At 38.6% G+C, this 72,089-nt stretch overlaps 1 protein-coding gene across 1 annotated transcript; it reads left to right on the top strand.

The window, feature by feature from the left end:
• Positions 1-18,826: 18,826 nt before the first annotated feature.
• HNF4G (hepatocyte nuclear factor 4 gamma) lies at positions 18,827-43,736 on the top strand (the record flags this gene model as incomplete). Its single annotated transcript, XM_080646400.1, has 10 exons — positions 18,827-18,962; positions 22,425-22,596; positions 26,084-26,178; positions 29,423-29,529; positions 31,341-31,496; positions 34,636-34,723; positions 36,224-36,376; positions 36,504-36,740; positions 37,727-37,849; positions 42,289-43,736. The coding sequence occupies 10 exons, from the start codon at positions 18,827-18,829 to the stop codon at positions 42,408-42,410; spliced, it is 1,389 nt and encodes a 462-aa protein (XP_080502526.1). The 3' UTR covers positions 42,411-43,736.
• Between the last annotated feature and the right edge of the window lie 28,353 nt (positions 43,737-72,089).

Genomic DNA, 72,089 nt, shown 5'->3' on the forward strand with positions numbered 1-72,089 from the left:
ATATTAGATATTTGTAATGGTTATGACATTATTGATATATAATTTTTGCTAAAGGATTTATAGTTTTATGATTACATTTTTATATAATACCAATAGGTACATGTGAAGAATGAAGAAAATAGACATTTAATAATTGTACATTAGAACCATAGGATCATGTGGGCAGTTGTTTCTAATGATAGAAATCTGAAGAGCATGAAACCATATTTCTAAGATCACTGTAATTCTCAATGAAACAGGAAACACAGATCCATTAGAAGACAAAGCGTTAGATCCCTTATGAAGATTTATAAGCAGAGGAAGCCAGCTATATGCAGACAGAATGCTGTGCCAAGTCCGTGCCAGGAGATGGCACAGGACCAATAAGCCATTGTGGACAGTAAGGCTGTTACGGCTTTTCGCTTCAAGGCCTTTTCAATGCCATCCTCTCCAAGCAAGGTTTGCTCCTAGAGTACGGGTTTTCTTGGCCACGGCTTTGCGCCAACATACATTGTGTCCTGTGGTAAACAAAAGCTTGGTGAAGAGTACAGAGTTTGACCCTGGATAGCCCTATGTTTGTGTTTGGTTTCATGTGGCCAATTCCATAAACTCTCTAAGCCTCAGTTTCCTCTCTAAAATAAAGATGAAAATGGTGGTCACCTATGAGCCAGCCTAAGTACTAAATAAGACAAAATGAAAAGTAACTCAGGGCTTGGCAAAGGGTAATCATCCATTAAATGCGATATATTATTATTATTAATAATAATAGTAACAGTAATGTATAGAGTGCTTGGCTTCCAATTAGAGCCGATGTTAAGACATTCTGTCAGTGCCTGCTGATCTTTTTTCAGTTACAGTTTACATTCAATGTTATTTTTATTTTAAACCTTCATTGTTGAGAGTATTACAGATGCCTCCCCACTTTGTGCATTGGTTTCGGGTGTACAGAATAGTGGTTAGAGAACCATGCACTTTACAAAGTGTGCCCCAGGTATTTCCAGTGCCCACCTGGCACCATACATAGTCACTACAATAGTATTGACGGTATTCCTTTTGCTGTACTTTCTATCCCTGCGACTAGTTTTGCACTTCTGCCAATTTGCACTTCTCAGTTGCTTCACCTTTTTTTTCACCCAGCCTCCTCACCCCCCTCCACTCTGACAACCATCAGTTCGTTCTCTGCAACTCTGACTCTGTTCTGTTTGTCCACTTATATTGTGTTTAGATTCCAAATAGAAGTGAAGTCAATAGTATTTGTTTTTCTCTGACTGACTTATTTCACTTAGCATAATACCCTCTATGTCCATCCATGCTGTTGTAAGTGGTAAGGTTTCATTCTTTTTTATGGCTGAGCAATATTCCATTGTACATACATATGTAGCAGCGGCTACTGAATTTTTTTGTTAATGCTCACCCAAGAATATGGTTTCCTTGATTTTTAGAGAGAGAGAGAGAGAGAGGGAGGGAGGGAGAGAGAGAGAGAGAGAGAGAGAGAGAGGGGAACATTGATGTGATGTTGTGATATACTGGACAATGCTCCAACCAACTGAGCAATGGCTGCTGATCTTGATCAGAGCTTCCTCTCCATGGTGCCAGGAGAAGCTGATGTGTTGCAGTCATCGTGTGTATTGTGACTAACTTGTTCCTTATAATGCTCCACCAAAGTTCGAGGACTGTTTGTTTTATGTTAGAACTGAATCAGTGCTGTGCCTCTAAAAACTCTTACACTTGCTTGAAATAAGAACTGAGTTTTTGAATGAGACAGAAATGGGTGGAGTTACAGCCACAGTGCAGAGAACTGCTGACAACCCTGGGTGTGCCTGTGGGAGGGAGCCACGTATGAGAAAATCACATCATCAGAAGCTATAATCTTGGCTCTGGACGGGAACTAGTTTCAAGTCAGTAAAACTGAAGTTGGAGATGATCTGAGAACATAAAAAAATCACTGTAGACTATTTTCAGACTTCACAAGCCTAAATTGCCTCCATAATCCTAAAAGCCAATAAAATTCTGGGCATGATCAGGAAAGAAAACAAAATATAACCTTACCCTTTCTTTATATTAAACAGTAGTGTTTCTGCTTTTAAAATACCAGGTGCAGCTCTGGTTATTAAATCTAAGAAAGACACATTCTTAGAACTGGTGTTACTAGGCCAAAGGTATAAGCATTTGAATAGCTCTTGATAGGTACATATCCACATACATGTACACATACATTTGGGGGGAGGGCAGTTTGCGTAGTTAACAACTTCATATGCATGTTATTGGTTATCTGCGGCAAATAATGTTATTTACAAAATAAGCTAATTTACTAGGCATAAAATTATATTTTGAGATTAATGTCCTTTGATTATTACCAAATTTGGACATTTCCCATATGTTTGTTTTCCATTTATATTTCCCTTTGTCTAAATTGTGTATTTTTATTTCGCTGATGATGATTTGTTTATTAGGTTCTTGATGTTTTTATTACAAATTAAAATGGCCTCATTGCTTATATGTACGTAACCCTCGGTTCTAATAAAGTGACTTATGAACTATGGAAGCTAGTTTGAGACTGTCGACTTCTATCATGTTGTGATTTTGAATTACACCTATTCCATTTGGTGGTTCATGAGTGGAAAGGAGGGTAGATATTTCATAAGTCCACTCACGAACGTTTTAGAAGTTTCTACTAGAATCTGGGATACACTCAACTCTTAAACACTTACTATGACAGTCTCTGAGGAATTTTCTCTTCAGGGGATTTTATCAGTAGTCTATTAGGTTTTAGAGAGAAGGTCTCTGTTTGTCTATGCTGACACTCTCTAAGAATAGGTTAGCTGTGGAGTGCAGGTACTGCTTTGACTGGTTAAATTTGATGTAGTTACTGATTTCTAAACCTGATTCTCCTGCTAACTTGTTGGTGAACTTTTGACAGGTCACTTTAACCTCTTTGTCTCCTCAACTGCAAATGAGTGCTAGCCTGAGATGTCTCTGGGCTTCATTCAGGCTACACCTTTCTGATTCATAGGATGCATTTCCTACTTCCAAATATTCCTTTGGGATTTCCAGATGAATTTGAGGTTGCTCATGGTCAACCATGAGTTGGCTTCTCTATCTCAGTCTATAGCTTTTCTTCCAGCACAAAGCAAAGCAGTACAAAGGTTCCAAAAGTCTGGAACCCCCAATCCACAGTGTACTCAAATGATATTCACTCACCAAAATACGGACAAAGTTAAAGTGAAATACGCAAGGACGTTGTTTGTTTTACCTTGCAGCCTCTTTGATCGGCTTCACTGTCTTGTCACTTGAAAACAGATGCAAATGCGCCTGATGCTAGAGAGAGTGCTGTTGCAGCTCCAGAATATTATTTGCAAAAAGTAAAGATACAAGCCTTGCAAACGTACACATTTGAGTGTTCTGGCCACTTTTTCATGTAGTTTAAAAATGGTCTGAGGGAGAATGTGATGAATCCGTTTAACTCCCAGTTACTTTTTAAATATTTTGTAGATACATGGACTTTGAATAATTAACTCTGCTTAGGACTCAGTGATTTAAGTGGAATGACCCTTGACAGTCTGTTTGTAATAACTAACACAGTGCATTTTAATTATTTTCTTAATTAGGAAAACACATCCCCAGAGTTTAACATTCTTGGAGGTAGAATTGCATTTTAAAAATTGGTCCATTTTACTAATTTTTCTCTCCTAGTGAAAATGAGACATTTTACATTTTAAACACCTGAATGTTCTTCTAAAAATGATTATGTAAATATTTTAAGACCAAGCATACATTATAGACAATTGTACCTTTTTCCCTACCACAGCATACCATTCTTCTGGTCTATTAGAAACGGTATAGCCAGGCTCAAAGTTATATAATAATAGGTCCGAAAATAGAGGATTTAGTGATTTTTCTAAGAATCTGAGTTTGAAAGTTCAAACAAATACTAAACTAATTCCATAAACATAAAATTTCAGTTTACAAGATAGCAAGAATGAAATCTATCTTAAAATTTACAAGCAGCTTCGGTAATTATTAAATACGAAGTTTAGTAAGTAGGGAACTCTTATCCTGCATTTGAAGCCACTGTTTATCTTGAACTCTCATTTTATCCTTTTCAATAATGCTGTACTATAGCGTATCTCTGATTAATATTTAAATGTACATGGGTAAAAATAGGTAACCTAATCAGAGAAAATAATTAACAAGCCACCTCATTTTCATATCCCTTAATTCCTGCAAGGTAGCATATATGTTGATTACTAGATTATCATTCCCTTTGACCTGCTTTCTAATTCAAATTAGATTTCCTGATTGAACTAAGAGAGCAGGCTTGTTAAGAAACTGTCCTTTCCCGCTGTATGTTCTTGGCTACTTCATCCTAAATTAATTGACCGTATATTTATGTGTGTGTTTATATCTGGGTTTTCTATTCCATTCTTTTGATCGATATTTCTGTTTTTATGCCAATACTATACTATTTTGATTACTATACATTTGTAATACACTTTGAAATCAGGGAGTATGAAGTCTCCAGCGTTGTTCTTTTTTCTCAGGATTGCTTTGGCTATTCAAGGACTTTTGTGTGTGTGTGTGTGTGTGTGTGTGTGTGTGTGTGTGTGTGTGTATTGATTTCAGAGAGGAAGGGAGCGGGAGAGAGAGATAGAAACATCAATGATGAAAGTGAATCATTGATCGGCTGCTTCCTGCATGCCCGCACTGGGGATCGAGCCCACAACCCAGGGATGTGCCCTGACCGGGAATCGAACCCGGGACCCCTCAGTCCTCGGGCTGACGCTCTATCCACTGAGCCAAATTGGCTAGGGCTATTTGAGCTCTTTTATGGTTCCATACAAATTTTAGGATTCTTTGTTCTATTTATGTGAAAAATGCTATTGGAATTTTTATAGGGATTGCATTGAACCTATATATTGCTTTGAATAGTATGAATATTTTAACCCTTTTAATTTTTCCAGTTCATGCACATGAAATATCTTTTCATTTATTTGTGTCTTCAGTTTCTTTCATAAATATCTTATAGTTTTCATTATACATGTCTCTCTTTGTCTCTGTCTCTCTCTTTCCCTATTGCTATTCCCATCTATACCTATATATTCTGATCGTTTATATATGTGTGTATATATGTGAATTTTATTCCTATGTACATAATTGCGACCATGAAGATGAGATTGCCAAACTTAAGAGCATAAGAACTGAAACAGCAAAGATCTCACTAAAAGAACTAAGTTGAAGTTATTGTAGGATTGAAAGTTCACTTGAGGAGACACTAAACAGAAAATTCAAGGAGTGTATTAACAATGTGTTTTCAATGATACGAAATAAAAATCATGACCTTTAGGATGAAAATTATCTTTTAAAATGTCTGTTGCATATCTATTTAAAGTTATAGTTCACTCCATATCTCATGCTGTTGCATATCTCCCTTGCCAATACTTAGTGATTAATTAACTTTGAAGGCTATAAAAGCTGTATTTGTTAGACTTCCATGTAAAAGATTCTGCCCAGGAATTACAACTACTATGCTTCTGTATTAGTTCATCAATTAAACAAACTTGTTATATTTATGGGATAGTGGGTTCATATGAAGTATAAGAGGTTATGTCTATATAGTTTAGAGTATACCAGAATATATTTATACAGACATTGATTTATAATAACGTTAAATAAATACATGTTTAAATAAACACATCATAATTAGACAGTTCTATGTAATTTTCAAAAGGCTCAATGAAGCCATTATCATAGTTGATCTTGGTAATTTTCAAAATACTTAAATACATAATCACTATTGATTCTCATTTAAAATATGTTGAATATTAAATGAGGACACATGGCCCAGGTTTCTCCACCTCAGCATTATTGACATTTGACCTAGATTAGTGGTCGGCAAACTCATTAGTCAACAGAGCGGCAAACCGTGGCTCGTGAGCCGCATGTGGCGCGCGAGCCGCAGTTTGCCGACCACTGACCTAGATGATTCTTGGATCTTAGTGGGTGCTCTGTCATTGCAAGATGTTTGCAGCATCCCTGACCTATAGCTGGATACCAGTATCATCCCTCTTTCTCCATTGTCACAATAAAAAATGTCTCCAGATATTTTCAAATGTCCCCTAGGGAAATTCAATCCTCATGGAAAAACCACATCTATCGTTAGAAGGTTTTCCTAATATGTCCCCTAATTTAGGTGAAGTGATATTTCAAGAGTGATATGCCATATAAGCTAATGTAAAGCTGGAAATACGCCATGCCCATAGAGGGGAAAAGCTTTCACTGGAGTTTGGTTACTTGTCTAAATAGCTGGACAAAGTGAATTGAAGCATACCACAGAAACAGATGGCACAAAAGAAAAAGCAAAGCTTTTGGAAGCAGAAAAAACTGTGTTGAATCTCAGCTCTCGATAAATGATGCAAAGAAATAGGAACCTCCTTGAATCCACAGGATGATCAATCTTCTATCTCAGGCTTTTTTCCAGATGCTAATGCTGCCTTCTAGAATCAAGGAATTGGGACATTATATTTCTATCATTACCTGATAGGCTCTCTAAGTAGCCTCTAAATCCATTGCTGAGATGGCTAATTCTTGTAGAAAAAATTTAAATCATTTATTTCACTTTCTTTTGCCCTACCACTAGATATATACTAAACTAATTGTTTCAATATTTTGAACCCTAGTGATGAACAGTAGTTGAAGATTTGAGGAGGTATCTGTGTGTGTATGTTGAATGTGTGAGGGAGCTTCTATACTCAATAGTGCTACATAAGCGTACACAAGGAACTACTGAACCCTGGAACTAATTTCTTAAAACCTCCCCAAAGCCCATAATCTTGAAGAGAGCCTTACGTTTAGTAAAAAGATTACCAAGACACTTCATTAACATTTACTTTGATTATAATGACCAAAAAAAATTCTGTATAATTGGTTTTCTATATTTTTCTTAGAAATATCAATACTTGTCATTTCTCTAAGAATATTTTTTTTAAATGTGGTTTTATAGATTTTAGAGAGAGAGGAAAAGAGAGGGATAGAAAAATAGAGACATAAAGAGATCAACCAAAGGACTTGTATGCATGCATATGAGCATAACCAATGGACACAGTAGGGCAGTGAGGGCACGTGCTGGGGGGTGGTGGTGGCTGGGAAGAGGTCAATGGGGAAAAAGGAGACTTATGTAATACTTTAAACAATAAAGAATTTAAAAAAGAGACATAGATGAAGGAGAAACATCGATCAGCTGCCTCCTGCATGCTCCTACTGGGGATCAAGTCAGCAACTCGGGCACGTACCCTGACCAGAAATTGAACCGGTGACCTGGTTTGATGCTCAACCACTGAGGCACACCGGCTGGGCTCTGAGAATATTCTTAGTGTACTGATGTGTGTTGTATAATGAAACACTTAATGGAAGACACTTTATATGGGCTTCCTTGAATTCTTAGTAATAGTGATATTTCCTTAAGATATAATCTTTTAGCAGATTAAGTTTTTGACTCTTTATTGAAGTATAATATAGATAAAGAAAATTACACATATCTTAAGTGTATATAGCTTGATAAAGTTTCACAGCTATACACTCCCATATATCCACAGATTAGCATTTGAACACAGAGATCTGAGTATCTCTGAAAAACCTATGGTGGACACACATTTCACATGGGTTGACTTTCTTTTAATATATTTATTACATAAAAATTTATGGTGTACATATATGCACAGTATATACATTATAAAACCTAGATACAGCAAGGAATATGAACTGGAAGGAAATGCTGTGAATTTGGTAGACATAGTAAAAGGAAACTCGAGTAAACAATGTAAAACATTCCATAATTACATGCCCAACTTCTTCTTCAGTGGGAGTGAAGACTCAAGAAATTGCAAGATCAGACTGGTTAAAATGGTCATCATGAGAAATGTTTGATCATTTTGTATCATGAGTAGTTTTGAAAACCTTCCTTATGTATTTATGTCGACAAACTGTATGCTTTTTATGTTGTCACAGTCATTATATACGAATGACAGCACTAGAAAATAAATATTTTAGGAGCAGTAGCCTGCACACAGAACAGAGTGCACATGATGATACGGATGAACGGGAGGAAGCAGTAAGTGAGGACTGGGACAATGGCCCACACAGGAAGTGACTTCATCTGTATTAGGAAAATTGTGGGAATGAATAGGTAAGGACAAGTAAGAAATGTTTCCTTAGGATGAACCAATATGACCTGATTATTGAATTGATAAAAGTAGACTGAATTTGCTATGATTATCAAGATTTTATATATATTTATATAAATACTGCAAGAATAATTTTACCAAGATAAAATTAGGGAAATCATAAAATAAAGCCTTGTGGTTTGCTGTGGGTAAATGAGTTGCATTTTATGTATAAAACCTGGGAACATGGTTGAGCCCCCTTACATTCACCGCTAAGCCAACTAGTTCTATAGGCTGACTTGGGTCATTTTATTAACTTCACAGTAATGAGATTGAAGTTTTTGGTCCCCACTTATATTATTGTGGAAAAGTTTTACTGTATGTGACAGAAAAGCATTCTAGGGGTGGAAGGATTAATAAAAATTAGGGATATAAAATTATAGTAACATTTTATTATGGTGTTTTTGAAAAACCAATTTGTATGCTTTTTCAAAAATAAATTTATCTAAAAGGATATGACATGTTTATCATTTCATTTGAGGCCATGATATACCTATCTTTATTAAATGGAGTGCAAATATTTAGTTTGATAATATCACGTTAATATGTCATTTTCTCTATGTATATAAAAAAGATTTAGGAGGGACATTGAGCAGTTCTTGAGTGTATGACTGTCTATATAATCTACTACTACATTTTTGAAATGAAGAAATAGTAACTCATGTATGTATGAATGCACATATGTGTGCATGTGGTACTTATATATGTGTTGGCTCCCAGATACTCCAGATATTAAAGTTTAACAGTCATAATACATATGTTCCAATGTTCTAGTCTGTCAGTCAACATATTAATTGCTTCCTTTTTTCTTTTTTAATCCTCACCTGAGGATATTTTTCCATTTATTTTTAGAGATAGTAGAAGAGAAAGGGAAAGACAGAGAGAAATATTGATGTGAGAGAAACACATTGATTGGTTGCCTGCTGTATGGGCCCTGACCAGGGCCGGGGTGGAGAGGAGCCTGTAACCCAGGTACGTGCCCTTAGCCAGAATCGAACCCAGGACCCTTCAGTCCACAGGCCCACGCTCTATCCACTGAGCCAAACTGGCTGGGGCTAACTGCTTCCTTTTTATTAAACATTATACCTCTTTGGAACATATTTGATATATCATTGGCCCAAACTGAAAACCTCCTTGCCTGCATTTTGCGCAGTGCAGCAACTTTGGTATCAGAGTGCCTCCACAATCTTAAATATTCCACTAACTTTTGCTGAGCTTGCAGCAGCAACAAAGATAATGCCCATTGTAAAAGGGAATGCAGAAATAATAACTGTCGAATACTAACATGTTCCTTATACCCAGACTTGTTTTTTCCCTACCAGGATATCTATATTCCAGTTAATAATTTAATGCTAATCAGCTCCTTATCTTCTGAAAAGGAGAGTCTGTTTAGAATCACAAGGAAACTGACCCTGAAGGTAAATTTAATATATGCAGATTTCTTAGATCACCTCTTAGCTTTAGGCAGAGTATTTTCTTGATTACATTTAAGTCTCAGCTGTGCAATCCTCCTTTTGTCTATCCAAAGAGCATCTGATTTAGTTATAATACAGTTTCAAATCTTTTTTAGTTTTGCATTTTACATTTATTTATAGAACTAGTTTTAATAATCTGATGCTTTATTAGCAAATAAACAAATATGAACTTGAGCCAAATGATAAATATTATAAAGAATAGTAATGTAGCCAAAACCGGTTTGGCTCAGTGGATAGAGCATCAGCCTGTGGACTGAAAGGTCCCAGGTTCGATTCCGGTCAAGGGCACGTAACTTGGTTGCGGGCACATCCCCAGTAGAGAGTGTGCAAGAGGCAGCTGATCGATGTTTCTCTCTCATTGATGTTTCTAACTCTCTATCCCTCTTCCTTCCTCTCTGTAAAAAATCAATAAAATATATTAAAAAAAAAAAAGAATAGTAGTGTATATCTCAGCTAATTCCACTATTTGGCAAGATGCTGTGTATTTCTATCCAACTTGTTTAGATTTTATTATAAAATTAGAGGCCTGGTGCATGAAAATTCATGCACTGGAGGGGAGGGTCCCTCAGCCTGGCCTGCCCCTTCTCACAGTCCGGGAGCCCTCAGTGGCAGGAGATGACCCGGCGATCAGGGGAAGACAACGCCCCCATCACACCTCTGCTGCTGCCACTGCTGGCAGTGCAAGCCTCTGCCGGCCCTGGTTACCTGCGCCTCAGGCCGGCCCTGGGCGGCTGGGGGGCTGAGGGAACTGAGGGACTCCGGAGGCAGGCACGTGGAGCGGCCAGGCCTGCCTGGGGGAAGGCCCAGTCTTGCTGCGCGCCTGCCACCCCGGCGGGCCTGAGGGGACTGGGCGCTGCCACCTTGTGGCTGTGGGTGCTGCCATATTTGAGGGCGTGGCAGTCAATTAGCATGTTTCCTCCTTATTGGCTGTGGGTGCTGCCATATTTGAGGGTGGGGCAGTCAATTAGCATATTCCCTTCTATTGGCTGTGGGTGCTGCCATCTTTGCGATGTGTGAGGGTCAATTAGCATATTCCCTCTTTATTAGATAGGATGGCATTTTTTTAGTAGTGATGTGAGTTTTTTGTTTCCATTGATCAGATTAAAGATGAGTCTAAAATAAGGATTTAAACTGTTTTCTTGGCCTTAACATTAATTGAAAAAAATATGAATGAGTGATAAACTATGGAATAATTATAATTATTTAAGAGGGATTTTAAACATATGCAAACAAATCTATGAATGTTCAGTTTAACTTAATAATGGTCAGCAATTATAGGATAGGCGTATGTTTCAAAACTAATAAGATACTTTTTAAATGTTGGGAATGACTGGTTTAAATGACCTGGTGAGCTCAGTGTTCTGCTGGTCACTGCGTGGTCATCAGCTAGAAGAATGGGGAAAAAAAGATAAGCAAAATTTGTTTTTGTTTATCTAAAAATGATATGTAATCTGGGCTTTAGGGAAGAATCTGTGAAGTTCTTTGAAAATAGAGTTCGATTATTACAGCCAATTTCAGACATCTTTATTTCCATGTCAGTAATAGCAACTTGCTTTGAAGATTGAGATGCCTATTTGTGTTTGTTTAATTTTTTAATATGCTTATTTTCCCTCATCTGAAATAGAATGGAGAAGAGATGAGATTTCTTTTTTAGAGGAATACTGGCTAGCTTAAGACAGTGGCAGTAAGGAAAATAATGATTTTTTTAATTGAGTTTTTTTTTAATTTTAGAAATGAAAGGAGGCTTTGCTTTGAATTAATAAACCACTTGGTTTGTTGGAGTTCTCCGCTTAATGGTTCCCTGCTAACACTGAAACATATACTGGGTTGATTTGGGTTATCATTCTTTTTCATTTGAACTTTAGTGATCACATGTGTGTAACCTTCACACTTGAAAAGGTGAAATATGGAAAGAAGAGAAACTACTAATGTGCTTTTGAAATTAGTATTTATGTTTGGTAATGAAACGTAATCTCAAAGGAATAAGTTTTCAGAAAAAAATTATTAACTATAACTGAAAAATAGAATGTTTTAATATTGATATTAACATTTCAAATTATTTTCATGAAAATAACCTTGATTTTTATTAGCCTGTTTTCTATTTTCAAGCACGCTATGAAGGAATGATTAAGTCAAATATAAAGTTTAGAAAAATTTAACTGGTTTAATAGTCTTGCAGATAAGATATAAATGTTTCTGCTATTATCTTGAATAGTCAATAGTAAATTGAGTTGTTTTTTAAAAACTCTGTTGTTTTCATCTTTCGTTATGTTGCTCTAAATAAACTTAAATGTCATATTTCACATGCCAGTTTAGAGAACCATTGTTCTGAGAGAAACATTTCTCAAGAAGATTAGTTGTATTATTTAAAATCAACCTTTTATCTATAAGTAATATTGTCTTTCTATCTGAGGTATGTGACCCAATTAGGACTAAGAAGGTCCATCTTAGCTCACAAACTATGATATCATGCCAAAGAACAGTAATATTCTGCTCAGCTTCCTGCACAGTGACCTCTATTTAGTGACCCTTGTTAAGAGAGATTTTCAATAGATCTTAGTTTATCATATACTAGAGGCCCAGTGCATGAAATTTGTGCATGGATAGGGTCCCTAGGCCTGGCCGGCGATCAGAACCGATCAGGTACCCCTGCCTCTCCGCCTCCCCGCCTCCTCCTTCCCTTGCCACCCACATGCCACCACCACACAGTTACCCCCGCCTCCCCACCTCCTCCTTCCCTCCCTCCCTCAGCGCCCTGCTGCTGCCGCTGGTGGCCCACATGTTCTGCACCACCCCCTAATGGTCAGCGCATGTCATAGCAAGTGATTGAACTCCCATTCTCTGGTCAAACTCCCAAGGGGACACTTTGCATATTAGCCTTTTATATAGATAGATGTTATATTTTTGGGCACAGATTAAGTTTATATATTTCACTTTAGAATATACTGTATATGTTACTTATTATAAATTACTGTCTTAAGAATTAGCATGAGCCCTGGCCAGTGTGGCTCAGTTGGTTGGGCATCGTCCATGGCACCGAGAGATTGATGGTTGGATTCCCGGTCAGGGTACATGGCTGGGTTGTGGGCTTGATACCCAGGTGGGGGCCAGCAGGAGGCAGCCAATTGATGTTTCTCTCTCATCAATGTTTCTCTTTCTCCCTCTCCCTTCCTCTCTGTCTCTAATATCAATAAAAATATGTAAAATATTTTTAAAAGAATTAGCATGAATATATGATGTTTTTCCCAATTAAACCTTTAGAAATTAAATTAAAAGTATTCATACTTTATGTTAAATGTAAGGTTTAGTAATGTAAGTCCCATTTATTTAAGGGTAATTGGTTCTATGTCACCTATGCATAAAATTAGTAAGTTTTTCTTATAACTAGTTAAGCTTTTAACCTAATGTAGTCTTAATGAATTTACTTATAAGAAGTACTTGAAGCAATAATGGAAAGCTCCCTGGGTGAGGTCAATCTGTTGTTTGCCTGAAAATAACTGAAATTTAATATGGAAATATGTAAACACATACCTTAACTGTTTCATGTACCTATGGTTTATACAGTTAAATTGTATAATTTTATTTTGTTTAGTTGCATCACAGACATGCTTCCAAAAATCAGAGTTACTAAATTATGAAAATTCCAATCACCACTGAATGGAAAACACCAAAAAATACTAAAGAGAGTATCTTTTTTGGTGATATTTGCTTTGGTTATGATGCATAATTCAAAATTCAAAAGTAACTTTGGCCAAAATTGTTTCTCTGTGACATTTTCTTTTTTTCCATCTTCCTTTTATTTTTTTTCATTCTTCTCCCTACTCTTGTTTAAACTAATAAAAATATTCTAAATTTAGCCTCATTAATTTTAGAAGTAGAGATTGGGCACAAGAAGGGATATAAATTAATGTGTAGAGACAAGTTATCTCATGTTAAAAATTAATACAAGAGAAACTCTGACAGTCTCCACATAGCCAACTCTCTGGTTTAACTAGGGGTCTCAAATTCCTTTGTGGCACACACCAAGGTAGGCTCACTTCCTTAAGTAGCAGGCACCTTTTCATTTCTTAGAGCATTAATTTTTTTATTTTACATTTCTCTGATTACTAAAAAGGTTGAACACTTTCCCATGATGTAGTTTATTTCTCCATCAATCTTTTTATTTGGTTTTCTTTGGGTAAGAACATTTAACATGAGCTCTGCCCTTCTAACACATTTTCAAGTGTACAGCACGTTATTGTTGACTGTTGCAATGTTGTACAGCAGATCTCCTGGTTTCTTCTTCTTGCTTAACTGAAATTTTATACCCTTTGGTTGGTATTGCCCCATTTCTCCCTCCCCCTGGCTCCTAGCAGCTACTGTTCTTCTTTTTGAATCTATGAGTTTGACTACTTTAGATTTCTCAGATTAGTGGACTTGGGAAGTTTTGGTCTTTCTGTGACGGGCCTATTTCACTTAGCGTTGTGTTTTCAGGATTTATTCATGTTGTGGTAACATGGTAGTGCACTCCTTTTTAAGGCTGAACAGATTACATTGTAGAGCCCATTTTCCTATCCATTCATCCACTGGTGGACTTCCGTGTTGTTTCCATCTCGGCTATTGTGAATATGGCTGCAATGTCCCCCGACATCTCAGCAACTTCACATAGTGATCAAGGGTCACTAGTATTTGCCACCTAGCATGTTAATGCATTTGTTCTTGTTATTTTGTAATTTAATTCAATATTGCATAACCAATGAAATATGAGTGTGAAAAAAGATATTTTTCTCCTATGAAAACCAAGAGAAATACTTTGGAAGTAGATAAAAACAAGTTGATTAGAATACATAAAGTATTTTCAAAAAAGCATAAAATTCTAGTAGGTTTCAACATTCAGATTGCTTTATAGATAGCTTTTACTTTGTTATCCACTAAAGAAAACAGACTAGATATCAAGGTAGCGTATGGGATTTATTAAAAAATTAATAAAGAATCCCAAATAATGGATTCTTATTCAAACAAAAGGTAGCAATCCTATATAATAAAGAGCTAATATACAAATGGTCAGCATGCCATCACACTGTAACAGCTCAGACACTCAACACTGGGGAGAGAGGAATGGGGACAAGCCAGGCACAAATGAGCTCGTGAGAGAGGAATGGGGACCAGCCAGGTTGTGGCCTGGGAGAGGGACAAGCCACCCGCCCTGGGTCCCGGGCTCCAGCGGCTGCGCCTGCGCCTATGGCCCGGGCGAGGGACAGTCCGCACGCCCCACGTTCCCTGCGGCCCCAGGCGCCAGCGGCTGTGCCTGAGCCTATGGCCTGGGCGAGGGACAATCCGCATGCCCCACGTTCCCCGCGGTCCCAGGCGCCAGCAGCTGTGCCTGCGGCCCGGGAGAGGGACAAGCTGCCTGCCCTGCAGTCCTGGGCACCAACGACTGTGCCTGCACCTGCGGCCCGGGAGAGGGACAAGCTGCCGGCCCCGCAGTCCCGGGTGCCAGCGCCTGCAGCTGCAGCCGGGATGAAGCTGGCCTGCATCCTGGGTGCTTGCAACCAGCCAGAGGGAGGGAAGCCTGGGTCCCGGGTGCCTGCGATCAGCTGGAGGAGGGAATCCTGGGTCCTGGTTGTGGGGCAAGGCAGAGGCAGTTAGGGGCGATCAGGCCATCAGGGGAGCAGTTAGGGGCGACAGGCAGGCAGGCAGAGGTGGTTATGCAGGCAGGCAGGCAGGCGAGCGGTTAGGAGCCAGCGGTCCTGGATTGTGAGAGGCAGTCAGACATCCCCCGAGGGGTCCCAGATTGGAGAGGGTGCAGGCTGGGCTGAGGGACTCCCCCATGCACGAATTTCATGCACCGGGCCTCTAGTTATATATATTTAAGTCAAATACACTATGAAGTGTATTTTTGTGATTCTCTATTTTAATTATATTATTTGCTTAATCAGTTAAGTAAAATTACAAATCCTAGAATTTAAGAAAAAGAGGACTTCTGTACTTTGTAATTTATTTGATGGGGGTGGGGGCAAAGAGAATCTTTCCTTTACTAGACTGAAGCTGACTGGATTCTGTGTGTGTGTCTGATCACAATATCACTAAAAAGACAAACTGCCCACTTGAGGAGATATGCCTGCTATTTGGATCTTCAGTATTTTCTGGAAACTCTCCAGTTTTTACTCTTTAAAATAATATCAACATGAATGGCAAACAGGTTTCATCTTAAAAGGCAGCTCTGATTAATTGCTAGGGGCTACATTTGGCCACTGTGCCAAGATGAACCGTGAGTGGAATTCCATGGCCCCATAGTGATACAGCCCCTGGGCAGGGGATGAGGTGGAACAACAACATCGTGACAGTATTGTTCTCCTGAGCTTTACATAGCCCCCTCCCCCTTACCCATGGTTTTGCTTTTCACGGTTTTAGTTACTCTCGGTCTGAAAATATAAAAAGGAAAACTCAAGAAGTTAAAAAAATGTTTTAAATCATGCTGTTTTGATCCTGCCTTCCTGCTCTGTCCCTTTGCCCAGCATCTCGTTAGTCATGTAGTAACTGTCCTGGTGATCAGTGTGACTGCCATAGTATCAGATTGCTTGTCTTTAAGTAACCCTCATTTTATTTGATGATGGACCCATTGCCATTCACATTATTTTAGTATATTGTTATAATTGTTCTATTTTATTATTAGTTATTGTTATTAATCTCTGACTGACCCAATTTATAAATTACACTTGATCGTAGGTATATATGTATAGGAAAGAACATAGTATTATATAGGGTTCAACACTATCCACAGTTTTAGGTATCCACTGGGGGCGGGGGGAAGGAGGGGTGTCATAGAACATATGACCCACAGATAAGGAGGGATTAGCATCCACATTTTTCTTAGTGTTTTGCAATCTTATAAATGAACTAGAGGCCTGGTGCAAGAAATTCCTGCACGGGTAGCGTCCCTAGGCCTGGCCGGTGATCAGGGCCGATCAGGTTCCCCGCCTCCCTGCCTCCTCCTTCCCTCACCACCTGCATGCCGCCACTGCACAGTTCCCTCCCCCCTGCCTCCCCACTTCCTCCTTCCCTCACCACCCCTGCTGCCACCGTGTGGTTCCCCCACCTCCCCGCCTCCTCGTCTTCTCCTTCCCTCACTCCCTCAGCACCTGCTGCCACTGGTTGCCTGCCATATTCTGTGCCACCCCCTGGTGGTCAGCGCACGTCATAGCGAGCGATTGAACTCCCGTTCTCCTGGTTGAATTCCTGAAGGGACACTTCGCATATTAGCCTTTTATATATATAGATTATATATATAGATGGTTCTCAAAGGAGACTTGATGGGGTGGTGAACATACAATACAGTATACAGGTGATGTGTTGTGGAATTGTGCACCTGAAACCCATATAATTTTGTTAAGTGGTGTCAACCCCAATAAATTCAATTAAAAGGAAAAAAAATGAATGGTTCTCTGCCTTATATATATTTTTATTATATTTTATTGATTTTAGAGAGGAAGGCAGAGGGAGAGATATAAACATCAATGATGAGAATCATTGATCACTGCCTCCCGCATGCCCCTCCCCACTGGGGATCAAGCTAGAAACCTTGCCAAGACGGATTGGCGACCCATCTCCTAGTTCATAGGTCAACGCTCAACCACCCACCCACACAGGCTGGGCTCTCTGCCTTACATTTTTCTTCTTTTCCTTCTGTTGGAGCATCCCCATTGGTGACATCTCTCAGCACTAGTGAGTTACTACCTAGATGAGAAAGAGTGCGCACAATTCAGCCCCGTGGTTCACACAGGAAGCACGTTTGTGTAAGTTCACCACAAAGGAGAACCACTTGATGCACGTGAAAGCCACAGCATTTGCTTGCTGTCTACTCCTCCAAAAACTGAGTGACTACAGTGAGCCTTCACTAAAGAAAACCGGCCCATAAGATGTACCCCGCAAATATTACTCTCACAATAAAGAGGCTACGGAATATGAAGGCAAGAGAGCTGTTTCAGGATCGCTGTTTGATTCAGTGACTTGTGGCTAAGGTGACTCTGCTGTTGTCTTCACAATTCTTCATGTGGTTTTGAGTTTAAGAGGCCAGCCTAGCCTGCCCAGGTGAAAAATACAGTAATTTCTTTACTAATTTATTTACAAGTTTTATGGTTTTAAAAAATTGAGTAACAAATAGTACCTTGTAGTAATCTTTAACAAACGTAGAAACAAAATTCTGACTTCATAGTGTAACCGTAGGTGGAACTTTTTCTTAGAAGAAAAAATTAATAAATGTATTCTCAGAAGTAAAATATAATCATCGAATACTATCTTCTAAATGCTCTTTGTCACATGTACACATAAAAGATATCGGCTGCTATATGGAAGTTAGATACGGAGGGTTGGTGATGGGATTGTGTAGATCCACACTGGTGAGGGAAGGCTTTATTTCAGGTTCATACCTAGAATATAATAGGCATCAGAAGTCTAAAGAAATGGGACCTTATTCATGTCACAATTATTTATTCAGTGCTTCTGCCCTTGGGAGGTTCGCAAACACGCAAGGGACACAGACTCATACATTGATAGTTAGAGAGAATATGTTAAAGGCCTTATTAAGGTTATGCCCAGGCTGCTACTAAAATATGTCATAAATCCCTCTCATTTCAAATTACAAGCTTGTTTTATTACAACATAAACAAAGTTAGCTTTCCTGTATGGGTAAGAACACTTGAAATTGTTAAGAGCTCATGTAAAGTGTTAACTTGGCATTGTGACTTATCACATTTACAGTGGTAAAGTCCCGTCTTTGGGAACACGTAGTATGTGATTTCAGCCCCTTCAATGGGATAAATCTTGGTTCAATTACAATTTAAAACCTGACACTCGATTCTCTTTTCTATGTTGAATCCTCTTAATGGCATCATTTATTATCTACTGGAAATCAATTTAGGAAATCAAGTTAGTCCACTAAGCACTTCAGGTAAGGTGATTTCATGCAACATTCCAAGATTATCACAGGAAATTGCTTTCGTATGCCATAAAGCAGAAGCCAGGAGCCGAGCGGGCCTGCTGAAGGAGCTTACAGCCTCACGGCTCCGCCCACGGCCTCTCTTGAGTCACTCAGTTACAGTTAACGTGGGGTTATCACTCGCAGATTGGAAGCCTGGCAGCCCTCACACAGCCCCGGGCTTGTGGAGGCCTTGGATGTGTGTCTCTAAGTCAATGATGAGGGTATCGGAACCGATCCTGGACATGGATATGGCAAATTACAGTGAAGTTTTGGACCCAACGTATACAACCTTGGAGTTTGAAACCATGCAGATTCTGTATAATTCAAATGGTGAGTTCTCATCTGCTTATAAATACGTATTTTTAAGTAAGTATAGTGGGAGAAGTCAGAGTGAGCTTCTCAGGGTGGTAGTCCCAGGCTTTACTGCGGGATACATTGGGACTCACATTTTAAAGCCACATATCTGAGCTTCTGGACTTCATCACAAATTTTAAATTAATAATGCTCTGCCCATTTTAAGTTTGAGATAGAAAAAGCCTAGTTATGCTTAATAAAGTAACCCCAGAATTCTGTCATGGCCCAGTTAGGTAAAAAGAGTTATTTTGTTTACTGTAAATCACAGTAACAAGTAACATTGGCAGATTGGCTGTAAAGTGTATTTTCTAGGCAACATTTAAATGACAAATGGGACAGAGTTTCCATAGAACACTGGACAGTTTTCCTGGTTGCCCCCTACTTCATTATTCCAGTTCTCATTGCTGCCAGTGAGAAACTGCATTGAAAATTACTACCAAGTTTTTGCAATGCACACAAATATGAAAGGAAATAAAGGTTTATATTATAACCCCACTTGACAAGTTAATGTTTAGCCTCAAAAGCTCTTGGTATGTATCAACTGTAACATTTTAACTTTAAATAAGACATGAGTTGTTTAGGGTTCAGATCGTTTTATAATATAGTTCACCATTGACTTTAAATTTATTTTTTAAGTAAAAATATTGTCTAAGATCAGTTATAATGGATAGAACTCCTAAAATCTAGTAATTATGTGTAGTTTGGAAAATGTGTATGTGTGTGTGTGTGTGTGTTTAGTTCAGAATTGAGAATGGAACATACTCAGATCATCTTAATTTTCTTCTATGTTGTATTATTGGTGGAACAAGTATTACTAATTGTCAGAAGATGAATTCTGAAATTTAGCACAAAGTGAGTTAAAATGAACCGATACTGCAAATCTTAGAAAGTCACTGTTTTGGTTCCTTATTTTTAGATTTGATGAGAAATATTTAACAGGGTATTATTTATTTCAGTAGAATCATGATTTTTTAAAAAGACTATAGATTGCTAATAGTAGGGACAGGCATGCCATAAGTATTTACTAAAATAATTGCTTTTTCAAAATGTTTTTGGACTTGTTTTCTTCTAATAATATTGTTAGTAACATATGAGTATAACAATAAACTTAAAGCAGAAGTTGAATTTTTTCATATTTTCACATAATAATAGAATGCTGTCAGTTCTAAAATACTTCTAGCTGCCTATTTCTAGTATCTATTTTGTTTATGTTACCAAAAGAAAAATTCCTACATTTGAGTACTATAAGTCACATGGTTAACCTTAGCATATTCTTATTATTTTTTTCACTTGATGAAATTATATATGACTAGAGGCCCGGTGCATGAAATTTGTGCACGGGTGGGGTCCCTAGGCCTGGCCGGTGATCAGGATCAATCAGGTTCCCCGCCTCCCCACCTCCCTACCTCCCCCCCTTCCCTTGTCACCAGTGTCCACCGCCGTCACCCACCTCCAGCTCCCCGTCCCAGCCAGGGGGCCCAGCCGGGGGGAGGGACCAGGAGGTTGGCCAGCAGGCCCTATCGGCGATTGGGGCCTGCAGGCTGGGGGTAGCTCCTGCATTGAGCGTCTGTCCCCTGGTGGTCAGTGCACATCATAGTGACCAGTCATTCTGGTTGGTCCATCGTAACGGTCTCTTAGGCTTTTATATATATAGATAATATCTGTCTACTCAGAAGTATTAGTAAATAGAATATATATGTTGTTACAGAATGTACTTGGGGCATGACAACCATTCATTTTATCTTTTGTTATTTTGGAGATATAATAATGAATTGTTATTATGTCAATATTATATAATTATATGAATTAAAAATATTACCATATATATTCAGTATCTTTTAAGTACATACAGAGTTTTTAAGCCCTTTGTAGTGTTTTTTTTAAAAGTATTTTTTGTTGATATTTAGAGAGAGAGGAAGGGAGAGAGAGTGGAAGAGAGAAACATCGACTGGCTGCCTCCTGTACACACCCTCCCAGGATTGAGCCTGCAACCCATGCATGTGTCCTGACCTGGGACAACGCCCAACTAACTGAGCCACACAGACCAGGGCGAGTACATACAGATTTTTAAAGATGTAGTCAACAACATGAACTCATTTAAATACTTAAGTAAAATTATCTGTGGATTTTTGAAGCCTGTGTCTTCATAACTATATAGTAGATCGCACTTTATGCCAAGCACAGTTCTTAGAGCTGGAAGACAGCAAAGGTGGATGAGACAGATTAATGCTCTGCCATCACAAAGTTTGTATTCTATAGACAGAGATGGATAATAAATGGGCAGGCCATTATAGAATATAATTTAAGACAATAAATCAGTTATTATTATTATTTTTTAAATAATCGGAGTTCTAGGTTCTACTTGAAGGAAAGATGGGAAGTGACTCTGGGAGGTTCAGAGAATATTTCACAGAAAATGAGAGAGTAGAACAGAAACTGGAAAACCAGTTGGAAGATATTTTTTGTGAAAAACTTTCCTTCCAGGCAGAAGGAATAGCAAGTGTAAAGGCTCTGAAGTAGAAAAAGACTTCAAGGAGAAAAAAAGGCCACCTTGCTGGTGGATGGTGAACAGGGTGAAAAATAGATAGTACTAGATGATGGAATGGGAGAGGTGGGAAGGGGCTCTGTCCATGGAGCTTCAGAAGCCACTGTGTTACTTACCTGTATCTAAGGGTTGGATGCAGAAGGCTGGTAAGATGTGGCTTTCTTATACCAGGAGCACTGTGGTGCTTTGGAGTAATGAACAGTAGGGAGCAAGGATGAAAGAAGAGAACTTGGACAGGAGGCTATTGCAATGACCCAGGGGGAAGATTATGGTGAATTGGATAAGGCTGGCCATTGTAAAAAGGAGAAAAGTTATGGGTCCTCTGTGTATTTTAAATATGGACTTTACTATTGGATTGGGTATGAGTGATAAGGAGAGAATCCATTGAAGACTCGTAGGTTATTGGCCTTGGGTTCTGGATGGTACTATAGACCTATATATGGAAGATTGAAGGAAGAACATGTTCTAGAAGGAAAATCAAGGGGTTCTGTTTTTATACATTAATTTAAAATTCCTCTTAAATTGCAAAGTGAAGTTGTTAAATAGGTATTTGGGCATTTCAGACTGATGCCTGTGGGAGACATAGGGGTTGGAGATAAAATTTGGGGCTGTTAATCATACAGATAATATGTAATGTTGTGGGACAAATAAGCTGCCCTTGAGAAAGAGTGTGGTTGGGGGACTGAGCCCTGTAGTGTCCCAACGTTTAATAGTCAGAGCGGAGAATGGATGAAGACTGGCAGAAGCAGCCAGTGGTTCAAAGGAAGCAGTATGTGGGGCCTCCAAGAAACCAAGGAGTGGACTGTTCAAGCCTCTGAATATTTAGTTGGGTGATTTAACTAGAAAAACTCAGTACTGACTCCAACTCTACTCCACCCCCTTTTTTTGAACAGATAGTTCTGCCCCAGAGACGACAAGTATGAATACCGCAGACAACGGGATCAACTGTCTGTGTGCCATATGTGGGGACAGAGCCACAGGGAAGCACTACGGAGCGTCCAGCTGTGACGGGTGCAAGGGCTTCTTCAGACGCAGCATTCGCAAGAGCCACGTGTATTCGTGCAGGTACCTGAAACGCTCCTTTTAGGAAAGGCATCTGTAGAGGTGTTTCAAAAGGCATGCAAGAAGGGAACACAATTCAGAGCTTTTCTACTTCTGTAACCCTGAGAGCACACTCCGTAAGCTACTTTAAGAATGAGGATGTTTGGGTGTGTAAGCAGGACGCGTATTCACCCAGGTGGTTCCCTTTTACAAACCATCCAGTTATACAAAATATATAAAAAATGCCACATACTTATCACCCAACTTAGACCAATAGAGTTGGAGCCCAGTGGACACCTCCCCGAGGCTTTCTCTTTCTCCCCTCTCTCCCAGAGGGGACTGTTGTCGGAAGTTTCTGTCTCTTCCTGGTATTTCTTTATTGTTTTACCACACGTCCATACACCAATAGGCATATTTAAATCTGCATCTCAATGGTTTCACAATTTACATCCTTTTTGAAGTATTGGTCTTCTCTTAACCATCATTATATCTTGAGTCTTTTCAAACAAAATTATAAAAGTACAGATGATTTTGGTAGCTTTTTTTTAAAGCTTTTTTAAGTTAATGGATGAATTTATATTTTCAGTTCTAAAATTTTAAATCTGTTTCTCGTGCCACAGTTTTGCCATTGAATTTAACATTTTATCTAAAACTATATTTTAGGTATCCCACATTTCGAATAGGCTGGCTTTTCTGTTTTAATATCTAGCCAATGTCATAGCACAATTGAGGGTTAGATATGTCACAATGAGTGTTCAGAATGACAGTTCTTGAGTGCAGATTGTGCCTGGGAAGAAGTTAATTCTTTTCCAGCATTATGTCATTTGATTTCTAAAGGTGTAGAAAAGTTAATACATAACTCTCCAAATATTTAACTAGTATTTTCTAGTAATTTTTCCAGGCAACCTTAGTATGTAAAAAAAAAAAGTAAATCATTCACTTTAACAGTTTTTTGCTAAACAAAAAAATAATATTTAGATAGATCATACTTTTATAAACAGCGAAACTCCAAAGATAAAATGTAGACCAAGTAGATTTCCAAAATCACCAACAAAAATAAATACAAAATAACAGGTAAACAGTACTTTTTTGAGTCATGTATTCTGTTAAAGGTGAAATCCATAGATAGGAAAAATAACAATCCACACAACAAAATCCATCATAAACTTTTAAGAATCAGAGTCTATCAGCAGCATAAAGGGCTTTCAAGATTTCCATGCTTCCTGTCTGAGAAAAGTAGGAAAGGAGTGTTACCATAGCAACTTTTGGAAATTCAGAAAAGATTCCACCAACATGTAGAGTTGACTCACACCTTCCTATCATGAGTATTGCTACCACCTTGGCCTTCTTTACATATTTTGCTCTTGGCAAATGCTCCAATTCTCCATTTGGAAAATTATTATATTGATACAAGTTTAGGATCATAAAGGTTTTTTTTAAACACATTTTGTTGGTTTTAAATTTATCCCTTCTCTTAGATTTACTAATTTCATCTCCACTCTAACTCTTCCATCACACTGAAGTTGGACTTGCCCTTTCAATCACTTTACTGTCTCAATACTTCTCACATTAGGTTATTTATTATGGTTATCTGTAAACTTGTATGTGTACCCTACTAGATTATAGTTTCCTTGATGGAAGAGATCAATAATATTTCTCTGATTAATCCCTACACCAGGATCTTATACACAGTAGGTGCTTAATGCATATGTATTCCATTTTGCATTAGTTTAATGTTAGTTGAATGTGTTCTCCTGCTGTGGTATTCTGGCCCTCTCTCCTGAGTCTCCTCAGCCATGTATTCTCAAATGAACAGTGATTTTTTTCCTCATCCAGAAAGTATGTCTCTCTTCCAGCTCAGTTCATCTATAGTAGGCTTTATATTCATTTCATATTTAGTAGCCATTCATATTTTTATAAGAAATATTTTATATAGATCACAAAATATGTTATTTTATTCTCATCATTACTAATCAACCACAAGTAATCAGGGATATACATATGGATAATATTAAGCCAGAATTTTAAAGAAATGTTATTGCTTACTATATGTTTAATACTTGTCCCAAAGTCTTTAAAGTACATTCACATAACAACCTTTACAGCAAGCCCTCCCTATCTTACAATTGTAAATTAACTGGGAAGGGGGGGGGTATTCAATTACATTGCCAAATCCTATCAAGAATGGAGGATGTGAGACTCAAGCTTCAGGTCTAATTCCAGAAATGGTACTCATTTTTTTTAAGTGTACAATTCAGTCCACAGAGTTGCAATCATCACTACAATCGAGTTAGAACATGTTCATCGTCCTATAAAGAAACCTCTTACCCTTTAGCAGTCACTACCCTTTCCCACCAACTTCCTCCCCACCAACAGGAGGCACACACTAGTCTACTTTCTGTGTCTACACATTTGCCTCTTCTGGACATTTGATATAAGTGAAATTATATACTACGTGGCCTTTTGTGTCTGACTTCTTTGACTTAAAATAGTGTTTTCAAGGTTCAGCCAAGTCCTAGCATGTATCGGAACTCCATTCCTGTTCATTGTTATTTATAATATCCATTGTGTGGGGGAACCACATTTTAGGTATCTATTCAACTGATGGGCATTAGGGTTGTCCCCATCTTTTAGCTATTAGGATAATGCTGCTATGGACACTTGTGTACAAGTTTGTGTGTGAACATATGGTTTCTTTCTTTTGGGTTGATACATAGGAGTGGAATTGCTGGATCATATGATAGCTCTATGTTTAACTTTTTTAAAAAACTGCCAAACTTTCTTCCTTAGCAGCTACAGCATTTTATATTATGACCAGTGATGTGGGAAAGTTCCAATTTTTATGCATCCTCATCAATACTGGTATTGTCTGTTGTTTTTTTTTCCTGATTAGAGCCATTTTAGTGGATGTGAGGTGACATCTAATTGTGCAGAGACTACTCACTGCTGTTCTTAACATGTAATTGGGCATCTATTTAGAGTAAACTTTAATTGGATGTGAAACACATTTAAAGTGTGTTGAAGAATATTCACAATGAGAAAAGCATGGGAGTGCAGAGGAATGAGGTTCTGATATAGTCTCCATCACACCGAAAGCCTTTAGCAACAGGCAATTGAGATTCATATGTCAAAGATGTTTAAACCAGGTTGGCTTTCATGACTCATGATAGAAATGCCCATGTGCACTGTCATTCAGTTTTAGTTTATTCTAAAGCCTACATGGGAGGCGAGGCTTGTATGCCCATGTATGTGCTGATCATGGTTTTATGTTAGAAATGATAGCAGGAGGAAAGCTACAAGTGTTCACGATCTGGAAAAGTCAGTTTATTGTACTTTTTTGTTTTGTTTTGTTTTTGAATCATATATGAGCGTTCAGTTAATTGTTCTTAAACATTCTTTCTATTGGGCCAAATTTGGGCATACTTATTTAAAGTCTATTTGTCTGTTTCTTTGCTTCTTTCCATAAATAATTATCTGAAAAATTAATACATCTTTTTTTTTAATATTATAGGTTCAGTCGGCAATGTGTTGTTGACAAGGACAAAAGAAATCAATGCAGATATTGTCGATTAAGAAAGTGTTTTAGAGCAGGAATGAAGAAAGAAGGTAACATATGACATACTAATGATATTTAACATTATTGATGAAGAGTGTTAAACACACATTCTCATTTCATCATAATAACATTTTCACATGAATTCTGATTTTTCTTAATGAAGACTCTGTGGTTCCTTGAGTTTAAGAATTTACCCAAGGACACTGACACCCAGTCTTTATCTGATGACTAAATCCTGATGCCATTTTTTTTACTGTGTTACACCTGTCAACAAAACTGTTGTTTAAATAACATTCCAACATCCTGTTCAAAAAATAGATGGCCAATATCTATTAATCAGTTGAAATTATAACTGTATTTTAAGCACATTTTTACTGTCAATAAGATTGAATACCTTTATTTTATAAACATTAACTGAACAAGAACTGTGCATGCATTCATGTATTTATTTAATAAATATTTATTGAGCACTGCTACTTTCTCTGGGTGCTGAGGTCTCAGTAGTTAACATAATAGAATATTCCCCCCCCCCCTCGTGGAGCTTATCTTCTATTGAGGAATAGAGACATAGAATGGATACTCTATTTTAGTGTGAACAATTCTGTTTTGAACATATTAAATAATCTGGTTTTATTATCCTACATTCCAACTAAGGTTAATTTAGAAAGGTATTGAACACATTTTAACGTTTGGCAGGGAATAGCCACTATAAGATTTATGCATATCAGTTTTTTCCACACTCCTGTGCCAGTCATATACACAGAGATAGTTTTCAGAACTATTTCACAAACTATTAAGAAATTAATGGAATCAAATCACTATTCTTTAGAAATGTAAGATGTATCAAACCTATCTTGAACATAGATCTAGTTTTTTCTTTTGACCCTCAATATTTTAAAGAGACCAAAGTTCCAATAGTTTTGTTCAGGTTGCTAGTCTCAAAAAAGAAGGCAAATGAAAGTTCCCAGAGTTAAAGGAGAGGCACTTTCCTATTTAAAAATGACTTACGCCTGCCCCTGGCCGGTGTGGCTAAGTTGGTTGGGCATCGTCCCCTGCACCAAAGGGTTATTGGTTCTATTCCAGGTAAGGCACATGCCCAGGTTGCAGGCTCGGTCCCTGGTAGGGGGTGTGTAGGACGTGTCAGTCCACATCGATGTTTCTCTCTTCTCCTTTTCCTTCTCTCTAAAAATCAATAAACTATTTTTAAAAATAGTTTATATCTAGTGGCATATCAGATAGTTTATGGGTTGATTACATACTTTGCCCATCATTTTCATCCATCTCCTCTTACAGATCACCATCCTTTATTTCCTTTAAGAGTTTTACTCTTTTTTATATGAATTATTTTCAAAAATAGTGAAATTATATCATCTATTCACAGAATAATACAGTATTTTCTAAATAGATTAGGAAGTAACTTTTGGATTTTATTTCCCTTATTTACAATGATAGCATCATACCCAGTTTAAGGTGGAAATGTCTATAAACATGGTTTTCTGTTGAAAACTTTAGCAGTAGGAAGGTTACAAATGTCCATGATATATTTTAGCATTTTTCTAAAGATTGATCATGTAAGTTCAATTCATAAAAGCATAACTTACATTTGTATCTCCATAAATGTATTTCATTAGTTTAGGCTGAAAGTCAATGACAATTTCTGCAAAAAAAAAAAGAAAGAAAGAAAGAAAAGAAAGAAGGGGAGAAGGATAAGCTACCAGTAAATAAGATTTTAAAATAAAATCTTATTGATTTATTCCAACTTAAAATCTACTCACTCTTAAAGGCAAAACGTTCAGTATTTTCTCGTACAAATTAATGAGTTAATAGTTACTGGTACGTTTTGGATAGATAGTAATAGAAATTCGTGAATTTTTAAAATACAAAGTTGTTTATTATAATTATAATTTTAGAAAGAGAAGAAGGGAGAGAGATAAAGAGATAGAAACATCAATGAGAGAGAAACATGGGGATTGAGCCCTCAACCCGGGCATGTGCCCAGACCAGGAATCGTACTGGTGACCTCTTGGGTCTTGAGTGGACACGCAACCACTGAGTCACATTGGCTGGGCAGAAATTAGTGAGTTTTTTTAAATAAAAAAATAACTGCATTAAAAACTATGATAGTTCACTGTTTTATCCTCCCAGCAGAACAGGGCAGAGCATTAACTTAAATAATTTAGGGGCTAGAGAACTTGTTTCCATTCTTTTTGGTTAAGAGAGATAATTTTACCTCCTAAGTTTTGAAATCCAACTTTAACATGTTACCTATGTTATTCTTTTTTTTTTTTTTAAAGTTTTTTTTTTTTTTAATATATTTTATTGATTTTCACAGAGAGGAAGGGAGAGGGATAGAGAGCCAGAAACATCGATGAGAGAGAAACATCGATCAGCTGCCTCCCGCACACCTCCCACTGGGGATGTGCCCGCAACCAAGGTACATGCCCTTGACCGGAATCGAACCTGGGACCTTTCAGTTCGCAGGCCGACGCTCTATCCACTGAGCCAAACTGGTTTCGGCCTATGTTATTCTTTATGTGACAAACACACAAGTCAGCCCCCCTCTTATTCATACTTACTGGTTTTAGGAAATTTTATTGAGAATTTTAGTTTTCAATAAGAAATTTGGGGATACATATTTTTCTTTCTTCCTCTACTGAAAAAAGGTCAATCTATAATAGGGGGATTTCTTCACCTTCCCAAATGCTGCATTTCCAACCTCAGTCTTCTCAGGAGAGACGTCCTACCTGCTGTGCCTTTGGCTTGATTCATATTTGTAAACTTTTCCAAGAACATTGTTTCCTAAGAGATCATAAGATTGCAATCTTAAAATCACCATAACTAAACTAAATTTTCTTTCCATTTTTGCTCATGGGGCTTAGAAGAATAAGAAAATGGAGGTTTCAACTTGACTCATATCTCTGATAGTGAATACACTCTTACCTTTGACCTGGTCCAACTCATGGGCGATACTCTTCCTCCAGTTACCTCACGGTTTTATTAACTCCAAGAGTGTGGAAAACATCTCATGGAAATACAGCATGCCTGAACTGGCTGACCCGACACTTTCTAACATGCATGCCATCTTGAAATCCCAACAGGCAATATTTTTTGAGCTCAAGTGACAAGCCTGGCTCTGTCTGTCTTTAAAAGTGACACAGAATGAGAAGTTTCTTCAATTACACTTCTCTATATCCCCAGGTCTTTTAGAAGCATCCCTTCTCACTTTCCGTACTTTATTTTGTGACACGTAGTGAAGAGAAGCGACCAATAGACGTTGTGATTTTTCTCCCCTAGCTGTGCAAAATGAACGTGATCGAATCAGCACCCGAAGAAGCACTTTCGATGGCACCAACATCCCCTCCATTAACACGCTGGCACAGGCAGAAATGCGGTCTCGCCAGGTACCCACCACGCACCAGCACCCCGCCCTGCTTCTAGAATCAAATGCACCAGCACCCCACCCTGCTTCTAGAATCAAATGCACCAGCACCCCACCCTGCTTCTAGAATCAAATGCACCAGCACCCCACCCTGCTTCTAGAATCAAATGCACCAGCACCCCACCCTGCTTCTAGAATCAAATGCACCAGCACCCCACCCTGCTTATAGAATCAACTGGCTGTTTAGGTGTAATGCTGAAATAATCTTACTTTTTTCAAATGTGCTCATTACTAACCTAAATCACATTTATGCAAATTCAAGAGTTTTACTTTGAAAATATTGGCCGGACTGTTGACTGTACTGTGATGTTTTCTGGACCAGTTCCTATTTATGAATGGGACGATGAAATGTATTTCAGTGGAAGGTTGTAAAATAACACACTTGTTTACAAAGTTCATTTGAAATACTTAATGTGTGGCACAGGGCTCTGGGGGGAGTATCTTGTTTTGTTGGTTGAATGTGTAAAATCAGTTACCACAACTTTTGGGGAGTTTGGTTGAGACAGATCATCAGAGCTTCCTTCCTTATAAACAGTTTCTAGACTCAAGAACTCACCTTAGCACCTGCTTTGGAAATAGGTGTTTAAGGGAAGAACCAGATTTTGAAAAGTGCAGGAGAAAGTTGAAGTTTCTAGTGTGAGAACATCAGTTCTAAAGTTTGACATAGGACATTCGTTATCTACATAAGTAACAGTGGCTTAAGAATCAAATAGGGGGGTGAGGGCATGAGTGGGGGGGGTGAGGAGGCTTTGGGACGATAAGGACACATATGTAACCCCTTAATCAATAAAGAAACACAATTTAAAAAAGAATCAAACAAACCCTTTCAGTGAGTTTATTTTAGCATTGCTCCTATTAGAAACGTTAGTGATTTTTTTGTTATAAAGCAAATTATGAAATAGCTAACTATTAATCCAACTCTATAATGAGTCAGTGCAACTACTTTCGTTTTTGATAACACAAGGGTAATATGATGAAGTTAACCTCACCGTTATCATCATCATTGCCTGCAGATTACCTGATGGTCATATAAAGCCCTTAGAGAATGGCTTAGGGGGAGGTGTGAGGAAGGACACGCACTACAGAAAGACACGTACACACACATTCAGAAAGTGCAGAAAAGTTCATAAGAACTTTCAGAAAGTCATTTCTTCAGCAGAAGGGCATGTTGACGCCACTTATATTTTTACAGAGTTCAAAATTATATATAGTTGTAAAAATGATCATTAGGTTAAGCTTTTTAATGTTGCTAAGTCAAAGGTTGGTTTCTGATTTTATTTCTATGCGTTTCTATTTAGTGCAGAACATAAATCTTCTGGTTTCTCATCTAAATCCTTTCTCCCAGTTTGTTAAACTTTATTCACTGTAAATATTTTCAACAAATTAAGGATGGATTTTTCTTAATGGAAATATCACTTTTTAATGAAAAAGAAAACCACAGAGCATATTTCATGTAAATACTCTGTTATTTCTTTGTGTAGTCATTTTAGATTATGGCATTCCCCAAAAGTTGGGTAACTTTTTCTACAGTTGTGTCCATTAAAATAAGATAGTGCTCCCACAGTATGTCCTATACAGGGAATGTTTTCAATTAAACTTGTACTGAAAGGTATTTCAGTTCTCAATTAAAAATATTGAGCGTATTTCAAGATACTGTGACAATGATGGTGCCACTTCAATGGCATTCACTTATTGCAGTCATCGAAAAAAGAGGAGTATTGGTTATGTCTTGTTTTAAATGAGAAGTTAACATAATGTTCTTGTTCATGCTAGATGTCAGCCTCAAGCCCTGGTGTGAGCACAGACATAAATGTGAAGAAAATTGCAAACATCGGGGATGTCTGTGAATCTATGAAACAGCAGCTCTTGGTCTTGGTTGAATGGGCAAAATATATCCCTGCCTTCTGCGAGTTACCCCTGGATGATCAGGTAGAAGTTAAAGAAATTCTGAATGCTTAAAAAAACCCACAACTGTTTTTTGAACTTTGCCCAGTTTTTTGTGTTCTTTTAATTATGTTTATAATAGATTTACCATATTTGACAAAGGTGAAATTATCTCATGAGAAAAAGATTGGTTTTCTTATTCATGCACCTCCTTGTTCTATCGGAGGCACAGCTGTTTAACTCCTATTTTAGGTCTTACATATTTATTGATTTGATAAGGTTGAGCAAGACAGTTATCCCTTCTTGGAGTGTAAAAAGCTTAAGTGAGCCCAGCTGGTGTGGCTCAGTGGTTGAAAGTCGAACCAAGAACCAAGAGGTCCCTGGTTTGATCCCCAGTAGAGGGCATGCAAGAGGTAGCCAATGGATGTTTCTCTTGCATTGATGTGTCTATCTTTCTATCCCTCCCCCTTTCTCTCTCTAAAAAATAAAAAAATCTATTAAAAACATACATTTTTTAAAAAACTTGAGACAGATAGCGAGTAACTGCTATTGTGAGACAAAGGATTGCAGAGCAATTGCCTGGGAGGTAAATGGTGCGCTATTGTGTCTGGGTGCTTACTGAAGGAATCTGTGAAATTTCTCAGAAATTCCAGGCCACTACTAGAGGAAACCATATAGGTGTATTGGTGTCTTTGTGGGCACATTATACAATTAACGTAGAAAATTTTGCTTTGTATATTGACAATTTTATTCTAGCATTACCGTATAAAAATTATATGTCTAGCAAAAAAATCTGTAGAATCATGTTCTGAAATCTACAGAGAAATTGAGAAAATTCAGATATAATGATTTTTCCTAATATATATATTGTCATGCTTTGTCATAAAGATATTTTAATTATTACCTAAAAGCTTTAGTTTCTTAATCAGTCTATGAAGATTAGATTATTAGTTTCAGATTCATTTTGAACTCTTCCATCTAAGCAGTATATAATATCTTGTAGATGCAAATAATTTGAAAAATTTCCAATTCCTGCACATTGAATAAACCAGGATACGTAGTTTATCCCGTGTATGTCTTACATTCTCTGACCAGTGTTCTTTATTACGGACACACAAAAACAAAAACAATAAAAGGGGAAGGTGCAATTGTTTAAAATTCAAAGGACAAAATATTTATACAACCAGAAAAAAAGTAATCATAGGAAGTTTAGTTACATTTCTAGGAGAGCATTCCACTTAGTGAACAAAAAAAAAAAATCTTGTGAAATTTGAAATCATTCTCAAAATGTTGTGTAGCTGCCTTCCTGTTATGAGTCATGGTTATTGACATATCATAAAGATAGCCTGGCTCGGAAGGTTGTTTCACAGTGAATAATGCTAAATTGCTAAAACCTCCTTGTCTCACCCCAAGCCATATAAGTAGGGTTATGTTATTTATCAGTTTTATATGTTCACTATCACTCCTCTTTAAAAGTTGCTGACTTATATATGAAGATAGTGATTTAAAAACTGGGAAATTGAATTCCAGTAACCTGTCAAAAAACAGTTTTTCTTTACGAGCTCAGACTTTAATATTAACAATATAGCATTAATAGCCATGGCTTGCCAATGTCTATTGTGGATAAGACACTGGGGAATTAGCTTTCAGTTGCATTATACATTAAATTCTTTTACTTAATGCTCTCAGGAGCTCTGTGTCATAAGTTTTATAATCTCCACTTAACAGTTTTCAAAACTGAACTCTGCATGAATTCGCTCAGTAAAGTCACCCAAAAACATGTATTAGGACTAGTGTTCATTTTTAGGAACTGTGAGCATTCAGATTGCATCATTTTTCTCATAAAGTTTACCTTTTATTTGGGAGAGACAGACAATAAAAGATATATAGATTATGAGTAAGTTGATTCTAGGTGGGGATAAATCCTATAAAATGAAATGGGATGAATTGTTGGATAATGACTGGGGGTCAAGTGGTAACAGATACTTTAAACTGGGGATCAGAGAAGATTTTTCCTGAGACCCAGTGACAAGAAGCCAATCATACCAAGATCAGGAGAAAGAGTATGTTCGAAGACCCTGAGGCAAGCAGAGATGTTGCAAGGTGCATGGGGGACAAAGCATTGAGCCTTGGTCAAGCAGTTTCGATGTTATTCTAAGGAAAATAAGAAACCAGTGAGGAGTTTTCAGCAGAGGAGTGATTATTATTTTACAAATCTCATCTTGGTAGCTCTGTCAAGAAGAACGTAGGATGGAGGAACCAGGAAGGAGAAACTTAGGATGGAGGAACCAGGAAGGAGGAACTTAGGATGGAGGAACCAGGAAGGAAGCAGGAATGCCTGTTAGGTTCTTGGAGTATATTGTGGAGGCCAGGGCAAGAAAGGCAAAGGCTTTGGCCTGGGTGGTATAGGATTTGCTGGGCCATTAGGGAAGAATCAAAGTGAAGTCCTGTTTTTGTCATGAACAAGCAAGTTGGACAAGGATGAAGATGTTGGAGAAGCATTACTTTGCAGTGTTAAATGAGAAACACTTCCTGTTATCTCTAATGGTGATATTCAGTAGGCAATGAAGTATATTCATGAAACTCAGTTGAGAGCTTAGTGCAAGGAATTATGGGTTCAGTCTTGCGTGTGTTAGCACTCTGATGCACCATTCTCATTTCACCATGTCACAGGCCCTCACTTCGCTCTTGTCTATTCAGTTTATTATGTGTAAGAGATTGTGTTTTACACGTATTTTCTCATGTAGTCCTTATGTCTAGAATTTGAAATTTTATTCACTGTCTCTACTGGGTAGATGAAAACAAATGAGTCCCAAACATAAATGGTTGGTTTACCCAAGATCAAACAGGTAATAAGTGGCCAAGCCAGAATTTGAACACTAATTGGTTTGATTTTACTTCATTCCAGAACACTTAGTTGTTCTGTTGAGTCTTTTTGTTTGTTTGTGTGTTTGCTGACATTGACTTGTTAGTTTTAGAAATTTTGAAAAGTTAAACTCTATGATATTCTCAAATAGAAAAATAGAAGGCTTACTGATGGCAACTATCTATGAATATTATAGTTAAATAAATAAAAAAAAGTCTCAGGCTTAAAGAACACTAAGTTAATCCCAGACTCATCTGATACCATCTGTTAATCATCATATTTTGTCATTAATTGTTCAACTTGGAATTTTTCATTAAGGTGGCCCTGCTTAGAGCTCACGCAGGGGAGCATTTACTGCTCGGAGCTACAAAGAGATCCATGATATATAAAGATATTTTGCTTTTGGGTAAGTTTTTTTTTTAATTTAAGAAAAAATTCTGCATGCTTCATTCTTACACAGGATCTATTCTGTGTGTCCCGAGCATTCTGAGACACTGACAGATGGTGCTCTCCTTTCGACAGACTGGGTTTCATTGATCAGATCCTCACCCGGGTCCTGTTTTCCTTGCTTTGATGGCAGGGGAGTTCAGAGTGCGTTCAGGGTGGATTAAGATTAAAAGTAAAAGAAAGCTGTTGCTCAGTGAACAGACTCTGGAGTCTATTTAAATCATCAGGACAAAGAATTAATGACTTGTGTGACCATCTTAGGGAATCTCAGTGTTGTTTCGAATTCCTCTGTGTCTGTTTAGTAATTGTAATAGATGTAATTGTAATATATGCTGTTGGGTACGTTTTTAATGAGCATGTGTATCTCCTGTGATATCATTGCCCATGATATGTGCAAAATCCCAAGTTAAAAATAATTTGGTGACAGTGCCTGAAAATTTCTGATGATTCAATAACAGTGCCAGAAGAAGCAGAAGTAGGGAAGGCGGGTAGAAGGGAAGGTGGATGGAGAAGATATGACACAAAGGAAAAGCTTTTGTCCTCATTAAATCTCCAATTTCCCATCCTACTTAACTTACTTATTAGATTTCCTGTAGAAAGAGTTAAGATCTCTCTCATGCTTATTAGCTTTACCTTTTCCCAGCTTGTATGAAATGATAAATAAATTGTTTATTCTACTTATATGATAGATATTTTGTTCCCAAACATGAATAAATTGAATGTAATATAATAATATCTAATATTTATCAAGTACTTATATCATATGCGTTGCTCTAAGTACTTTTTGATATGTAGATCACAATAACCCTAAGGGATAGGTACTATTATTTTAAGCCCATTTTTCAGGTGAAGAAAGTTAAGCTGAGGTTTCAAGGTTAGTGAGGGATAGAGCCAGGATTCTAAACCTCATAATGTGACTGTAGAGACCATGTGTCAATTTCTATTAAATGCTCTGTTGCATTTAGAGGACCCTACAGTACCTTTCTCATTATCAATCTGAATAAAATATATCCACTTATGTTGGTTAAAAAGTGTCTCAATCATAGTCATACCTACATATACCAACCCCACTAAAGGATGGTGTTTTTAATCCACTCTAAGCCAGAAAGATTCTGTAGGCTTTGAATTAAGCTGATTAATGAGTAAGACACTGGTAGAAAACTGACATAGCGGAAAGCTAATCATTATACTTTGCTTCTCTCTTGTCAATTATTAGCTTGTTTATTAGCCTGTACTTTAGTGTTATCACCAGTGACTGAGGCTATTAAAATGCATGTGATCATATTATCAATGTTATTGATCCTTTAAGTGTTCTTAAGTTTTTCCAACTTAACACTACTGAGAAATGAAGTACTATTATTATTAATGCAAGGGAAGGCCATTTAAAGCATTGGTTTGTAAAAATTTAAACAGTATCTGACAGTTTGGGGCAGGATGACTTTATTATTTTTCCCCCCAGGAAACAACTACATTATTCAGCGCAACAGCTGCGAGGTCGAGATCAGCCGTGTGGCCAACCGGGTCCTAGACGAGCTGGTCCGGCCGTTTCAGGAAATCCAGATCGATGACAATGAGTATGCTTGTTTGAAGGCCATTGTATTTTTTGATCCAGGTTTGTTCCCAAAGACCCATTAAAAAGTAATAATAATGAAAATAAGACTACTTTTTAATATTGGAACATTTGTCGTCGCACGTTGTTAAATCCAATCTTCAGGCTGCACTCTCTATTCCTTTACCAGATGCAAAAGGGCTCAGTGACCCCATGAAGATTAAGAACATGCGGTTCCAAGTACAGCTGAGCCTGGAGGACTATATCAACGACCGGCAGTACGACTCCCGCGGGCGGTTCGGGGAGCTGCTCCTGCTGCTGCCCACGCTGCAGAGCATCACCTGGCAGATGATCGAGCAGATCCAGTTCGTTAAACTCTTCGGGATGGTGAAGATTGACAACCTTCTCCAGGAGATGTTACTGGGTGGTGAGTCTCTTTTACTTGTTAGCATCCCACCTTGTACTTCCGAGTAAGTTTGGCCCTTTTACTTTCTGTCCGTGACAGAATGAACTCAATTTCTTTTTACACTTAGAAAGTCTGCAATACCCATTGGATGTGGACAAAATACTTGAACGCATCGAAATCCCCATTCTTACTAGCCTCCACCATCTAGCTCCTTACGGTCCCAATAACCTCAAATTTCAGGTCCTTCAAATGTGGTGAACAGAACTATATTTCCAATTTGTAATAGTCCTTGAAGTATCATTGTATTTTTTTATGCCTTTACTCCTTTAAAAACTCAAAGATATCAGAATTGCAAACTAACCCAAAATATGTGTGTATGCATATATATACACATATATATGTGTATATATGTGTGTGTGTGTGTGTGTGTGTGTATATATATAATATATAAAAATGAAAACTTTGCTTCTGAAATAATTAATTGATACAAGACAATGAGAAGGGAAAAATGAGATTTCATTACTGCAGTAAATGCCAGGAATAGTTAGGAAAGTAAGGAAAGCATTTTGATCCAGATTAAATTTCCTGATAAAATCGCTTTATTTTATTTTTAGTTTTCTGGTGCTTAATGTGTCCCTAATGATGTCTTCCTGAAATAAAAGTTGTTTATGCTATTAGGGTGACCCCAAATACTATAAACCTGAGGTAAGTGATTCTTGGAATTGCCTTAACAACAGGCAGCCACCCTAATGATTCCAGGAAACAGCATACAAGGTCCATTATTAATAGACAACATAATATGATACAGCATTCATCTAGCCAGTGTACAGTGAAAGCTGACATTGTCCTTAATACAGCAGTGGTTCTATTAATTTATTTTTGAACTCCCAAAAAGCACTTTGCAAAAATAGCAATATTCAAGTTGTCAATCAAAACATTTGTTCCAGGGTAAACTTGCCATTTCTGATTAAATATCACCAACTCGACCATCTTTTTATCTTCTGTAGGTGCTTCCAATGACGTCAGCCATCTCCATCATCCGATGCATCCACATTTATCTCAGGATCCATTAACTGGACAAACCATACTTTTAGGCCCCATGTCAACACTGGTTCATACAGACCAGATCTGTAAGTATGCGGGCTACTTTTCAACCATAAATTGTCCCAAACTTAATTACTTGAGAAAAAGAGGAATTGGGGGAAAGAAGCTATGAGTACCCAGAAACTGCAAGGTTTGGGTATGTTTTCCTCTCCAGGGCTCAACTGTGGGAGACTGTGACATTCAGCAAGTCACGTATTCTCCAGGCATGAGTTTGCTCCCTAAAATGGAGAGCAAATCTTTCTACTTCATGGATTTGGGAGCAGAAAAGAATATATGGGCAATGCCAGCTCTGCTGGTCTGCAGGCTTACAGAAATGATTATGCAGGCTGGGCCATGCACAGAAACCCGAATAAGCACTGGAAAATGACGGTTTCTTGTGACCTTTAAAAATGTCTGTCACATGATGCTATGTGTCAGTTATACCTCAGTTACAAATGAACAAAAATATCTTTCAAAACATTAAGAACCCTTTTAACTATACGTTAGAAATATATAGGGAAGTTTGAAAAACAAAATAAATAAAAATAAATAAATATAGGGAAGTTGAAAAATAGAGTAATCCTAATATTTATTTTGTGCACCGTAATGTAAAACAGTAGAAACACTGAAAATTAAAGTTTTACTTCTTTGTAAAAAATTTTAAGAAGCATGGTTTAAACAGTATTTTTGCTTCCTCCTCCTCCTGCAACTTGTAAGAGCAAGTGAGGATTTTTATGTGCCTTAATGAATGTTACTCTTTCGAAGTTTGGGTCAGCTTCTAACATTTTATCCTTTGCATTTTGTTTTTCCCCCTCCTTTTATTGTGTTTTTTTAAATTACAGTTTATATTTAATATTATTTTGCATTAGTTCCAGGTGAGCAGCATAGTGGCTGGACAATCATATCCCTTACAAAGTGTTCCCCCTGATATGTTCAGTGTCCACCTGGCACCTACACAGTTATTATAATGTTACTGACTAGATTCCTGTGCTGATCCTTTGCATTTTCCGTGTCCTGAAATATGTCCGAGAATCCATTTAATGTGAAGTTTTTTGCCAGTTTCATTTCCTCTGGGCTGGGGTATCGCTGTCCTTTCCACTACAACCAGTCACCTCACTTATGCTGACGGCTGACGAGTGCCCTTCCCTAAGGTCCTGGAAGCATATTTAGGGTCTCAAACAGCAGTCCTGCCCACATTCCCACGGTCAGCTATCTTCCGTCACTCCATCCTTGTGCCATTTGAATTTTGATCCCAGGATTATCACTTTTTGTTTCCTTGCTGCACTTGAATCGTGTTGTGTGTTTTTTTAGCCAATTCTCTGTAAATTGTCTATATTTTTGCAAAATGTCACATGGATTTATCACTGGAAGACATGGAGGAAACTCAAGTACACACTCTGTTGTCAGTGTGTGAATTGAATAAAATATGTGCCAATATGAATAAAATACGGACAGGACGAAAGACGTGATGTCCTAGGCCAGTGGTCGGCAAACTCATTAGTCAACAGAGCCAAATATCAACAGTACAACGATTGAAATTTATTTTGAGAGCCAAATTTTTTAAACTTAAACTTCTTCTAACGCCACTTCTTCAAAATAGACTCACCCAGACTGTGGTATTTTGTGGAAGAGCCACACTCAAGGGGCCAAAGAGCTGCATGTGGCTCGCGAGCAGCAGTTTGCCGACCACTGCCCTAGGTCACTGTTCACAGGACATGTGTTACATAGGTGATTATTGGAGATGCATCAGCAGCGAAGTCCCTGGTTATGCGGTACTCACCATTAATTGGGAGTTACCATGCTAAGGACACTTGATCATGTTCTTTGCAGCACCGGTGCCATTAGCTGTGCTGACGGAGATTCGTGCATATCAGAAATGTGCATAGTGAGGGCTACTTGGGCAAACACTTTGAAACTAAAATAATTATATAAGTGCTAGGGATTGTGAGTGGCTGCATTAATCTCATATCATTGCAGATTTAACACAGTTCTATTTCTATAAGCTATCCTGGAGATAATAATCCCTATTTGACCAAATATCAAGAATTACCACTGAATTGATAGTAATTATCCCAGATTTACCTGTGATCTATTGCCACTGAACACTCAGCCAGCTGCCTCACTGCGCTGCCCTGAGTTACTGTGATGCCATGGTCATGCATACCTGTATGACCTGCTGACTTGACAGTAGCCACTCATATCTCATATACTGCTGTCTTACCTCAGTGTTCAAGGTAATGTAGCAATTCAGTGAGTACCACCCGGCTGCTACCCAGTGGCCAGGAAAGTAGAGGCCACAAAAATGGGTGTTCTCACCTCTCCCGTGTAGTATACAAGCATTGGTAGACCTCTGTAATTGTGTCTGAAACAGAAGTTCTTTGAGTATACGACAGAGGCAGAAATGAAATTGTTAGAAAAAATACAATTTTTGGAGATAGTGTGGCACATTTAAACTGCGGGTCCCAGTGCACTTGAAAGCGATTCTTTGGGGACCACCCTTGCAAAGCAGATGTTACCATTTTCCTGTAAGAGGTGATCAAGAGCCAAGAGAGGCAAGCTCAGTGTCACACCAAAATTCTCAGAGCCGTGTCTCTCCAGCTCAGCTGTTCACAAACTTAGAACATTAACAACACATTAAGCATTACAGGCATCAGCTGGCGAGGAGGTTGAACAATTCTGCTGGCAGTTGAATTCTTTACTTTTTAAATGCCAGGTTTCTAATAGTTTGAAAGCATGCTGTTGCCTCTAATATTTTTAGAATCTCATCATCACACTTTTTCATTTTCCCCCCTTTTGACATAATATTTATAAGACTCGTTTAAAGGAGAGCTTTTCTTTGCTTTGCTTGTGCTCATTTAGAATAGTTAGTTTTAATCCAAAACAAAACATACACATAAGCACAGAAAAACTTAATTTGTGCATATTTTCTTGGTGTTTTAGAGCAGGCCTCTGCAGTTTCAGATCCACCCTAAGGACCCCAAAATAAATGTTTAAAGCAATTTGTTTATTCTTTTTTCAATTAAACTATTTCAAACTGTTGTTCCTAAGTAATTGCTAATCCATAGTTAATAATAGCAAAGTTATTATAGTCAGGAAAACCAAGCAAAAAGCGTCTGTCCTCGTGTTTGTATAGATTTTTTCCCCCAAAATTTAAAGAAACTGTTTTGGAGAAAAAAAATCTATAAAGTTTGCAATGCTTCAGTCTGATCACCAAGTATTTTCTACACTGTTAAATATATGAAATAATAGTAAGTATGAGTACTAAAATACTTTTAAGTTTTTAAAAATTATAGAATAGCTCCTAGAGTATTTTATAATATGAAAAAAGTTTGCAGTGGAAGGAAACACTGTTCTAAAAGTGAAATAGCTAGGTTTGCTCTTTGCATTGACAGGGGGAAGTGACAAACAAGAGCAATTATAATAGAATAATTTCTATGTGACAAAGCCAGTATTTTTCAGATGCCTTTAACTGCAACATAGATTTCAAAGCACCTGAAAAGTACCTTATCTTCATTTTAAAATGTCATCTAAGAAGGTTGAGTTAGTGGAAGCCAAATCAAACATATTTTATTTCATGTTCACTCTTACTACAAAATTATAACTCTTGAGAGCTAAGATTTGAAAAAACACTAGCATTCTGTTCATTCTTTTTTTTTTCTTTTCTTTTTTTTTTTTTAAATATATTTTATTGATATTTCACAGAGAGGAAGGGAGAGGGATAGAGAGCTAGAAACATCGATGAGAGAGAAACATCGATCAGCTGCCTCCTGCACACCTCCCACTGAGGATGTGCCCGCAACCAAGGTACATGCCCTTGACCGGAATCGAACCCGGGACCTTTCAGTCCACAGGCCGACGCTCTATCCACTGAGCCAAACCGGTTTCGGCTGTTCATTCTTTTCATTAACTTTTTTTCTGCTGGGTGTGTGGGAGAATCAGATGCTCACAAGTACTATTAAGAAAGGCAGACCACACCTTAAAAGGACTCTTTAAGGTTTTCAAGAATGATCTGGTCCAATATAAATCTATTTGGTGAGGTAGGGTAGGGGAGCACCTTCGGTGGTATGTCAGTGAGCTGATAATCTATAATAACAAAAGGGTAATATGCTAATTAGATTGGACGTCATTCCGGATGTCCTTCCTGATGAAGCCGGGCCGGCGGGAAGCCAGCCCAGGTCCTAGGTGCCTAGGGTTGGCCCGAGGGAAGCCAGCCTGGGTCCCCAGTGCCTGCCGGCAGCCGAAGGAGGAAAGCCCGGGTCCCGGGTGCCAGAGGGAAGCCAGTGCCGGCAGCCGGGGGAAGGAAGGCCTACTTTTGCACAAATTTTTGTGCATCGGGCCTCGAGTGTTATATAAACCACTATTTATGTGTGATCTTTAAAAACACACGAAAAGTAAAATAATGTGTATTGGTGTCATGCAGGACTTAATGGGATGATGGGTCAGGGTGACTGTTGCCATCACATACAATTCTCTGATTCTTTTTTAGCAACTCCTGAAACCCCACTCCCCTCCCCACCACAAGGCTCTGGACAAGAACAATACAAAATAGCCGCAAACCAAGCTTCAGTCATTTCACACCAGCCTCTCTCCAAACAAAAGCCACTGTAAGGAAATGTTTACTTCTGAACAGCACTGCTTCAATGTGAAACATTGCCAGTCTTGAAAATCTCAGGATGGTGCTTTTGGCAAACTCTTAGCCAAGGCTTCTTCATGGTGCTGTTGTAAGAGGGTAACCTATTTTCTTGTTTTTATACTCATTTTATTTGTTTTTGCTATTGTCTGAAGCCTTCCGTTTCAACCATTGTATATCGAGTTTCCATACATTTATACCATATGGTTTTCCCAGCTTCCCTAGCACCAGGCCGTAAGCCATTGAATCTTATGTACCACTTCTATTTGTTGTCTTCATATTAATTTAAATCTGTAAATAATTGCTTTAGGGTGATGTTATGCAGAGCTAAGTGTTCTTTTTTGACTGAGAATATTATTATATCAGAAATCCCAGATGAATATACAATGAACCAGGTTTTTAATAAATTTTAAAATTGCAAATTAGAAAACAATAAAGCAGTTACTGTAAAATAGGGCATAGTTCTTTGAAGAACAATTCCTCATGGACATCCTGTGGCTAAGAAGTGTCTTTGGTCCACAGTTAAATATGCCTATTTTCAGTTTAGAAAAATATAAATAGCCATTCCAAGGATGACTGTGTATTCTTTCAGATCTGACTGTATTTGAAGATGTATGTTAAGATAAAAGGTGTTAGTTTGAGCAGAGAGGTTACAGGTTAAACTGTAAGAAAGAAATCCCTAAAACAGTGGCTCCACCAACAGAGACGTATATTTCTCCACCCTAAAAAATATCTGGAAGTCATCATCCATTGACTAGGACTTGGCACATACCCACATCCAATTCCCAGGGAGACTGGGAGAGGAGGAAGAAAGCCTTGTGCCAACCAAAACTACAACTCAGGGAGACTAATATTGGGAGACAAATTAACCAGCCATATATTACACACATGTGTTGCCTCATTTAGTCCTCACAACAACCCTGTAAAAGAGGTATTATTATCTTTCAGATAAAAGAAACCTTTAGCCTAGGGTTTAAATAATGTAAGCAACGTTCATAAACCTGGAGAGTACGAGAGCTTCGTTTAAGCCAGGGTCTGGTTGACTTCCATGAGAATAAATATATCTTCAGTGTGGGATGAAAAATGTGAGCTTCTTGCTATGGTTTTCAAATATATGTAATTGACTATTGATGGAATGCTATCAGTCATGTTGCCTATAACACATATTTACATGCAAGCAGTGAGTGCCAAATTTTGGCAGCTTGATAAGAAACTACTGTTCTACTTTGAATAAAAGTCTTATCCCTAAAATAATATTTTAAATAAATTATAGAAAATAAAAGATACACCAGATAGGATATCACAAAAACAAAAGCAAAATGACGAATTTATCAGGTTTTCAACAATCCAGCAACCCAGGGATATACTGAATGCCTAACTCTGGCCTGAGGAGCACAGTTCATTGGAGCCCTAAACCATTTGATACCATCTAAAGCTGGAGCTTCTTAAAAAAACAATTAATGATGGGTTGTCTGTGAACCCATGACCTTTCTCTCTTTCTCTCCCCAGCCCCCTCTATCTGAAGCAGGCAACAAATATTTGAATAATTATCAATGATACAAAGAAGCTGAAAGAGACTGATTTACATATTTTCAGGACCTTTTAAAGTTTCTAAGATTATGACTGTATAACCCCTAGTTACCCTACAAATAAAAAGGTTCAGTAAATGTTAACTAACCCATTGGCTCTTAAAGTGAAATTGAACTCAAAATAGAAAATGATTCCTTAAACACTATCTTTGGTTAAATAGAATCAATAAATTCTTTCAAGAGCTGGTACCTTCATGCCACTGGGAAATCTTTGAGAGAGAGAGAGAGAAAGAGAAGAGGAAAGTTTTCTTAACTTACATTTTTTGAATATTTACTTTGGTATCTCTATGTGATGAATAAGAATGTTTTTGATTGTTATAAATTTATTTGTAGATTTATAGATATTATTTGTAGATTTCTGCTTAGTTTTTTGTGTTCTCTTAGAAGATATTAAAAAACTTTAAAATATAAAACAAAGTCATATTAGTAAACCCTTTAACTTATCTGCCTATATTTACTAAACAGTTATGTTTTAAAAATTATTGCCAACAATTTTGTTTTAATAACTGTGGTCAGGGACTTTGTAATATATTTTTGTATACTTAACTGCCAACAGTGCTGGATGAGAGGAACTGATATTTTCAAAATATTGATAAAGTTATTTCTTTTATATAGCACAATACTTTTTTCATGTAATAAGATGGAATAATTTATTGTGAAATAATGATTCATTTTATAAATGTAAAATTATTTTTATAAATTTTATTGTTGAAAATCAAAAATTACTAGATTTTTTAAAATGTTAAATTATAGTGAGATTAAAATATTTCAAAACTGTGATACCATATTTCGCTGAACTTTCGAAATAAAAATTGAGATAAAAAACTGAAATGGGGTACTTCATTATTGTTCAAAAATGCTTTTATAATTATAGAGATAATACTAATATCTTCTGTATGGTCATTTAGTTAAGTTTTCATAGAGTTCAATAATACTGGTATTTAGATGCCAGAGCAAAATTAATTAGCACATTTCTAAATCATCATAGAATTAGACACTGATTAAAGGGACGATCCTCACATTTGTGTGTTAATTATGTAGTATTGCTTGCTTTATAGTTTTGTCATTGTAATGAAATGTATGACCCCGGCTAGTTCCAACAATGTATAGGTACACTTGTCACATACATTTTTAAACTCAATGTTTTCACTTCTGTTATTCTGTAGTCATAGTTAAAGCTTCTTTGTAAATTTTCTTGTATTATGAGGACCAGTAGTTTTTATAAAAGTCTACTAATTTTTATTTTAGTTCTGCTTTTATCAGGGGAATATGAGTACATCATTTAAAAACACAATTATGCTTGAAGTTTATAGTGCAGTCCTCCACCCCACCATTCCCTTCTTCCCTACCTTCTGCCCTTCAGTAGCAACTCTCAAATGTTGCAGCTGCTCTATTTATTTTTATTTTTTAAAAGCTTATCTTTATTTTTGAGAGTATTACAGATGTCACCCCCCCCCTTTTTTTCCCATTGACCACCTCCACCCCTCATCACCCCTCCCAGGCCTTCACCACAATATTGTCTGTGCCCATTGGCTATACATATATGCATATAAATTCCCCGATTAATCTCTCCCCTCTCCCCCAATTTCCCTCTGAGATTCATCAGTCTGTAATATGCTTCCATGTCTCTGGATCTATTTTGTTCTTCAGTTTATTTTGTTGATTAGATTCCACATATGAGTGAGATCATGTGATACTTATCTTTCTCTGAAGGCTTATTTCACTTAGCATGGAGGGACGTGGAGAGTATTATGCTATGTAGCTGCTCGTACTTTTTCTCTACAGTTTGAAAGTATATGTTTATATCACATTTTGTCAGTATTGTTTTTAGTTTTAAACCTTATATGTATACACTCAACTCCCACATCAGTCTCCCAATTTCTTAATAAACCAATATTTTACTGACTTAGAAGTTGTTATTTAAATACTTGCAAAGAGCTCGATGACTGAAGGCTCAGAGCCCAGGGATGCCACCAGGCGAGCCACTGAGACTGCAGAGGTTTGGCTGAAGGCGAGGAGACTCTAGGTTAGATTCTGTAAGAATGAGAGAAGTATTTGCTATGGCCTCAAGTCCAGCTTCCTTGGCGGACCATCAGATCTGTCCTGCTTACCTTCCTCTTATTGTTGTCCCCAAAAAGCAGTTCACCAGAATCATGGAGAAGCTGCTACCTCCATTTATAGGAAGATATGCAGCTGGGTGGGAGGCACAGGTTACATTGTAGTCAACACTCCAGATTGAAGGACTTACTCCACCCATTGCTGGAGTGCAACTGGCTAAGAACTCTCAGCTAGCAGACATCTCTGGGAATCTACTTCATTTGAAAGCCACCTCACCCACTGCCAGGCCCCTTCCTGGATGCAGCTTACATCCAAGGAGCACAGAGGCTTGGCCGTCTTCCCCCATCTCAGGACAACTCGGAAGAGCCGTCCCATTTTCAGCGCTCACGATGGGATTGACTGCAGTCTGTGTTGAGTCTGCATCGCAGCTTAACTGCTTTCTCTGCCAAGGTTTGCCTCCATTCTCTCATTTGGGTGTAGATCCTTAGAGCATTCCCTAATAAATGTCGTACATGATAATCTTGGAGTCTGATTCCTAGGAATCTCAACCTGAAACAACATGTAAAATTCATTTATATTTTTGTATTATCATCTGCAACTGTAAAATGAAATTAACCAACCATAAGGACTATAATATCAGTAAAAATAAAATTTATAAAAATCAGATTTATGAAATATCCCTAGAATAAAAGCCTAATATGCTAAGTGTCCGACCATCTGTTCAACCTTTCGACCAGTCGCTATGACCCGCACTGACCACCAGGGGCAGACGCTTTGACGGGTAGGTTAGCTTGCTGCTGGGGTCCAGCCGATCAGGACTGGGCAAGATGGGCCCGACACGCCCTAGAGCCCTCCTATGACTCCTCCCCAGCCCTGATCATGCAATGTTTACATTGAAACACTGAAGATATGAAACATTTCTGAGAGTTTAATCTATTTCCAGAGAAATTAGGGCATGGAAGACTGATGGGCTAGGAAAGAAAGGCATTAAATGTGTTGATGGAATTGAATTACAGATGTTTGGAAATCAGTGAGTAAGTAAAAAAACTGGCTAGATCTGATTTTTAGTTAGAAAGTGTTATTGTGGTTAAGGATCTTGTAATGTCAGAGACCAGTTGACAAATTTCTAGCTTCTCCCTTTCCACAGACCATTTCTGTCGGTGGGCATGTTCTTTTCTTTGATCTCCTAGTGCTCCTACTGGAGTTAACATATCACCTTCACCCTTTCCTGGACACTTTTACAGCCTTCTCAGGTAAAATTAAGGACTTCCTCATGTGTCTTTGTTGGTTGTATGTGCTCCATTTATAGAATTTATTTCAATACTTTTATTATTGTTTACTGCCAGTTAGAGTGAGCCCCAGAAGAGTAGGTACCACATTGGGTACATTTTTAATTCCCAAGAGTCAATAGAATTCCCAGCAATTAATAGGTGATCAGTAGTGGTTTTTCAGTTAGATAAGAGATTAGTCACAACTATGAATTATTTTTTTGTTATAAAGGTCAAGAAGGAAATGTGCTGAATATTAAAATAATATACTTATTTGATGAATTATATTTAGATAATGGTAACTATTTGAACAAGACAGTTTATCATGTTTTTTAAAATAAAAATTGTAAGAGAAAATTATTTTTAGGAAGGAAAACATTATCATTTAATCCCTATCTATAGAATTAACTTTTTTCTCATAGATGTTTTTAGACATACTTTATCAACTTATTTTTCATATTTTAAAGTATAAACTTTGTTTAAAAAGATACACTGCAGCACAAAATGTAATATACTTTTATATGGGAAAAGTGTCATCAAAACATTAAAGGGTTTTATCAGAGTGTAATTCACTCAAGTCATTCTCATATTGGAATCTGGCACTTATAATGGGATCTTGGGCTTAGTAAACACCCAAAAAACTAGCAACTATTATCAAAGGTACAGACAATGAGGCCTGAGAGAACAGATTTTAAAAAGTCAGTGATTACTGCTCTGACTGGATAGCTCAGCTGGTTGGGGCATTGTCCTGATATACCATGGTTGCAGGTTTGATCTCTAGTCGGGCACATGCAGGAGTCAACCAATGAATGCATAAATAAGTGGAACAACAAATCAAGCTTCTCTCTTTTTCTCTCTCTAACCAATAAATTTTTTAAAAATCAATGATTTCTTTTTTTTAAAGTATATTTTATTGATTTTTTGCAAAGAGGAAGGGAGAGGGATAGAGAGTTAGAAACATCAATGAGAGAGAACCATCGATCAGCTGCCTCCTGCACACCCCCTACTGGGGATGTGCCCGCAACCAAAGTACATGTCCTTGACTGGAATAGAACCTGGGACCCTTCAGTCTGCAGGCCAACGCTCTATCCACTGAGCCAAACTGGTTAGGGCAATCAATGATTTCTTATATTGAGTATTGTGATGTTATTTCAAAATCATGATCTAATATAGATATTAGATTATTGTCTTAATTATATTTTAACACATATGTATCTCTTCCCCTAGTTTCTTAGAACATATTTTGGAGAAATTTCCCTTTAAGAGGTCATTTTGAAAAATAATGAGTCTTTTTCAGGCTATCTATATATATAAAACCCTAATATGCAAATAGACTGAACAATGGAACAACTGAACAACCGGACGCTATGACATGCACTGACCACCAGGGGGCATGCGAGGAACATGGCAGGCATTGGCAGCAGGTGGCAGAACGTGGAACATGACAGACATCGGCCATGGCTGGATGGTAGAGCAGGTGAGCGGGGGCGCCAGACCAAGGCAGGGCACCAGTTACTGTCATTGGGGTGAGCCTCTGGTGGTTACTGAAAATTCTTTGCTCCTGCATGCCGCAGTCCCACCGAGTGCTCACACCTGCTGCCAGCGCCAGCCCCGCTTGTACCCACTGTCGGCGCCAGAGCTGCCACTCACACCTGCTGCTGCTGCCTGGCGCCGGCCCCGATTGCTCGGTCATCAGCGGGTGTGAGTGGTGACTGCTGGCCCCGATCACCCCTGAGGGCTTCTCCACCTCTCCCCTGCTCCTGAGGGGTGATTGGGGCAGCAGCTGCTGCTCACACCCACTGACGGTGCTGGCCCCAATCACTCCACACTGTCAGTGGGTGCAAGTGGGGCTGGCGCTGTCAGCACATGGAAACAGTGGTGGCGGGAGCGAGGCTGCCTGCAGATGGGACTGGGGGCCGTGGTGGGAGGAGCCAGGCGGGGGTGGGGAGGATGGGCTGAGACCCGCCCTTGTGCCCACTGCAGCCTCACAGCCCACAGTTCCTTTCAAGGTGCACAAATTCGTGCACTGACCCCTAGTTTATAATAAGTCATTCTAATGCTGTCAGGTGAATTTTAAGAGCTTAGATGAATAAATATATATTTTTTATTTTTTATTTTTGTTGGTTAGGAACAGGGAGAGGAAAATAGAAACATCAGTGATGAGCGAGAATCATTGATCAGCTGCTTCCTGCACACTCCACATTGGGGATCGAGCCCGCAACCCAGGAATGTGCCCCGGCCAGTAATCAAACCATGACCTCCTGGTTCACAGGTCAATGCTCAACCACTGAGCCATGCCTGCCAGGCTTTTAAACCAGTTAAATAAATTCTCAGGTTACATTCCTCCTTCTAAAAGTAATCCACATAATCTGGTATTGACTATAACTTGAATATATATAGGAATTTTTAAACATATTGCTTATTACTTCTTTATATGGTACTCTAAGATGACAATGCTATTTTTATATTCTGATAAAGCATTGCAGTTAGCTACCTATACTACCCAAGGATGTACTGACCAACATTTTATAAATATGGCTGGAAACGTTATCATTATTGAACTATAAAATTACAAACAAACATCTATATATTATATACCAAAAAGTGTTGTGAATTTATAAATAATAGTTTTATATATAATATATATATATATAATATATATATATATATTATATATACTTTAATAAAAGAGTAATATGCTAATTATCTGGGAGACCTTCTGGAGACCTTTTGGACGTCCTTCCGGACAAAGCCATGGTAGCGGGGCCGAGGCAGAGGCAGTTAGGGGTGATCAGTTGGCAGGGGAGGGCAGTTGGGGATGAGCAGGCTGGTGGGGGGGCAGTTGGGGGTGAGCAGGCCAGCAGGGGGGCAGTTGGAGGTGAGCAGGCTGGCAGGGGGATAGGTGGGGGTGAGCAGGCTGGTGGTGGGGCAGTTGGGGGTGAGCAGGCTGGTGGGGGGGGGCAGTTGGGGGTGAGCAGGCCAGCAGGGGGGGCAGTTGGAGGCGAGCAGGCTGGCAGGGGGATAGGTGGGGGTGAGCAGGCTGGTGGTGGGGCAGTTGGGGATGAGCAGGCTGGTGGGGGGGGCAGTTGGGGGTGAGCAGGCCAGCAGGGGGGGCAGTTGGAGGCGAGCAGGCTGGCAGGGGGATAGGTGGGGGTGAGCAGGCTGGTGGTGGGGCAGTTGGGGGTGAGCAGGCTGGTGTTGGGGGGGGCTGTTGGGGGCAATCAGTCCAGCAGGGGCAGGCCGTTAGGGGTGATCAGGCTGGAAGGGGGAGCAGTTAGGGCTGATCAGGCTGGCAGGCAGAGTGGTTAGGGGCAATCAGGCAGGCAGGCAGGTGAGTGGTTAGGAGCCAGCGGTCCCAGATTGTGAAATGGATGTCCAAGTGCCGGCAGTTGGACATCCCCCGAGGGGTCCCAGATTGTAGAGGGTTCAGGCCTGGCTGAGGGACACCCACCCATGCACGAATTTCGTGCACCGGGCCTCTAGTGTGTGTGTGTGTGTGTGTGTGTGTGTGTGTGTATTAGCAACTTTATTACATACTTTTATTATTATTTAAGAAATAACTGGCTGAAAAGGGAATGATAGATATGCAAAGAAATGGTTAACTCTCATCCTGGAATTGATGATGCACCTGAAACAGGTAGTGGGAGTGACCCTGAGGCAGAGCTCGGGGGTTCAGGTTTTATGTGGCAATATTTAAGATCCAGACAGTCTGAGTGACATAGTCTGTGCTCTTGTTGCTCTAAGTCCTGTAAATAATTACACAGGTGGAATTGCAAGAGTGCTATAAATGAGAATCACTCCAAGCTGATTCCTAAAGGTTGAGAATTTTCTGTAATCACAGCAAGCTCAAAGTGCTTGTCACACATGGCTTTTGAGATCTGGCCAAGTATTTACAGCAATTCACTCTGGGGCCATGACCGTTTCCTGACTCCCACGTGGATTCAGATAAAAGCAGACACACAACATACATAGCCTTTCTTAGGAAAACTTTGGGAAAACTGCAAAGTGATTCTTCAACTTCTATATTTTACCACCTACAAAAGCATGGCATTTCAGTAGTAGTAAGTATAAAAAGAAGATATTTACCTACATTTACATTTCAATCAATGAAATTACAGTTCATGCAAGTGAAAATATTTTGGTTTGTTTAAAATATCTTTTGAAAGAGGTAGTCATTTTTTAAATTATTTGGCTCAGAAAGATGCCTTGGTAAACCAAAAAACTGGACTAGGATGTTAAAGTAGAATGAGAAAAGAAGTTCTGTTGAAAATTTGTATTTGCATGTCATAATTAAACATAGATGATCATGCCCTACCTCCTTTTTAAAAACTCTTTAATAGCTTCCCATTACTCTCTGAATAAAACTTAAATTCCATGATATACCCGCCAGACCCTATTTAATGTATACATTCTGTCTCTCCAACCTAATCACTTAACATTGTACCCTCTTGACTCACTAGGCTGATCTGGCATCATCATCATCATCATCATCATCATCATCATTTTGGTTAGTGGAACATAGGGCTTTTGACCATGCTGTTTTCTCTATTCAGAATACTCTTCTCATGTTAACATGTTGATAACAGACCACTCTCAGTTCTTATGACACCTTTACAGAGATACTTTCCTTGAGTTATCTTTTCTCCCATCACCACAATAAGTGCCTTTAAAACATGTATTGCAACTAGTTTATTATTTGTAACTATTATTTTATTTGTTTATTTGCAACTTATTGCAAGAATGAAAGGTTGTTTCATCATTCATTAAATGTAATTAAGCACATTAACAGAATAAAGGAGGAATTCCTTTGACAATCTCAATGGTGCAGAAAAAAACTAATAAAATTTATTATTAAAATTCTCAGAAAAAAAGTGAAACTTGTTCAATCTGAAAAAAAACCCCAATAAAAATATCAGTCATTCTCCTCTTGAAAGAATGAGCTAGTTAAAAATATCCACTCACCACTTCTAGTCAAAATTGCATTGGAAGTTAAATCTATAATAAAAGGGTAATATGCTAATTAGACCAGATAGACCTGACATCTTCTGGATGTCCTTCCAGACAAAGCCACAGTGGTGGGGGCCGAGGCAGAGGCAGTTAGGGGTGATCAGGCAGGCAGGCAGAGTGGTTAGGGGTATAAAAGGCTGGCAGGGGAGAGTGGTTAGGGGCAATCAGGCCAGCAGGGGAGCAGTTAGGGGAATCAGGCAGGCAAAGGGGTTAGGGGCAATCAGGCAGGCAGGCAGGTGTGCGGTTAGGAGCCAGCGGTCCTGGATTGCAAGAGGGATCCCGGATTGGAGAGGGTACAGGCTGGGCTGAGAGACGCCCCCCCCCCCCCCCCCCTGCCGAATGCACGAATTTAGTGCTCTGGGCCTCTAGTCCTGTAATAAGAGGCTAATATGCAAATCGACCTAATGGTGGAATGACCAGTTGCTATGATGCACACTGACCACCAGGGGGCAGATGCTCAATGCAGGAGCTGCCCCCCTCGTGGTCAGTGCACTCCCACAGGGGGAGCGCTGCTCAGGCAGAAGCCAAGCTCATGGCTGGCGAGTGTGGTGGCGGTGGCGGGAAAGCTAAGGACCCCTCAAGAGATGTCCGACTACCAGCTTAGGCCTGCTCCCCAAGGTGCAGGCCTAAGCCATCAATCAGACATCCCCTGAGGGGTCCCAGATTGTGAGAGGGCAAGGCCAGGCTGAGGACCCCCCTCTTGACCCACCCATTGCTTGAATGTCATGCACCAGGCCTCTAGTCCATAATAAATGACATGAAGATGGTAAAGAAAGAAAACTGTCATTATTCACAGGTGTCTAGAATATATATATATATATATATATATATATATATATATATATATATATATATGAAACACTAAAATTACTAGAATTAAAAAGTAAATTTAACAAACACCAATACACAATAAATATAAAGAAAAATACTTTTATATAATAATCAAGTAACAATTGGGAAATGAAATAAAAATACGATTTACAATAGCATCAACACTTAATGAAACACAAATTAAACAAAAGTCATGCAAGAATGATAGCCTTGCTGGATAGAGTGTTCTTAGATTCAGTCCCTTGCTTTGCATCACTTTGTAAATTTCCTTCCATTCCTTTCTGGCCTGATGTGTTTCTGTTGAGAAATCACTTGATAATCTAATGGGAGATCCCTTGTACATAACTTTCTGTCTCTCTCTTGCAGCCTTTAAGATTCTCTCTTTGTCCTGAATGTTTGCCATCATAATGATGTGTCTTGGTGTCTTTTCAGGTTCATCTTGTTTGGGACTCTCTGTGCTTGTGTGACTTTTTTCTTCCCCACATCAGGGAAGTTTTCTGAACTGGAGAGCATTATGCTAAGGAAAATAAGCCAATCAGAGAAAGATAAATATCACATGATCTCACTCATTTGTGGAATATGGTGAACAACATAAACTGATGAACAAAAATAGATCCAGAGACAGAGAAGCATCGATCAGATCATCAAACCTCAGAGGGAAGGTAGGAGAGGGTGGGGGTAAGGGGGAGAGATCAATCAAAGGACTTGTATGCATGCATATAAGCCTAACAAATGGACACAGTCACCAAGGGGGTGAGGGCATGAGTGAGGGGTTGGGGGGTCAATGGGCGGATAAGGACACATATGTAATACCTTATTCAGTAAAGAGAGAAAAGAAAAAAACGTTATGCAAGATCTCTATAATGAGTGCTACAGAATATTTTCTGAGAAAAAGTAGAGTGGAAAATATACCAAATTGAAAACTGGAATATTCAATAGTGTTAGAATTTTAATTCTCCCTATACTGCTATATAGATTGTATACTATACTAATGAAAAAAGGAAAAGGAAGAGGAAGAGAAGGAAAGGATGAGAAAAAGAAGAAAGACAAAGGAGGAGGAGGAGGAGGAGGAGGAGGAGGGAGAAAAGCAAAGAGCGGTAAAGACAAAGATATATATTAGTCATAAAAATTACAAGAAAGAGGAATAGGAAAGCAAATGAAATAATAAAAATAAAGCCAATAGAATGTTGACTATGTGATTATATACATTGTAAGGTATAAAAATGTCAAAATCATGTATTATACACCAGAAACTAATATAACTAATATAAGATTGTATACCAACTAGAATTAAATTTAAAAAGAGAAGAAAAAGAAAATTAAAATCTTCAAAAGAATAGTTTGAAGATTTTTCCATAAAAATATTTTAACAAAAGAAAGAAAATTTATTCTTAAAACTGTATTCTAAATATAATTCCTGATGTTACTGTCTAGTAGAAATATTTTTCAGGTAATTTAAAATTTGCTTCATATTATCCTTTTGTTTGTCCATGACTGTTTCTTCAATTGACAATTTTCTCTTTTCTGAAGTCCAGTGTTCACTTCCAGATCCATCTGTATTTTCACCAGGGACTGAGGTACAGAGTCTTACCCTGGGACCCTGACGACCTACACCAGGTCCTGGTGACCTAGCTCTTCTGCAGCTCCAGTGAGATGTTGCCAGCCTCTCAAATAAGAACCTTCATGAGACTCCAGGGTATGTACATTTGTAATCATCTCTTTTGTTGTGCTTGAGGCTAAACCTTTCACAGCAAGAGTCTGACCAAGTGAGATGTCAATACTTTTTCTCACATTCCATTATGCTGAAAAACTCCAATCACAATCTAATTCCTAAGAGGAGATTTCCCAATCTGGGGTGAAAATATAAGTCTAGTAAGAACCAAGAACAGGAAGGGGAGTGATCTGAGATAGGTGAGAAGAGCTCAGAGTAGGAACTGGATGTCTAATTAGGTAAACCGATTAGAAAACCTAGATAATCACCATGGCAATTCAACCTTGTAATAGCACTTATTGAAAAGATCTACACCAATAAATGAAAAGCATTTTTCCTTTACCAAGCAGATATTTTCCTTAGTTTATTTAGTGTATAAACAGGATCATCTTTCGGGTGAATTGTCTATTTTAGAATAAAAATAGGAGCACTAATTTGTTTATATAGAAACTTCCAACAGTATTTCTTGTTAGTTGGTTGTAACTCAATTATTGGAATGGACTTTGGGCTTGGGAATGTGCAATCAGAAACCTGTGGGTTATAGTGTTCAATTAAGGTTTTATTTATGACACAGAATATCCGAGTTATCCTTAAGTCATATATGATTATATACATAGCTATATATTTATATTATTTTATTTACATAATTTTATAAATATAATTATATAGCCATATATTGTCATTTACCTAGCAACTGCATAGATGGTACTGCAAACACTGAGGCCATATCTATACACAAAAAGCAAAGTGCAAGAGAGAACTGGTCTGGGTCTTGGATAGTGTGGGGTAGGGGAAGAGTTTAAGGAACAGAAGTGATCTCCAAATAGAGACCTGGATTGATCACATTCAACTTTCTGAACATGTTCTTCCATAATCCCTGTTGGCCAATTAGATCCACTGAAACAATCGTGTGGCCCAGTTAATATTTAAGCTTTGTACCAGTGCTCAGCTCCGTCTGTTCCCGTGAGTCACGTAAAGGGAAGGTGTTCATCACACTTTCCACATCACTATGTGATAAAACCTTTTTTTTTTTTACTTTACACATCAAAATACAGTGTTATAGCTTCGTGAGATTCCTCACTCCCATGGTAACCCTCCAGCCCTAACAATGACTTCAACAAACTTGTAATTTTGCATCTTTCAAGGAAGGGTAGAGAGAGGCGAAGCCTGTCAGCTTGAAACCACACACATGAGTAAATGGGGTTTCATATGTCATATCAATTTAAAAGCTTAAAACTGTCTCAAAGTTCGTAGAAGACGAAACTTACCATATATAATCCATTTTACAACTTAACGATTTATTTGCTGATGCAAGTGGTTGTAAAAATAATATCACTTGGGTTATGGTATTACCCAAGATTTTGGTGCTTTCCTGCACATGGATTCATTTGTATTCACATATAGAAAAACCATAGAGTATTAATAGAAATGAAAAACTTAACCTATACTGAGTTCACTGACTAGAAGATTCAGTATTATAAATACTTGAAATCAATTTCCCCCCAAATATTTTTAGGCTCAATTCAATTCTAATAAAAATCCCCACAAAATATTTTTCTCTGACACTGGATAAGATGAATCTAAAATTTATACAAAAATGCAAACAGGATGTGAGGGTGATCTGGCTGCGACATCTGTCACCCCATTGATCGCCAGGGTTGATCTGGCTGGCTAGGCGAGTGTCCCCCTCCTCCCTTACCGATCCACGTGCATCCCTCCCCAAGCTGTGAGTTTGGTCCAAGCAGAGGACCTTCCCCCCAGAGGGGAGTACCAGTCTTTGATCAAGGGTCAAGGGTATACTCCCCTGCTAGAACCTCCAAACAAGCTCTCAAGAATGCAAAAGATCAAGAACAAGCAAGACAAACTTAAAGCACAAAACGAGAGACCTTTCTCTGCCGAATGCCTTTCTCAGCTGCCAACCTTTCATCTTTGGAAAATACCTTGTTCACCTCTACCAATGCTTGTTGCCTTGAAGTCTAATTTGTTTGGATTTGGTACAGCTAAGCTTCTTCCTTTTGAGGATTATACTACCACCATAATACCAACCCGTTTTAAAGGTCAAAAAATGAAGAGTGCAGAAATGGCTGAAAAGATAGAAAAATAAAACAATGGACAGAATAGAGTCTAGAAACAGACAAACACATATATATATTATCACAAGGTAACACTTGAGGATGGTGAGGAAATGAGAATGTCTTCAATAGCTTGTGTGTGTAATTGGATATTCATGTGAACAGCAGGAATCAAGAGCCTGCCTTCACCAGCATGAAAAATCAAAATCAGAATGTTCAAGGTAAAAGCAACAAAACTTTTTAGGAAAATAAAATGAGAGTGACAATAATGATTCAGTTTAAGCAAAGCTTAAAAAAAAAAGATAGAAAATCCAACCATTAGGAGAAAAAGAGCAACTTATACTAAATTAAAAGAAAAAAACAATATTTTCATCAAAAGAACATTAAAATAGTGGGGGGAAACAAGCTATAGAATGGGATATCTGCCATTCATATACCTGCCAAATGATTCAAAGAAGAATATATACGGAATTCCAACAAATCAATTTTCCAAAACAGGAAGCAAGCCAATATAAAATGTACAAAAGACTTAAACAAGATCTCACAGAAGGGGATCTCACTTGGCCAGGAAACATGAGAAGGTGCTCCCCTTGAGCAGGATCAGGAAAAGGGATTTAAAACCACCTGCAGTACCCATACACACCGACCCAGGAAGCTCCGTGAAACAGACTGAAAATACTTGGTGTGTATGAGGGTGTGGATCAAATGTTGAGGGTGTTTTTGAGGACATAGTATACACTGTTAATGAACTTGTAAACAATTTACTTTGTAAAATTATTTTCCAGTATATAGTTGTGTTAAATCAATATATACCTTATGACCCAACAATTTAATTTCTAGGTCCATTCCTAACACAATGGGTATATATGCTGTGGAAACAAGCCCTTGAGGAATGGTTATAGTGGCATTGGGGACCGTTATGAGAGCTCCAAAGCACAGACTGCCCAGCTGTGTGGAGACACGTGATAGAACAGAGTAGAATATTCTGCAACAATAAGGTGAGTGAGCCACATGCAGCATCACAGTTAATCACAAAAATATGCTGGGCAAAAGAACTCAGGGGTAAAGGAGCATGTACGGCACATCAGTTTAAAAACAAGCACAGCCCTAGCTGGTCTGGCTCAGTGGATAGAGTGTCAGCCTGAGGACTGAAGGGTCCCAGATTCGATTCCGGTTAAGGGCACGTGCCTGGGTTGTGGGCTCGATCTCCAGTAGGGAGCGTCCAGGAGGCAGCCGATCAATGATCCGCTCTCATCATTGATTTTTTTTTCTCTTTCTCCTCTCCCTTCCTCTCTGAAATCAATATAAATATTTTAAATAAATAAATGAATAAATAAATAAAATAAAAATAAGCACAGGTCATAGTGGTTTCCAAGGACAAATAGTGGTTATAGTGGTTGGAGAGGTGCAGGCCGGGCTTGGCGCTGATATATTTTATCTGGATGCTATACCTGATACATTTCTTTTATGAAAATTAGTCTTTGTGTTTATGGTTTGCGCACCTTTGTGTATGTGAGCTACATGCAAAGTTTATATAGAAAGTCCTCACTTAACGTTGCTGATAGATTCTGCAAATTTAAGCAAAATGATATATAACAAGACCAATTTCACCAATAGGCTGATTGATACAAATAAGTTCCTAGGCATCTCATCAACATTTTAATGAAACAACATTATTCCAGGACCTGCTGTACTTCTTAAAGGAATGAAGGGGTTGCCACATCTTGTCATGAAGGACTTCGAGAAAATGGACTCACTTTCCCAAAATAAGACAGAAAACTGGACAAAATAAATGAAACTACTGGTTTTAGAGTAGAAAGTGCAGGGTCGAGATTCCTTAGGGGGAAAATGATGTGAATCCTGCAATCTCCTCGACTCCTTCCTTGGGGAGCAGTCTAACTGCAGACAGTGATGTGGGGAGAGGAATTTGGAACAGACACATGCTTTCACTGAGTTGAGTTCAGGAGACAGAACAGAATTCCGGGTGGCTGAGGTGACTGAAATTTGCTAATTAGTCTTCCCATACAGCTGGGGGGAAAACTTCCTTTGTTATTTAGATGACATCATCCACAATACATGTTCAATATTGAGCACTCAAATTATTCTGGTTTATCCAATATATAAAAATTATGTATAATGATGATTATTAATCTTGTTAAGCAATAAATAAGATGATTTAATATGGGAAGACAGAATCTACCTTGGACTAAAAAGGAAATGTGTCTTAAGGTATCTGAAACTCGCATTGAGTTTATGAAGCTTTTTCTCTTTAGGTCCAGAAAGTGGATAGACCAGAGAAACAACCTCCCCAGATACCGTAATTCTGCATACAGTGGGTCTTAGACAGCAATGGCTTTTTCTTGTAGTCGAAGGGATCAGCATCAACTGTAACACATGAATTAGCTGAGCCTCTCAGAGGCCTTGTATTGACCTCAGTCATTTTGCTCAACAATTCTTCAAAAGCACGCCAGGGGCTCACTGGGGTACACCCTTGCAATACTGATGTTTGTGCTGTGGAAAATTTTAGGAAGGGATTTCTATTTCCCTGAGCAAGTTTCCAAGCACTAAACTCTCTTTCAAATAATAAAAGAGATTAGAGACTAACTTAAGGAATAGATTCAATTTTTCAATATGGCGTTAATAGGGGCAAAGCAAAGAGACAGATTGCATTGACAAGGAAACAAAAATGGATAATGGATTTAATGGCTTGAGTTCTAATGGAAAAAATAACATTCTCCATGAGATTGTCGTATTTTTAAAAAATGTGGCAACCATTAATAGTTCATGTGTGGACCAAAAAAAACTTATATGGTGGTATATAAATCGTCAAAAAGTTTTCAGCAAAATCAAGTAGAGAAATATTTGTTTCCTTCTGTTTATTGTCATCTTCACTATTCATATTCTCAATTATTTCTCATGTGCCCAACATCAGTCTTAGTAATACTTGTTGCATTGAGTATTAACCTGTGATTTTCAACTTAAAAAAAAAAAAAACCGATAAAAAGAAACATGAAGCTAATTTGCATGTTAGGTTAATCATTTGTGGGGGTTTTGAGTACACGTATATGATAAAATTGTTAGATTCAGTGTGTTATCAGATGGGTAATAAAGGGACATTTTAGTTCATAATTTTGCTAATTGCCCCTATTATTTAAGATATTCATAAAAGATTAACTAACAGAAAATTCTGAAAATCTCATGACATCAATGGACCCATAATAACCTACATATGACCACACGCCCCAATTTTGTACAAAATTTATGTGATCAAAGTTTTGAAAATAGATTTAAAACCCCTACTTTAAACCAGAGAGTAGTAATTAAGTAACTAGAGGGAATGATAAGAATTGGATGAAAGGTAGAGTTAAATTTTATTTCCATCAAAATGCAGAGTATGCCAATTGATCCTAGCACAGAAAAAGGCATGAGGACTCAGAGGAATAGGATATAGTAACAGGTTGATATTTGGAAATGAATTCAGTTTTGTTCATTTATAAATGGTAATCGTGATTATTTTATGAGAGGGAGAGAAGGTGGGGTGGGGAGGGAGAGGGAACAGGCCTTCACAAAGAGAAGGAAAGCAAACAAGTAATACTGACATTGAAGTGCCTAATAAGAAAATACAGACAATGGAAAACTACAAATTAGAAAATTAGTTTCAATCCTACTTCATAAAATATTTATTTGGCAACTTGAGATATGTATCGACTCTAGAATAGTGTCTTCTGAAGCAGTTCAGTAAATTAATGGGCATATTAATGAAAACAATTAAGTATGGTAACAATTCAAGCATGAGAAATAGAAGAGAAAAAGCATCTCAGGTGTTAACTCAGTCTCCAATCTTAATGGGTGAGCGCTACTGTATTTGATTCTGAGTTTCCATGGTAAAGATGTGTGTCCATTCACAAGCATTAGATCTTATTAAAACATCTCTTGAAGAACATCATGGTGAGCACTAACCAAAGAAAGGTAATAAATATTTGGAACTTTTAGAATACTCTTTGAGAAGCAAATAAAGAGCATTTTAAGTTAGTCATTTAAGCCTCGGTCGGATGCTCTAACATGCCATGTATTTCTGAGTTATGTATACTTTTCCTGGAACCTGGAATATGTAAATGTTGTTTTTCATATTAGCTTGCAAAAGAGGTGCCTAACTCCCTAAATATAATTCACAGATGTTTCCAACCTTTGCTGAAAACAAAATAAAATAAAAACAAAATCCAAGCCAACAAAAAATTTCCTCTTAGTAGCTGCATTTTCTTAGAGGAGTAGATGTACTAGGAATATTCAGTGACTTATTGAGAGCTTCACTAAAATTTGTGGGTGGACACAAAATCAATTAGAAGAAATGGGAAGCTAATTTGCATGTTAGAATAATTTTTGTGTTATTCTGTTGGCAGGGTGTGTATGATGAAAATGTTTAGATTCAGTGTGTGGTTAATTGGCTAACTAAGGGGAATTTCAGTACATAATATTTGTAATTGTTTCTGCCTGTTATGTAAGATAGTCACAATACATCAACTAGCTAAAATGCTTTTATTTGTGACTAAACAACCCAATCTTTGCTTTTCAAAAATATCTATAAAGATAATTTTTCCTTGACTCTGAAGCACTGTGTCCAATAATTTCTAGTCTTCTGTGTCCTCCTATTGTTTTATTCCACCCCCCGCCTTTGCCCAAATGCTTTACAAGGGAATGTTAATCAGATAGTCTTCTTTTTTAGCTTTATTGAGGCAATACTTAAAGTGTATAATGTGAAAACTTTACTTATATATCCTTTGTGAAATTACCATAATCAGGTTACTTAGCACATCCATCACCTCACAGACTTACCTCTTTTTGTGTGTGGCTTAATGTCTACTCTCAGCAAATGTCCAGTATACGTACAACACACTGTCATTAACTATAGTCACTGTGCTGTGCCTAGATCCCCAGGGAATATTCATTTGGGAACTGAAGGCTTGAACCCTTTGACTAGCATCTGCCATCTCCTGTACCTCCCCATCCACCCCCAGCTCCTGGTAACCACTATTGTACTCTCTGTTTCTATGAGTTCTACTTTTTTTTTTTAGGTTCCACATATAAATGAGATCATACAGTTTTTGTCTTTCTCTATCTGGCTAATTTCAGTTAGCATGATATCCTCTAGGTCAGTGGTCGGCAAACTCATTAGTCAACAGAACCAAATATCAACAGTACAATGATTGAAATTTCTTTTGAGAGCCAAATTTTTTAAACTTAAACTTCTTCTAAAGCCACTTCTTCAAAATAGACTCACCCAGGCCGTGGTATTTTGTGGAAGAGCCACACTCAAGGGGCCAAAGAGCCGCATGTGGCTCGCGAGCCACAGTTTGCCGACCACTGCTCTAGGTTCATCCATGTTGTTGCAAATGGCAGGACTTCCTTCTTTTTCATGGATGAATAATATGCAATATTATATGAAATATAAAAGCCAAAATGACTGTTACAACCAGATAACCAAATGACCAGTCAACCAGTCGCTATGATGTGCACTGACCACCAGGAGGCAGACACTCAATGCAGGGATTGCCCCCTGGTGGTCAGTGCACTCCGTCCCCCCGGCCGGCCAACCTCCCACAGTTCCTCCCCACAGACTGGGCAAGATGGCCCCGATCAGCTCTGATCACCAGCTAGGGCAAGGGACCCCACTCGTGCATGAATTCATGCACCAGGCTTCTAGTATATATAATTTTATCTTCATTATCTATTCATGTATCATTGGGAACGTAGGTTGTTTCCATATCTTGGTTATTGTGAATGATGCTCCACTGAACATAGGGTGCAGATATCTCCTCAGTACACTGATTTTGTTTCCTTTGGATATATACCCAGAAATTGCTGATCATCTGGGAGTTTAATTTTAATTTTTTGAGAAACCTCCATACTGTTTTCTGTAGTGGCTGCACCATTCTACATTACTACCCACTAGTATACAAAGGTTCCCTTTTCTCCACATCCTTGCCAGCACTTGTTATCCATTGTGGGGTGGTATTTCATTGTAGTTTAATTTGCATGTCCCTGATAAATTGTGATGTGGAGAATGTTTCCATGTACCTGTTGATCATTTTTATATCTTTTATGGAAAAACTAGCGGCTCGGTGCATGAAATTCATGAACGGATGGGGTACCTGGTGGTGGTCTGCGGAGATTGGGCCCTAGCTTGCATCCCCAGCCTCACAGCCCCAGCTCGTGCCCCCATCCTTGTAGCCCCACAGCCCCACCTGGCACCCCACCTTGGCCTGGCACTGCCTGCTCACCTGCTCCACTATCCCGCCGCAGTCCTGCTGTCGTCGGGGCCCATCGGGGCCAGCAGCGCCTCCACTGCTGCCTGCTGCCAGTGCCACGTCACTGATGCCGGCCATGTTCCACACTGCCCCCTGATGGTCAGCGCACATCATAGCGATTGGTCAAACTCCCATTCAATGACCGCCCAAGGAGACAATTTGCATATTAGGCTTTTATTATATAGGATGTCTATTCAGGTTCTTTGGCCATTTTTAACTAGGATTTGTTTGTTGGTGTTGTTTTGTGTTGCTGTTAATTTCCTACTATATTTTGGATTTTAATGCCTTATCAGATATGTGATTTGAAAATATTTTTCTTCTATTCCATAGATTACCTTTTCATTTTGTTGTGCAGACGATTTTTTGTTTAAAGTAGGTCCACTTTTTCATTTTTTACTTTGTTGCCTTGCTTTTGGTGTCATGTCCAAAAATTCACTGCCAAGACCAATGTCAAGGAGCATCTTCCCTATGATTTATGGTTCAGGTCTTACATTTAAGTTTTAATCCATTTCAAGTTGATTTTTGTGATTGAATCAGATAAGGGCCCAGTTTTACTCCTTTGCATGTAGCTATCCAGTTTTCCAACACCATTTGAAGAGACTTTCCTTTCCTATTGTGTTCTTAGTGCCCTTGTCAAACTTTGTTAACTGTGTATATGGCTTTATATCTGGACTCTCTAGTCTGTTCTATTAGTCTGTGTGTTTGTTGTTATGCTAGTACCACATTGTTTTGATTACTAGAGCTTTGTAATTTCGTTTGTGTCCTGTAACTTTCCTGAATTTATTTATTAGTTTCAACAGTTTTTCTGGTAGAATCTTTTGGGTTTTCTATGTATAAATTCATGTCATATGCAAACAGAGACAATTTTACTTCTTTCTTTCCAATTTAGATACCTTTAATTCTTTTTCTCGACTAATTGATTGAATTAGGTTTTCCAGTACAATGTTGAATAGAAGTGACAAGAGTGGGCATCCTTTGTCTTTTTTTCTGATCTTAGTATGACGTTAGCTATGGGCTTGTTAAATATTGTCTTTATAGTATTGAGAATATATTCCTTCTATACTTAATTTGGTGAGAGTTTTAACAGGAAAGGATGTTGAATTTTGTCAAATGCGTTTTCTGCATCTATTGAGATGACATATGATTTATCCCTCATTTTATTAATGTTGGTGTCTCACATTGGTTGATTTGTGTATGTTGGACAGTGCTTGCATTCCAAGGATGAATCCTACTTGATAAATCCCACTTGATCATTGTGTATGATCATTTCAATGTGCTGTTATATTATGTTTGCTAGTATTTTGTTGAGGATTTTTGCATTTATGTTCATCAGCGATATTGCCTTCTATTGTTTCTTCTTGTGGTATCCTTGTCTGGCTTTGGTATAAGGAAAATGCTGGTCTCATAAAATGAGTTTACTATTGTTCCCACCTGTTGAACTTTTTGGAAGACTTTTGGAATACTTGGCATTAATTCTCCTTTAAATGTTGGCAGAATTCACCAGTAAAACAACCAGATCCTGCACTCCTCTTTGTTGGGAGACCTCTCTTGACATTAGGTTCTGCTGTCTCGTGTGTGTGTATGGGGGTGGCGGGGTGACATAGGTAAAGTGAAACTGTTCCTTCTAATCTTATCAATTAGTCCAACCTCAGATATTTTGCTCCAGTGGTTTTCTTGGAACTTCTCCACTTGACTCCCAGACTTCCACAAAGGCATCTTGCCCATGGGTGATGGTCAAAATTGATGTTCTTTCGGGGGGCGGGGCGGGGGGGGGGTAGAGAATTCCTATTCCACGTTTCCATTTTCTATTGCAAATGTTTTATGGTCCCAAACTATGTGTGGAGATACATACCCTTTTGGATAATGTTGAGAAGGCTGACCCTTGAGGAACCGGACCATCATCTCAAGCTTATGAGCTAATGAAAGGAGCTTAAAGTGACGTGAACTAAATGCAAGTCATGTTTCTGGACAGAACCTGGGAAGGACAAAGGAGCTCCGTGCGGAGGTGGAAGAAGTCAGCCAACCATTATACTGGCAGCCTCCTGTGAGTGTCCTCGGGGCCGTATAAGGAACCAAGACAGTAATTTTGGTACCTAAACAAGTGAAAAGCTTTTGTTCCCACTCCATATATGACCCATCATCTCAGCTAGCTGTTCCATCCTCAGCTACCCTTAATCCAATCTACGCAGAAGAAAACCCTGCTATTAATTCCACAAACTCCCATGACAAATACAGATTCATGCAAGTTCTTTTAGTGAGCCTTATAGCTTTTCGCTTCTTGTTGCACATGTTCAAAAATCTCTAGAGCTGTGTGCCCACCTTGGCTGTCAATCATCCCCTCATGCACAGTTCCCATGAGTCGGGAATTCACTGCTGTCTGTCTTGCCGCCCTGGCCGCTGCCTGAACACAACACTCCTCAGTGCAAAACAGTCCAACCTCACCCCAGCTCTTTTTCTAAAGGATGGAAAGCTCCTCTGCCCCACTTAGTTATTCCTCTCCCACTTTCCTGCTGCATCCAACCAGCACGTGCCTCTGCAGAGAATTTCCACATTTTTGCTTTGGCTTTGCATTTTTCAAAGCAGGTCAGCTTCTGCTTGTTCTGGGCTGAATATTTTGCACAGCTTCGAGAGTGCGCTTGGTCTTTTCAAGTGAAATAAATGAGAACGGCTGCAGGGAACGCACGCCATTGAGCAGGTTCCAGTCTCTGCCGCAGCCTCGTCAGGGAGCAGAGCGGCTGTCGCCCCGGCTTTCGGGCCCTGTTGGAATAAAGAATGAAAGAAGAGTGGGGAGGACTATATCATCTTCCTCATGGTCATAAGCAGGAGTCACAACTGTCTCAAAAGGTTAGGGGCTTAAATAATCAGGAGTGATAGACACTGCCAAGGTAAAATGAAAAACAGTTTACTTTTTCAAACAGTGGCTGTTTCAAACTGTTGCAGTACCCCTGTTGCTGATCGACAGAGAGAGAGAACAGGGCCTGAGAGCAACTGTAGAGGAGAAAGCACATTTTACACAGCGGAGCTCTTTGAAACCACTGCGTACTATCCAAGCTGGAGTTCCTGGGCGTTTCGGATATTGGTTTTATGCGGCGAACACAATTAAGTGACTTAAATAGTGTCATGACATTGTTCAATAACCTGACCAGCGAGATCATGACAAATGAGGAGAAACTGATAAAAACTGAATTTTGTTATAAGTTTAAAACATGCATGACACTATGTCATCACTGTATTTTGTTGCTGTATTTTAAGAAAGACTGATGAAAGAAAATTAATTTTACTCCCAAATTTCTGGAATTAGGATATATGCGGTATATGCCGTATTTCTATGAGCACGTGGCAGACAGGAAATGTTGGACTTCGAACATTTCAAATTAGCCTGCAGGACATGGAATAAAATATCAAGAAAACGCTCTTGCTCTTCCTCTGCTCTGTCTTTCCCATTCATTTGCGGGCAGAATGGCCAAAACTAGTCAACGAGATTCTGGAGAATTTTATAAAAGGGCTACTACTGTACCTAATTCACACCAAACCATCACAATATCACAAAAGCTTTTTTTTTAAAAAAAAATTGAAAATAATAATATATATCTTAGCAAATGGTATAAAAGCAATCTTCTTATTCAATTTGCATTTAAAATGACTATATGTTCCATAATGTTTATTTGGACTGATTCATTTTAATTAGACTAGTCAGATTATCATTGACTATCAGACACTCCACACAGTACATCATCCATGCACTTGAATAAAAATGACAGGGAATATTAATGTATAACCACACAGCACCAGATAATTTGTTTTTCTGATTACTGCATTTATTGCCAGGGGCCACAGTGTGAATAAATGCTAAGAGGGAACGAGAACAATAAAGGTGTTGAGTTCACGATCTTTAAAAAAAACAACTTTGAAGTCAGGAATTAACAAAGAAATGCTATGAGGAATGCATGACATACAGAACAAAGATGACACTTCCTGTGACCAACCTTTTTCTCTTCCTTTTTTTTTTTATGGCATATTTTTGAAGGTGTCCCGCTATGCGTATATTCACATATGCAAATATATTAAAAATGTTATGTTATGAAGCTGCCGGCAGCCTGGTGTGAATTTGAGGTAAAGATGAAGAGGAAAGTCATGTCTACCAAAATCCAGCTTCCCTTTCTGAAAGTACAAGGTATTTTCCTTTCCTCATTTATCACCAAATTTTCTTAAAATGAAAGAAAAGCATACTTGCACATTAATTTGTTTCTACAGTAATCTTTCTATCTCAGAGAAAGAAATTTTTAGATTAAAGATCTGTTTTACATTGCCTTTCTATCTTCGGCAAGAAATTTCAAAATACAGGGAGAGTCTTAAGAAAGTTGTGATTCGTGCAGATATCAGTGTTTGTGGACAAAACTGGAATTCACAAATTATTCATTGGCACCAAACTCAGAGCATGAGTGCATGGCAAACCACACAGAACTGGGCATCAAGATCGCTGAAGCTCTCTCTTATTTTTTTCAATTGCTGTTTATATTCAATATTCCCTCTGTGCTAGTTGCAGATGTACAGCACAGTGGACAGCGAATTATGTATTTGCAGAGTGGGGTCCCCACGGCTTCAAGCACCCGCCTGGCCGCATACATAGTTATCACAATATGATTGACTGTATTCCCTATCCTCTAACTCACACCTATAACTACCACTTTGTACTTCTTCATCCCTTCCCCGTTCGTGGCTTTGATGCTAGAGATATGACTATGAGTGAGTTAATTACCTTCTTTTGGTGCACTTTCCTCCTATCTGTAAAATGGGCAGATTATTCTATATATTCTCTAAAATGTGCTTCTAAAACCCTACCTGATTTGCTGTTTTACTTTTTAAAAAACTTACTCATTTTTTAAGCCAATGTAGCCACATACATGGAATCTTGGCTTGTTTTCTTTCATATACACTGAGTGGACAGATTATTATGATCTCTGAACGCATGATAATCTGGTCACTCAGTGGATATCCTATATAATAAAAGGCTAATATGCAAATTGTCACCTCGACCAGGAGTTTGACCAGCAGGCAGGCCGGCCAACTGCCCATGTCCCCTCCCCCTGGCTAGGCTGGCCAGACCCCACCCATGCACGAATTCAAGCACTGGGCCTCTAGCATATATATATTTAGTTTCCCTTTCTCAACATCAATAAAGCAGTCATATATATATATGCTAGAGGCCCAGCACACGAAATTTGTGAATGGGTTCGGTCCCTAGGCCTGGCCTGCGATCAGGGCCATCTTCCCCAGCTGCCCACAGCTGGCCTGCCCCCTGACACCACCACTCCTGGTTCCCCTTTCACCTTCGGGTGATCGGTGCCTGATGGCTGGAGGAAGGGACTGAGAGATTGGCTGTTCCTGCCCGCTCACTGGTCCTGCCCCTGCCCCCACCGCGGGTTGCCCTCTGTGTGTGGGGTGACCAGCATGGCAGGGGCCTTGGCCTGGTGCCACCCGCATCCCCCGCCACCCACCCCTGGTTCCCCATTTGCCATTAGGTGATCAGAGCCTGCCAGCTGGGGAAAGTGACCGAGAGGTGGTCAGTGGGCCTCATAGTGACTGGTCCAGTGGTCATTCTGATCATTCCACCTTTAGGGTCAATTTGCATATTACCTTTTTGTTATATAGTAATAGAGGCCTGGTGCATGGGTGGGGACCAGCTGGCTGCCCTGATGGGGGCCCCGGATCTGGGTGGGCAGTCCCCATTGGGGGGCGGGGCCAGCCAGGGTGAGGGGCCGTGGGTGGTTTGCAGGCTGGCCATGCCCCCAACGGGGGGGGGGGCTGCTGGGGGGCAGAGCAGGCCTGGGCAAGGGGCGCCAGCTGTTTGCAGGATGGCCACACCCCCATCAGGATGGGGGTCCCCGCTGGGGGCGGAGCCATCCTGGGTGAGGGGCCTCGGGCTGTTTGCAGGCTAGCCACGCCCCAGATCAGGGTGGAGGTCCCTGCTTGGGGGCGGGGCCGGCCTTGCCAAGGGGCCATGGTGTTCTGGTCTCTGGTCATTCTGGTCATGATGGCATTATGTGTCGCTGGCTTTTTATACACACACACACACACACACACACACACACATACATACTGAGTGGCCAGATTATTATGTGTTCAGAGACCATAATAATCTGGCCACTCAGTGTATATCGAGGCTCTTCTTAATTTAAATTACTTGAATTTCTGCAGCCATTCGTAATTGGTAGTTCCATAAAGTTTTCATCATGCAGAAAATATAAGGAACTATAAATAATGCCCTGAACATGAAATATGTCAAGAATGTGTAAAACAAAATCACTACTGTCATTCATTTTCTTAAGAAAAAAAATGTATTCTAAAAAGTTCCTCTGTTTAGAAACGACTACAACTTATTAACACAACCTGTAAAAATATTTTGCAATATACATATTGATTTGAAACAAGATACTTCAGTGTGACATAAAAGTCAACCCCAGCCCTCTTTCATCCGTCCTCATTGCACCAAGACCTTTCCAGAAGTTGATCACTCCGAGTGCCGTGACAGTCACGTTCAAACATGGCACACGTTCATGGACGGGGTGGGAATGAGCGAATGGGCATGGTCTGGGCTGAGCCATGCTTGCCCTGCTCTTCTGTAGACGAGCTTTTCTTTCTAGCAGAAGAGCTTGTCAGTCTCAGCAGCCCAGCCTGCTTGAGTGAAAATTCAATACGTAAGTTAAGAATGCCAAATGGTAACCAGGCCTTGGGGAAGCAATGGAATTGAAACACAACTCCCCCGTCCCCGCCCCCCGACAGTCTGTAGTATAGCTCTGGTGGTCTGTTTCAAAATCTGTCAAAAAGATGATAACTGGACTTAAGAGTTTAGTTTGATTTTTAAACCAAATAATCAGGCAGCCTGTCTGGCATGACTGCCTTTGGCCATTTAGGGGGGGAAATCTGCGATTTGAAAGAGCAAAAACATTACAATCATCCAATTGCAGTGGTTCGTGGCAGAAGCATGCAGTCAGGGCCACCAGGTGATGAAGGCATCTTCACTGATGTCAACGGGATCGACAGCCAGCGCTTCCCCAAAGAAATGATCTTTAACAATCCTGCCCTCTGTGGCGAGGGACGTCATCAACCTCCATTTGTTTCGGTGGTGATTTTAGTTTCCCTTTCTCAACATCAATAAAACAGTCACCCCCATGCTTATTTTATTGGCTCCTCAAGTTAAAGTAAGGAAATTGACACTGGACTCTCACTGCTTTTGAGAGAGTTTGCTATTAAAAATATACAATAAATTTAATAAAATGGAATCATACTCTAAAATAAATCAGTAAGAATCTACAAAATTACAATAATAATACTGTATTTAGGACTGTATTTGACTGGACGTGTATTCAAAAGTTTAATTCATAGTTGTATGAATCACAGAGTCATTACACTCCAAAGTTTGAAGATACTTTAAAGATGATGTCATTTTAAATGGCATTATTTCATATTCTGTAATATTTGAATACAGAATATGTTAAAGTAAGCCATTAAACCAACAGGATATGAATTGTTTTAATGATTACTTGGGATAAATAACACCAACAATAGTAGGTAATATTTATTTCATGGCTTCTATTTCCCACATACAGTACGGAGTACTTTATGTGCGTTTTTTTTTTCATTTGACTCTTAAACCCTGTGTGAATTCAGAGCTATTAATATCTCCATTTCCCAGGGGATTCTGCTTCCTGGCCTACCTGACTTTACACAGAGATGGTTGGCAGGTGTTTAATTTCAGCACCTAAATAATCGGTAAGTTTCCTACCCGATGCTACTTAAGGAATTTAAAAACTAGAAACTCACTCTGGCCTTGTCTAAAATTTCTGTTAATTAATTCAATAACCAAACAAATTACCAGGGAACTTACCTGCATCCCATGTGTCACTTCATCAGATCCATGGTCACTATTCCGAGGCACGTGGTATCAAAGGTAAGTTTCAAGGGAGTAGGTAAGGCTGTGACAGATATTAGGTGAGCACATTAACGTGTAGAAATCAACCCAGGAAAGAAAGTTCTGATATGGGACTTTGTGTAAGAAAAAAAAGAAGAAGAGGATCACTAAAAGAGAAATGAGGGAAAATGTGAGAGAGAGAGAAAGGAAAAAAGAGAGAGAGAGAGACCTCTGACAATCTGATGAATACAGGGTGGGACAAAAGTAGGCTGACAGTTGTTTGTATGGAAAATATACAACAATTAATAAATACTAATACAAGAATTAATTCTGTGTTTCACATACTCGAAACTGTAAACTTACTTTTGCCCCACCCTATGTAACAAGCTTAACTTTCTTTTTTAAGGATGGACACTACTTATACCTCTCCTCAGCCTCTAATACTTTTTAATGCCCATTTATATATTGAGCATTCTGGGTAAATTTATTAAATCTACCTTCTAATTTATAAATGATCTATTCTGGTTGTAAGTTAAAGGAATTCACTTTTTTTACTTTCCATTTATGTTAACTGAGAATAAGAAATTGATGAAAAATAATAGCTAAGGACATTAATGAAGATAATAATAATCCTTTTAAGAAAAGTAAGAATGGATTTACCTACATTTCCTTTTATTTCATTCATTATATCCCCTTTGGGGAATAATCTTTATTTCTTTTTTCTGAGAGAATTTCCTTTTATTTTTCCTGTACTCTTAATTTATTTCCTGTACTCTATTCTTAATTTCCTATATCCATATCCAAGTCCAAAACAGTGCACAATAGCATAATTTATCTTTGTAAATTGCTTTCAAAAATCATTATCATTCTACTAATTATATTGTCTGTAAAATTTGCATTGACT

The sequence above is a fragment of the Plecotus auritus genome, assembly GCF_963455305.1.
Source record: "Plecotus auritus genome assembly, chromosome: 11".
NCBI classification, from domain to species: domain Eukaryota; kingdom Metazoa; phylum Chordata; class Mammalia; order Chiroptera; family Vespertilionidae; genus Plecotus; species Plecotus auritus.